Here is a 72,089-nt window from a genome sequence, read left to right on the forward strand (position 1 = left end):
TCCGGTGAGGAGGACGACCAGCCATCCTCGCCAGACCATGGCTGCACGCTCTTGGAGCTGTTTCCTCTACCTTGCATGTTAAGGTTAAATTTCCCTCGAGGGAATGTGTTGAAGAGGTCCTCGGCAGCCAATCGGTGGCCAGGCAATGCATATCGGCTGCAGTGCTGCACCAGACGGAAGCCGAATCTTCGACTCTGGTCACCAAAGACTTATAGCAGTTAACAGCTCCTGGTTCATCTGAGATGGTGGCAGGAGAGGAGACACATTGTGAGGAGTTAGAGAAGTTTCCAGTAGCCGATAACCCAGAGAGGTTCTTCCAAGTTGGCATACTTTTGCCACACCAAGAGAAGATCGAATTGGTAGAGTTTCTGAAGGATAATATTGATGTTTTTGCGTGGGATCCTTACGAAGCTCCGAGTGTCGATCCGAGCTTCATCTGTCATCATTTAAATGTCAACCCAACTATTGTTCCGAGAAGGCAACCACCTCGGCGCTCTTCCAGAGAACATTCCGAGGCTGTGAAGGAAGAAGTGCTTAAACTCAAGAGGGCTGGGGCTATCAAAGAAGTTTTCTACCCCGAGTGGTTGGCCCATACAGTTGTTGTTAAAAAGAAGAATGGAACGTGGAGGGTGTGTGTGGACTTTACTGATCTGAACAAAGCCTGTCCCAAAGTTTCGTTCCCCATGCCGCGTATTGATCAACTGGTGGATGCCACTGTCGGACATTCTCGGATGAGTTTTTTGGACGCTTTCCAAGGTTACCACCAAATTCCCTTGGCATTGGAGGACCAAGAGAAGACTGCCTTCATTACCCCGACGGGGAATTATCATTATAAGGTCATGCCATTTGGTTTGAAAAATGCTGGGGCTACTTACCAAAGAATGATGACCAGGATGTTCGAACAGCAGTTGGGGAAGACTATTGAGGTGTATGTAGACGATATGGTGGTAAAGAGCAAAACGATACCTTCACACGTGAAAGACCTGGCTGACACCTTTCAGGTGTTAAGAAAGTACAAGCTGCGCCTTAATGCCTCAAAATGCTCGTTCGGCGTTGGGTCTGGAAAGTTTTTGGGGTACATGATCACTCATAGAGGCATAGAGGTAAACCCAGCACAGGTGAAGGCTATTCAAGACTTGCAGCCTCCTCGCAACCCAAAAGAAATCCAGAAATTGACCGGGATGATTGCCGCATTAAATAGGTTTATCTCTCGGTCAGCTGACCGGTGCCGTCCTTTCTTCCAATTGTTGAATAAGTGGAAAGGGTTTCAATGGACCGAGGACTGCGTGTTAGCTTTCCAGCAGCTTAAACAATATCTTTCTCGGCCACCCATTTTGTCTCGCCCCGAGGCGGACGAGGTCTTGTTTGCTTATCTGGCAGTGGCCGTACACGCGGTCAGCCTGGTCCTTATCAGGAATGAAAGTGGGGCACAAAGACCGGTCTACTACGTTAGTAAGTCTTTGAATGAGGCCGAGGTGCGCTACTTGCTCTTGGAGAAAGCACTTCTGGCCATAGTTCATGCCACGCGGAAGCTTCCTCATTACTTTCAGTCCCATACTGTGGTGGTTCTAACCCAATTGCCCCTCAAGGCAGTGCTACGTAATGCCGATTACTCAGGCAGGATAGCAAAGTGGGGGACCATCCTGGGGGCTTTTGACGTTAAATACAAGCCTCGCACCTCGGTGAAGGGTCAGGTCCTCGCTGACTTGGTGGCAGAGTTGACTGAACCATTGCTAGAAGAAACTCTAAAAGAAGCACACATGGATGGAAAATCAGTTGGAGTGATCACGGCCGCAGTGCCCTCGGCTTGGAAAGTGTATGTAGATGGGGCTGCTAATCAGAGAGGGTCTGGTGTTGGACTTGTTCTAATGTCCCCTGAAGGAATTGTCTTCGAAAAATCTTTAAGATTGGCCTTCTCGACTACTAACAATGAGGCCGAGTATGAAGCAGTCTTGGTAGGCATGCAGATGGTACGTAGGATGGGTGGAAGGGAAATCCATGTGTTCTCGGACTCTCAGTTAGTGGTCGGCCAAGTCATGGGGACCATGGAGGCTAGAGACCCCAGAATGCAGGAATATTTGGCCCAGGTCAAACGTCAGCAAGCCGAATTTGACTCCTTTGCCTTGGCTCACATTCCTAGGAATGGAAACACCCATGCAGACTCTTTAGCCACATTGGCAACATCTTCGGCTCAGGGTTTGCTCAGGATTATCCTTGTGGAGGATTTGCTAAAGCCAACTCTTACCCCCATCAATGTGGCTCGCATCCATCTAGTAAGGCCTGGACCTAGTTGGATTGACCCAGTCGTGTCTTTTCTTAAGAATGACATCCTTCCCGAGGACAAATCGAAAGCAGATAAGATACGTCGAAAGGCGCCACGCTTCTGGTTGTCCGAGGATCAGAAACTGTATAAACGATCCTTTTCAGGACCGTACTTGCTGTGTGTGCACCCTGACTCAACGGAAGCACTTCTGGAAGAACTGCATGAAGGGATTTGTGGTAGCCACACTAGGGGAAGGTCCTTGGCCCACAGAGCTCTGACTCAGGGTTATTGGTGGCCCAATATGCAAAGGGAGGCTCAAGACTACGCCAGGAAATGTGATCAATGCCAGAGGTTCGCCCTTAACATCCATCAACCTAGAGGAGTTCTTAACCCCCTTTCCAGTCCTTGGCCCTTCGCACAGTGGGGATTGGACATAGTGGGGCCATTTTCGAGGGCAGCAAGTAACAAAAGATGGCTGCTTGTAGGAACGAATTACTTTACTAAATGGGTCGAGGCGGAGCCCTTGGCAAACATTAGAGATGTTGATTCCAAGAAGTTTGTGTGGAAGAACATCGTCACTAGATTTGGAATACCACATACACTTATATCAGATAATGGTGTCCAATTTGACAGCAAAGCTTTCAGGAAGTATTGCGGTGACATGGGTATCATAAATGGGTACTCCACCCCAGCTTATCCTCAGGGAAATGGACAAGCCGAGGCCATTAACAAGGTCATAGTCAACGGGCTCAAGAAGAGGTTGGACGATGCGAAAGGTAGATGGGTAGAAGAGCTCCCTCATGTTCTGTGGATGTATCGGACCACACCGCGCAGGTCCACTGGAGAAACACCATTCTCTATGACTTATGGAGCCGAGGCAGTGATACCTCTGGAATCTGGTTTTCCTACCCTAAAGACGAGCTCTTTTAGCCCAGAGAATAACAAAGGGCTCCTGGAGAAAGGTCTTGATTTACTTGAGGAACGACGCGAGGCAGCTATGGTCCAAATGGCTTATTATCAACAGAAGCTAAAACGAGGATATGATGCCCACGTGAAGCTAAGGCCACTTGCACCTAGTGATCTTGTGCTAAGAAAAGTTGTGGGCACCTCTAAGAACCCAGCTTGGGGTAAGCTAGGACCCAACTGGGAAGGCCCCTATCGCATTGTTTCAATAGCAGGCATAGGGTCATATCGGCTAGCTAACCTAGATGAAAGAATTGTACCACGCCCATGGAATGTAAATAATCTTAGAATGTATTATTATTAATAAAATGTGCTTTTGTCAGTTAACATTTCAAAGTTATGAGTACCTCTGACGCATGCAGTTACTACTTTTAAGAATCAAATAGAAACTTGGTTAAGTGTAGTCCTCGGATCACAAACCTTGTGGAAATTGATGTCTTATCATTTGTTAAACAGAACCTTAGTTATGCCGGGTCCTCGGACCTCCTACTTTGGAAAAATTAACATTTGAAGTTACTATTCCTAAGAATCAAACAGAAACTCGGTTAAGTGTAGTCCTCGGACCACAAACCTTGTGGAAATTGATGTCTTATCATTTGTTAAACAGAACCTTAGTTATGTCGGGTCCTCGGACCTCCTACTTTGGAAAAATTAACATTTGAAGTTACTGATCTAAAGAATCAAACAGAAACTTGGTTAAGTGTAGTCCTCGGACCACAAACCTTGTGGAAATTGATGTCTTATCATTTGTTAAACAGAACCTTAGTTATGCCGGGTCCTCGGACCTCCTACTTTGGGAAAATTAACATTTGAAGTTACTATTCCTAAGAATCAAACAGAAACTCGGTTAAGTGTAGTCCTCGGACCACAAACCTTGTGGAAATTGATGTCTTATCATTTGTTAAACAGAACCTTAGTTATGCCGGGTCCTCGAACCTCCTACTTTGGGAAAATTAACATTTGAAGTTACTGATCTAAAGAATCAAACAGAAACTTGGTTAAGTGTAGTCCTCGGACCACAAACCTTGTGAAAATTGATGTCTTATCATTTGTTAAACAGAACCTTAGTTATGCCGGGTCCTCGGACCTCCTACTTTGGGAAAATTAACATTTGAAGTTACTATTCCTAAGAATCAAACAGAAACTCGGTTAAGTGTAGTCCTCAGACCACAAATTTTGTGGAAATTGATGTCTTATCATTTGTTAAACAGAACCTTAGTTATGCAGGGTCCTCGGACCTCCTATTTTGGGAAAATTAACATTTGAAGTTACTATTCCTAAGAACCAAACAGAAACTCGGTTAAGTGTAGTCCTCGGACCACAAACCTTGTGGAAATTGATGTCTTATCATTTGTTAAACAGAACCTTAGTTATGCCGGGTCCTCGGACCTCCTACTTCGGGAAAATTAACATTTGAAGTTACTGATCTAAATAATCAAACAGCAACTTGGTTAAGTCTTGTTCTCGGACCGCAAACTTGATTAAAGTTAATTTCTTATTGCGTCTGGAAATTAGTGCCTTACTGTTTGTTAGATCGGATCTTAAAGTTCTATATCTTTAAGTGTTAAGCAAATTTATGTAAGGAATGGTCCTCGGATCTTACATCCTACTAAAAACAAAACCACACATTATAAAGGTTTAACCGTTATATGAGGTCTTTTTTTTACCAAAGCATTGTTTAAAATATCTCAACCATGTCATTTGCTGTTAAGTTTTTAATACTAAAACATGCGAATGACTGCGTGGAGGTTATGATTGTGTAATACTTGGAGTTAGATTTGTTTGTTCAGTCCCTTTTTGACTATGTATTAATGGCAATCTTTATGACAAATACAAAAAGAATAAAGTAAAATGGATGCAACATAGATGAGAATTAAACGGAATTGTTCTTCATTAATCATTCAAATATACATTACATATTTAATTCAAGAGATTAAATTCTTAAGGATGGGGTGTAAAACCCATATTTTACACCATCCAATAAGTGATTGCCACATTAGTATTTTACTTAAAATTTAATACATTCTACCACATCTAAATAAATTCCCAATTTGGTTGGATTTATATATGGTTATTAGAATTATTTTTTGATACAAATATGGGTATTGGAATTGATTGAGTGTGATTATGTTTATTCTTAAATATATGATAAGATGATGTGGCATGTTGGGATTGGAGAGGTAAAACATGGGTTTTACACCACGTCCTTATGGAATTTAATCTCTTAATTCAAATATGGAAAAAGAGAAGTCCTAAGCTAAGTCCTAAGCTTTTGGAGGGGGTCTTGCTGAGAAGTACTGGTGGCCTCGGTCTTTCTCAACTCCAGCTCAAAAGAAGACAGCACTTGCTTTCCTTTGTCTGCTGCCTTTGTTGGAGGGACGTTGGACTCCACATTCTGGCTCAGGTCCTTCTCGGCATCCCTGTCTCCTTCCTTTTCTTTATTGGAACCTGAAGGTTCTATAGGATCTGGAATTAGCTTTGGGACCATGGGAGGAAGAGCAGGAAGAGTTGTTTCAGGGGTAGGAGTAGCAGCAGGAGCCTCTTCAATCTCCTGTATCTCCAGGGGAAGCCGAATATTCTCGGACTTCCTCAGATCCGAGGATAGAGGAACTCCTGCTACGTTCAGAGCTTCCCCCCAGACCTTTTGACAGTACTCCCGGCACAAGGCCGCAAAGGCTTTTGTCAGTTGCTCCGCAGTGACCGCTACCCCTTCCTCATAACTCGCCTGCTTGGCGGCTTCTAGAGAACGATGGAATGCGCCGGCTTCCTCCTTCATTCGCGCAAGTTCCTGTTCCAAATCCGAGCGCTCCCTTTGGGCTTGGGAGAGCTCGTCATCTTTTTCACGAAGAAGCTTGCGCTGCCCTTCTATCTGGGTCTTCATGGTCTTCAGGTTCGCCTCGGCCCCATTTTTCTCTCTCTTTAGCTCAACCACCTCCGAGGTAAGCTTCTCATTTTCAGCAAGGGCTGTGCCCAAGGACTTCTCAGTCTCCAGCCTGACTTCAAGCTCAGTTCTGGCCTTCTTCCGAATGTCTTCTATAAATTTCTCGGCTACGAAGACTTCTTGAATGGCCAGCAGTAAAGCGCGAGGAAGTCAGATATAGCTAGGCACTTATGAATAATCTGGTATTCTTAAAAGTGGAATCTTCCTAAAAGGGTTAAACTTACCAGCGCTAAATCCCTTTTTAAAGAGAGGAATAGTTGTGGCTGGCTCATTTTTTCCAAGGTTTCCATGTCCTTGGGCAGCAGAAGAGGGCGCTCCAACACTTCGGCCAAGTGGTGGGCATGGCCTTGTTGAACCGCCCTTATACTGGATTGGCATTAGATGGGTGCACCGTCCAGCCTTAAGTCAGGGGACCAGGTGGTCGGTGCTCGGCGCATTTCGGCCACGTCCATGATCTCCCTGCTTGCAACTGAGCGGGCCCTGCCTTTACCTTTATCCAGCTTTTGCTGCTGAACGGCTGGCGGTTGTTGTCGCGGTTTCTTTGGTTCCTTGCCGCCTGTTCCCTCGGCCTCCCCCTTTCTCTTCTTTTTGGGATCCTCGGCTGGAAGTTTCATCTCAGCTGGAGGAGGGGGAGGTGGCAAGGATGAAAGAGCTTGGGACCCCCCCGTCTTTCTCTCAACAACCTTCGCAGCTCTGTTAGTTAGGAGACCCTTCATCCTGTCCATATCCTCCTCGGATTCGTCCTCTGGTTGGGCAACAACTAACCCTGCAATTCCTGAAGCCTCTGTGGCTTCTTCTTCCTCGTCAGAGAGTACAACAAACTGGTTCCCTCGAGGTCTTTCGGTGTCCTCAAGTTGGAACTGTTCTATCTCCTCGTCTAGCGTGTTTGAAGAAGACACTTGCTCCTCTGGGACAACGGTTGCCTGGGAGTGTGTAGCTAGAGGGACCGCAGCGATCGGTTGTAAATACAGTATAGTGTTGGGGCTGTCAGGAAGATCGTGGTCGTCCAGAAAGTGGGGCCGGGCTACGTTTATCTTCTTTCGCCTTCGGTCACCCGCGACTATGGCGTTTTCTATCTCCTGGAAGTCCGAAGAAATGGGATTGTACCCCAGAATCAGATGAGCAGCCCTGAGTTGTAGGTCCTCGCTGACAAACACCTCGGAGCGCAGTACTCGGTTGAGATCTGCAACGTTGCAGTGGCTTAAGCGTGGGCGCACGTGTTGCTTATCTGCAAAGAAAGACACCAAAGCAAACGAACGTGGTCAGATTCACACAACACACAATAAACCTAAATAAACGTCAATACAAGTGAATACGCATTTTTTGTGAGTGTTAGAGGAATTTCTGCGGAGGGAGGTTAATCCTAAGGTGTCGCACCTGGATCTCCCCACTCCACTGGGCAGTGGAGGCCGTCGTGCCAGTTCCCAGAGACGATGAGGTAGTCATCCTTCATGCCTTTGTTGGATTTGGACAGACAGGAGATTAGCCTAACGACGCTGGAGCGGGATTTAATGTAGTAACCTACTTTGGAGAGTTTATGGGACTCGTACAGAAAGACGACGTCGTGCCAAGTGAGGTTTAGACCCATTTGCTCGTTTAGAGCATCGACACTACCCAAAACTCTAAAAACGTTTGGGAGGCACTGATCGGGGCACAACCGGTGGTTGCGAAGGTACTCCCTAGTTACAGGCTTCATTGGGAGGGTCATCCCACCCTCTACAAAGGCTATCATCGGGATGATAACCTCTCCCTCCTTTCTAGACCCGGCCATGGCTTCCGCCGGGCAATACTTTAAACCTACATCGCCGGGAATGTGATACTTGGCTCTGAAGCCTTCCATTCCAGTGGCGGTATCAACTAGACACTTTAATCTTCCCATCAGGGAGGGACGAAAGACTAAACTCTAAAAGGGAAAATATCTACAAGGATAGCCGAGGACAAGATCCGAGGAGAAAAGGTTAAGAAAAGGAGAATAAAAAACTTACGAATCTTAAGTTGTGCAGAGTTCCACGGTTTTCTGTGGGTAAAGTATGGTTACTGATGTTTTGATGGGATTAGTCCCTGATGAATTAAATGAAGGCGCAGGTTCCCGAAGTGTCACGGTGTGCAGAAAGCAGCCTCGAAATTATGTTTATCCCGCCCAAATTTTCATGGAATAACAAGGACCGTTGGATGCTCATCTCACCGTTGAACGTGGGGGACAGGGTGTAACCTACAGTAATAAATACGCGCATTTTTGAAAATAAAACTGCCAAGTGTCACCCTCCGGAACGCGAAACGGTCTTCACACGTGTGGTCATCTACAGAAAGTGTGAAGGAAGTCTTCGTTGGGTCAAAACTCTATTTTTCTCCTCGGATGATGAAAAATAAAGTTTTGAGGGGCTATTGTGGGGAGTAAAAGGACCCAAGTGGGCCTATGGGCCTTTGGGCTGTAACATGGAGGGCCGACCTGCTCTAGGATTAAATTCTATGAGTCGGCCCATACGCCAAGGGTCAAAGGATGCAGCCGAGGACGAGCTTATCCTCGGAAAAGTCCTAGAGAATTCAAAGGTTCATTATGAAGGTCAAAGCACAACTCTGGAAAGACCAGTGGTTAAAAGGGGACATCTTGAATCTTCTAGATGCACCAGTATTAAAGAAAATATCAAGAGTAAAAGCTGCTACCACCGCATTAAAGGCTCTGCACCTACCTCCCTGGCCGCATTAATGAGGAGGTGACCCCTGAACAGTGAGGTGGAAACTTCTAGTCGCTATTCAAAAAGTATCAGGGAAGGAAGTATAAAAGGGGGGTAAAGGCCAAAGAATAGGGGGGATGGAAGAACCAAGAAAGAAATTGAGAAATTGTAATCTTGAAACAAGAAAGAGAAATAACAAAGTAGTAGTCCTCGGCACGATTCCGAGGAGACCCACTTGTCATTATCAATCGTTATTTACTTGTGTTTGCTTATAAAAGCCTGTTATCAAACTCCCAGTACTTCTAATCTAGGTTTCAAGCCCACACTCTACAAATTTTATTGTTTAAGGCTCATTGGGCCTGAGCCCGTGATTGTCTTTGGGTCCAAGTGCAATTGTGCACTTACAATTATCACTAAACACCTAAAAGTATGTTTGCTTTCTAAAATTTAAGGTATGTTTGGTAACTGTTTTTTCCTTTATTTTCTATTTTCAAAAACAATTTTTTATTTTTGAAACTAAAAAACTTGTTTGGTAACCCAAAATGGATTGAAAACAAAAACTGTTCTCAAAACTCGTTTTCTGAAGGAAACTGAAGATATGCAAAATGTTGTTTTCAATTTCTAATTTCTAAAAGTCAATGAAAATACGCATTTAATTTAATTAAACTTTTTCATTTAATGAGTTAGGATTAAAGTTCAAATCCTAGTAACAACATATTTTAGTATTTTCTATTTTTTTTTCTTCAAAACACCATTTTTTTTAATTTCAACTAACCAAACATGTTTTTTATTTCAAAAATATAAGAAAATTGTTTTTTTTTTTTTTTTTATATTCTCAAAAACAAGTTTTTGAAAATAGAAAGTAAAAACTATTACCAAACATAACTTTAGTTGTTCTACTAACATGGCTGGATGGAAATTGGAGTTATTCAATAGTGCTAGTACTACATACTTTCACATACACTTTATCACAATTGTTTAACATGACAAATTGTGATTTGTGAATGGTGGAAAAAAAATGATGTATCTATATGATAGTGACAAATCTATTACACTTTATCATGATTATTTAATATGACAAATTGTGATTTGAGTGGTGGAAAAAATGGTGTATCTATGTTTTTTTTTTTTTTTTTTTGAGAAACAAATGGTGTAAAAGTGTACAGTAATAACATTATTGATATTTCTTACCCAATCCAAAGGAGGAAGCTTCAAGTTCAAGGTTATCCCAACATAAGCCCACACCTTACGCATTGTCATTTGTCAGTTCTATAGATAAGTTTTGATGGATGATTCCGGCTCTTAAAAATAAAGTTAATGATGACTTTTTCTTCACTAATAAAAAGCTATAAATCTTAAGAGTGGACAACATTCAACATTACGATGGAAAGTGGAATGAATGCAAATAAAAACCATCATATTCATTGTTTTGCATTTAATTATTAAAAAGCCCACCATAAAAAAAAGCCCACATTGCTTCAAAAAAAAAAAAGCCCACAAATGAGTGTGTATATATATACATTCAACTGCCTTCTATTTTCTAATATTTTTAATGAAAACATTCATAATTCAAATTTCTTTAAAAAAAATTCATTAAATTTCACATTCCATGGTCAAATATGCCCTATTATTTAGACTTATAAATCAAATTCCAGCAGGTTCCCCTTTCCAAACAGAATTGGAAACATCTATGTAAACTAAGATTAATGAGAGATTGAGTATGTGTTTGGATATCGTTTATTTTGCTGAGAACTGAAAACTTATTGTTGAAAACAATAAAAAAATAATTTCAAGGTTACTATTTACTTCTGAAAACACTGTTCAGCACTGTAGTTTTGCCTTAATGCACTGTTTATGTACCATGAACAATGCAAGAGGCACTGGTCCAAAAAAAAAAAAAAAAGCAAAACGCAGAAACGCGAATGCAAAAAGGTAATCCAAATGGAGCTTGAAGTATGCTTTTATGGGAAATTGTTTGGGACGCTTTACCCACTAAAGAGGCCTTGCATAACAGATAGCCCGAGGGTGAACTAAGTTTTGTGCTTTGCTCCCACCACTCATAATCACTTAACCGCCTCATTATCCCATGCCCTCTCACCGTCACCACTATCTCACTTACAGCTTGACCTCTCAATCTCTCAAAACTTGGGTCTATGACCACTATAAGCATTAAGAAACTCTTGATTAATCCTTCCATACTACTTAAGATACTAGAAGAGGACTATCACAGTTTCACACTTCTTGCCTCTATATTCTTTTGCAGGTACCTCCCTAAATCCCAAAATTGCAACATAGGACATTAACAAAGCCTATAATGAGCATCTCACAACTTGGTCAGCCCTAAAGTCCCCACTGCATTACACCTGGCTCCCTCTTCCTCTTTGATGGATGAAGACTAATTTTGACATTGCAATTAGGCTTGGATATGTCATAGAAGGAGCAATATGTAGGAATGATGTTGGTGATGTGCTTTTTGCCCAATTTTTTTACTACTCCCATTCGATCCTCTGAGTGGAGAAGTTCAAGTAGCCCTTTTGGTTCTCAAATTGGCGGTTCATCACCACCTTAATGTGTAAAGGCTACTCTAAGTTTATAATCGAGCCTCTGCATCAGCCTACCAACAACTCTCTAGACTTTCTTTCTCCTTTTGTGCCATGAGCATTTGCTTCTTTAAAATTCCTTACTTGTTGAGAGTTTTGTTTTGTAAACAGACATATTAATTAATTAGCCCACGACTTGGCTACTCTGGCCATCCATTGTAAGTGGGATGGGCCTTTATATATTTCTTCTGTTTTCCGCGGAGAAAATAGTAAAATAGGCATAATTTTCTAACTATATAGTTAGTTGTTACAGTTTGCAAACTATATCTTTTACTAGCATCTCGAGTCTCAGAGGCTCGATTTTGAGTCAAAAATCGAGTTTTTGAGAGTCGATTTTTATGTCTGATGTGGCATTTTTTTCCACATGGAACCACCTGAAAATCGAGTTTCTAAGACTCGATTTACAAACCCAAAATAAAAAAAATCCAAGCCTTTTGCCATATGAAATCCACAGCCATCAAAATCCAAAAAACCATCAAAATTCATCCACCACCATTTGAAGATCAAGACTGAACAGAACCCAGCACGCACAAAAAAAAAAAAAAAAACCATTGCCCAGATCCACGGCTGCCTGGGTCTCGTCGGCCGGGGTCGCGCGACCTGGGCGCGCTGGCCTGGGTCGCGCGACCTGGGCGCGCTGGCCTGGGTTGCGCGACCTGGGCGCGCCGGCCTGGGTCGCGCGACCTGGGCTCGCCGGCCTGGGTCCGCGTGGGTCGGCGGCGGCTGGGCGTGCAGAGGAGGAGGAAGAAAGAAGCAATGAGAGTAGTGAGGAAGAAAGCTGGAGTGAAACGCAGAAAATGGAAAAAATAAGAAGGAAAAAGGGATAGATATAAGACATAAATCGAGTTTCTAAGTCTCGATTTCCAACTAGACGCCACGTGGAAAATACGCCACATCAGACAGAATTAAACCATAAAAATCGACTCTCAAAAACTCGATTTTTGACCCAAAATCGAGCCTCTGAGACTCGAGATGCTAGTAAAAGATATAGTTTGCAAACCGTAACAACTAACTATATAGTTTGAAAATTATGCCTATTTTACTATTTTCTCCGTTTTCCGCTTAGGTATTTTTTCCCAAGCTTTAAAGATTTTTCCCCCTTGATTTATATATTATTTTTGCCTATTAGAAAAAAAAATGACAATAATTTTTAATTTTTTTTAATAATTGGAATAGCATATTGAAAGAATTCTTGACGACGACCAATTGCAATTTTTATTATTAGCCTTTGTTGAAAAAATTGCAACTTAACTCGCATCTGCTCTAAAAATCTCCTAAATTAAGCTAATTAAAAAAAAAAAAAACAATTCTAACTCATTAACCCCCAATATTTGATACCATTTTCTAACTTGGCAAGCTTGCACATTATCTCTTTCCCAACTTAGCTTATTGGGTCCTCCATTGAAAACGAGAAGACAAGTTTTTTAATATCTATTTTCTTTTTGATTGGCTCTTTTCTTGAGCTTTAGAGATGGATCCTTGCCCAATTTTTTTTCATAATTTATATATTATGTTTTTAAAATGACAATAGTTTTTTATTTTTATTTTTTTATTATAATAATTAGAATAGTATTTTTTTTATATACAATATAAATTTTTTTTTTAGTTTAATCTAAGTGTATACGTGTAAAGCTTTCTCTTGTAGTCTTGAACTTCGGCCTTTGCCTCCCCAAACTTTGAACTTGTGAAGTGACCTGCCCGCCAAATTTTCGTTAGAATAGTATATATTGAATGAGATCTTGATGACCAATTGCAAAGTTTTTATTATTAGCATTTGTTTAAAAAATTGCAACTTAACTCATACTTGCTCTTAAAAAAATCTCCTAAATTATGCCAGTCTTAAAAAAAATAATTCTAACTCATTAGTCATTATCTTTGTATTTGATCAAAATTCAGATCTCATTTTCCAATTTGGCGAGCTTTGCACATTATGAGTCTATTTAGATACCGCTTATTTTGCTGAAAACAATAAAATAAAAAAGTTACTGTTCATAAAGAAGTTATTGTCTATAAGCGTAAATGCACTGTTCATGGACTATGAACAGTGCAAGAGGCACTGTCCAGAAGAAAAAAAAGAATAAAAAAAAGGCAAAACGCAGGATACTTTTTAGCTATCCAAACGCTCATGATCCGTTTGGTACGTGCGTTTAAACAACAGTTTTCAAATTTAAAAAGTTTTTTAAAAAATATATATGGGTGAAAAGTGTGTAAAAATACGTGTAATATTATTTAAAAACTGAAAATTGTTATTTGAAATCATATAACAAACACTCCCTCATTGTCTCTTTCCTAATTTATCATTTGAATTTGCAAGAATAAAAACACACATCAGTCCCAATCAAGAGAAAGTCACCCAAAGGGCCAAAGCTATGTAGTATGTATAATCCACGATCCCCCTCCGATCAACAGCTAATTAATCCCATTTTGTCTATAATACCCCTTCCAATTCCCCCACCTGACTTTGAAACCAAAGGACATTTATGTCATTTTATTGAAGGAAAAAAATAATACCAAACTCGATCTAAATCTCAAACCCCCTCTCGATACAAGGCTAAGTTCACTCTATCTCTCTATGAGACTCTCTGATTCACTCACAACCGGGGAGCCCGAACTCGCCCTCGACTCATTGAGTCAACTCGCCACCGTTACTCACATAGCCAAAAAGAACAAAGAAGAAAAATTAGAAAACACTCTCATTTCCTAATTCAGCAACAGATCTGACTCGCTGAGCCGGCTCTTATCTTCAACTCGGGAATGGCTTCTTCGGAAGCCGATTCCCGGCTAAGCCAGGTGATATCTCCGGCGCTCGAGAAGATCGTCAAAAACGCTTCGTGGCGTAAACACTCTAAGCTAGCTCACGAGTGCAAATCCGTTATCGAAAAGCTCAATCTACCTCCAAAGGAGCAAGAGGAATCAACTGGAGCTGAACCCGAATCCGAGTCCGATTCGTCTGGCCCGGGTCCGCTCCACGACGGCGGGCCAATCGAGTACTCCCTCGCCGATTCCGAGTCGATCCTCAGTCCACTCATCAGCGCCGCTAATTCCGGTGTGCTCAAAATCGCTGATCCCGCCGCGGATTGTATCCAGAAATTGATTGCCCACGGTTATCTCCGCGGCGAGGCGGACCCGTCCGGCGGCGAAGAGGCGAAGCTGCTGTCGAATCTGATCGAGTCCGTGTGCAAATGCCACAGTTTAGGCGATGATCAGATGGAGTTGTTGGTTCTCAAGACGCTGTTATCGGCAGTGACCTCGATCTCGCTGCGAATCCATGGGGATTGCTTGCTTCAGATCGTGAGGACGTGTTACGATATCTACCTCGGGAGCAAGAACGTGGTGAATCAGACGACGGCGAAGGCGTCGTTGATTCAAATGTTGGTCATCGTTTTCCGGAGAATGGAGGCTGACTCGTCGACCGTGCCGATTCAGCCTATTGTGGTGGCGGAGTTGATGGAACCGGTGGAGAAATCTGATACGGACGGTTCCATGACAATGTTCGTGCAAGGGTTTATAACGAAGATAATGACGGACTTTGACGGAGTTTTTCATCCGGTTACGCCTGGGAAGTTATCGTTGGGCGGCCACGACGGTGCATTCGAGACTAGGACAGTTGAGACGACGAATCCGGCGGATTTGTTGGATTCTACGGATAAGGATATGTTGGATGCGAAGTATTGGGAGATTAGCATGTATAAGACGGCTTTGGAGGATAGGAAAGGTGAATTGGCGGATGGGGAGGGAGAGAGGGATGAGGACTTGGAGGTTCAGATTGGGAATAAGCTTCGGAGGGATGCGTTTTTGGTGTTCCGGGCGCTTTGCAAGTTGTCGATGAAGACGCCTCCAAAGGAGGCGCTGGCAGATCCACAGTTGATGAAAGGGAAGATTGTGGCTTTGGAGTTGTTGAAGATTTTGCTGGAGAATGCTGGCGCTGTGTTTAGGACTAGTGAGAGGTATGCATTGTTTGTGATTTCTATGTGGCATTTCGGGTTTTCCTTTATTGTTCCATAAATTGTTTCCGGTCTAATCTTTAGTTTTATGTATGTATTACTGTTGGCTAGACAATAAGAAAGTGCTTTAATTGTGAACTGGTTTTATGATGATGTAGTTTTGTGATTAAATTAGAGTTTCGTGGTTTTAGATTCAACAATATATTTAGTTATAAACAACAATTACAACGCTAGAATTTGAGATAAAAATTTGAATTTTTTTTCTAGAGGTCAGTGTAGCTGCTAGGAATATGGTTGCTAATAGTGAGATTTTGGAAAAAAAATGTAGATTTTGTTTGCCACAAATGGAGAATCTTAGTGGAATTAGATTTGATGTGGTCTGCGGGAATAATATTCTAATGACATTTTTCAACTGTCTATGGTGCTGGGATTGTGATTAGCTCTAGAACAAATTAGGTGATTATGATGATAGCAGTTCCTGATTGTGTATCATTAACTTCACAAAAAGCTGTATTTTGAGTAGATGGATATGGTAGCTTCATGGTTCAAAGAAAGGTTGTTGTAAGCACTGATAAGTGTCTTGCTAAGAAGTTTGGTGTTTTTCCTGAGTGGTCTATACTCATTGTCTCATTCCCAACACACATTTTATGTTAATTTCATCAACGACCTTTTATTTTAATTGAGTTTCAAACAAAGGAATTGTTTTATTGTTGATTGTTTGGTTGGGGAGTCTATTAGATATTATGGCTTTGGGCTTGGTTTATCACCTGTAACTGGTGTATGCTAATGATGTGCCCTAGATAAGAAGAGATGGCAAGTTTTTAAACTATAATATTTGCATTGTGTTCAAGAATTCCTGAAAAGCTGTTTACTACATCTTGTACATTCACTGAATTATTTTGCATAAATAAATTGGACTTTGTTCATACAGATCTCTTGCCTAAGATACCTGGTTTGGGAATTATCTAATGATTGGACCATGGTTGCTTTACGGAAAAGCTCTATACAAATCTATATTTTTAATGATCTATACTATTCTTGGTAGTCAATCAATGTTTAATCAGATTCATACTTGCGTTCCATTCAGACTAAGCTGAATTGTTCTCTGAACTGCATTTTGGCTCTTTTTGTGGCTCATATATCTTGAGCATTTGTTTTTCTGAAATTCTGATTCCCTTCACAAGTGCATTTCATAATTTTAGTTGCCTTTGCTGAAAAGTGACATACTCATACTCTTTTCTTGCTTTAACACATATTCATAGTTTATGTGTTTTTTCCCAACTAATGAAGTGTCTAATGCTAAATTTCCCTTGTTCTCAATATGATTGTGGTGAACCAGGTTTTTAGGTGCCATTAAGCAATACTTGTGTCTATCATTGTTGAAGAACAGTGCTTCGACGCTTATGATTGTTTTCCAACTTTCTTGCTCTATTTTCATAAGTCTGGTGTCAAGATTTAGAGCTGGATTGAAAGCAGAGATTGGAGTCTTTTTTCCTATGATTGTTCTCAGAGTTTTAGAAAATGTTGCTCAACCTAATTTTCAGCAGAAGATGATTGTGCTTCGGTTTCTCGAGAAGCTCTGTGTTGATTCACAAATCTTGGTGGACATATTTATCAACTATGATTGTGATGTTAATTCTTCAAACATATTTGAGAGGTATGTTTTGTTTCATCCTGCAATATTTTCTTTGTTTACAATAATTGTATAGAAGCATGTATAAGGACAAGAATTTCCTACTTAACATTAGATTGCATATTCTCTTGCTACATTGTTTCATATTCTCTTGATATTTTGAGAATGATTGACTGGATCAAAAGCTAACATTTTTTTATGTAATTTCTTCATTTTGTTTATGCTGATTTTGCCAGAATGGTCAATGGACTTCTTAAAACTGCACAAGGTGCTCCACCTGGTGTAGTCACTACATTGTTGCCACCACAGGAGGTGACCATGAAACTTGAAGCTATGAAATGTTTAGTGGAAATTCTGAAATCAATGGGAGATTGGATGAATAAACAGTTGCGTATTCCAGATCCTCATTCCACCAAGAAATTTGAAGCAGCCGATAGCAGTCATGAACCTGGAAATCTTCCCTTTGCAAATGGGAGTGGAGATGAACCTGTTGAAGGATCCGATTCTCATTCGGAAGCTTCCAACGAGGCTTCTGACGTTTTGACAATTGAGCAACGACGAGCTTACAAGCTGGAACTTCAGGTAAGAGAATATTTGAAGATTGAGATGAAAGCAAGTCAATCTTATGACTATTGACGATGGAATCTAATGTAAATTTTGTGGCAGGAAGGTATATCTCTTTTCAATCGGAAACCTAAGAAAGGAATTGAATTTCTTATAAATGCAAACAAGGTGGGCAACTCACCTGAGGAGATAGCAACTTTTCTAAAAAATGCATCCGGTTTGAGCAAGTCTTTGATAGGCGATTATCTAGGAGAAAGGGAAGAGTTATCATTGAAAGTAATGCATGTATATGTGGATTCTTTTGACTTCCAAGGCATGGAGTTTGATGAGGCAATTAGGGCCTTTCTTCAAGGCTTTAGGTTGCCTGGTGAGGCACAAAAGATTGATCGAATCATGGAAAAGTTTGCTGAGCGCTATTGCAAATGTAATCCAAAGGCTTTTATTAGTGCTGACACAGCCTATGTTCTTGCTTACTCTGTTATAATGCTTAATACTGATGCTCATAACCCTATGGTGAAGAACAAGGTGTGTTCACATTTTGCATTTGATCTGTTCAGGATGTTTATGATAGAATGCTGTTAACCTCTGTCTTTCTCTCTCTCACTTCCCTTTGGTCACTAAAATGTGCAGATGTCGGCTGATGATTTTATAAGAAACAATCGTGGCATAGATGATGGAAAAGATTTACCTGAGGAGTACTTGAGGTCATTATTTGAACGAATATCAAGAAATGAGATTAAAATGAAGGAAGATAACTTGGCTCTTCAACAAAAACAGTCTATGAACTCGAACAGACTTCTAGGCTTGGACAGCATCCTCAATATAGTGATCCGTAAGCGTGGAGAAGACAAATTTATGGAAACCAGTGATGATCTTATTAGGCACATGCAGGAACAATTTAAAGAAAAAGCACGCAAATCTGAGTAAGATAAACTTACTTTTCTCATCTGCTCAAATAGATTGTTACTTTATGAAATGTTTGTCGGTGCATACACTATACTCTCTATACCAAATATTAGGGTCCTGATATATCTCTTTTAATTTTTAAACCATATGCTATTGATTTGAGGTGAATGTGATTACTCTTTTATTGTTAGATGTTCCTTTTTTGAAAAAGTTAACAAATAAGATGACATGTAACAGTTCCTTTTTTCCCCAACAAGTGGGGAAAGGGATTTGCAGCAAGGTACTCTTCATGGGAGAATTGGGCAGTGCCACTGAACCACAAGGCTGTTGGCAGGAGACATGTAATTGATATTTCTGCACTTAGTTGTTTATTTTTAAAATTTGAATTTTACTCTCATTGTTATCTGAACAGTGAGAAAATGTATTCATTGAATTTTAAACTGGTCAAACATTTTGGGATGGACTAGAATACTGATAATCAAGGTAGTCAAAAGCCAAAGGTGACCTTAAGAAGCCAAAGCCTTGTACCCAAGGCATGATGCGACAAAAAGATATTAGCCCGAGTAAGCGAGGCGCCAAATTCTAAATATCTTTATTATAAATATACAACATAAATCATATGTACCTAGTGTATTGAAATATTATAATAAAATGTTTTTAAATGTGTTGCATGAAAAATTAGGCCTATCAAATTTTTTTAAAATAGGATTTACATGGTTTAGGCTCTATTAGTTATTCTAACAATGGGTTTTACAACGCTTCTACTAGAAATTAATAAATCTAACTATAAGTTTTACAACAAACTCTTGTAAATTAATTTATCTAGCAATATATTTTATAACATTCTTTTTAAAATTAATAATCTAATGATAGGTTTTACAACAACCTTCTATTAAAACTTTAAAACTAAAAAAAAAAAAATAATAATAATAATATTTTTTTGATAAATAACGAAATTTCATTAATCAAAAGACCCAGGTACATCAGGAGTGTACATGGAAAGGATTACAACAAGATCAAAAATTACAATGATCAAGAATAATATTTAAAAAATTAAAAAAAATTATTATAAAAAAAAAAACACCGAGGCTCTCACCGTAGGGCCTTTTTTCATGGCTTAAGGTGGTCGCCTTGCTTTCCTAGGCTCTAAAGGTGAGCGCCTCACTAAAGGCACCTCACTAAAGGCACCTCACCTGGGTGCCTAGGCTAGTGCTTGGCTTGCCTTTGACTACACTGCCGATATTATTAACATATCTATGGATGAATTACAATTACATTTTCCAGATAGTCTCTTGTTTTGCTCTTCATTGTTTTACTTGCCTGGAAATATTTGGAATATGCTTAATTGTTTAGTGTCTTCATGCAATTTGATGGAAACAATCATTTAGATTTCCTTCTTGATACACATTAGTTGGGTGATTTGTAGGTCAGTTTATTATGCTGCAACAGATGTGGTGATCCTTAGATTCATGATTGAGGTATGCTGGGCTCCTATGTTGGCTGCATTCAGTGTTCCGCTGGACCAAAGTGACGATGAGGTAGTAATAGCTCTGTGTCTTGAAGGGTTCCGGTATGCAATTCATGTTACTGCTGTGATGTCCATGAAGACGCATAGAGATGCTTTTGTGACTTCCCTAGCAAAGTTTACCTCTCTCCACTCTCCTGCTGATATCAAGCAGAAAAACATTGATGCAATCAAGGTTGGTATGCTCTTTACTATTATAAATACCATAAAGGATTAAAATAAGCAAAAAATGGCATTGATTCATCATGCTTCTTGAAATCTACAATGTCTATGAAGGGATTCTCTTTATATAATTTACTTGTAACATTGGGATAAAAGGTCATTAATCCTTTACCAATATTCACAAAATCACATTTTTATTATCTATAAAAAAATTTATGTTAACAAAATCACATAGCTTTTGATGTGCAGTGAATCAAATATGCTGCATATTAGCGTGTATTTTATTATATTTGGTTAAATTTTGTGATTGTGCGTGTGCTTTTGTCCCTATAAGTCAATTGATGGAACTACTCTTCAGTTATTACTAATCAACTTCATGCTGCAGCTAGGAAATTACCAAAAAAATAAAAAAATTGTGGATTCATTTGAACAATAAATTAGTAAGATGAAGATTTATTGGACTTTTGTTTGTCTTAAAACAGCAAATATGTTTAATTACTTAAGTTATTGAATGGTATGTCAAATTGGATACCTACATCTTGCAGGTGATATTTTACCTACTTGTCCAAGTTTTGCATATAGAATCCTGTATTCTCTCAAATATATCCCACCACCTCATCTTTGTTTTGTTTTTTTGTTTTTAAATTCCATTCACTTGAATCTTCTTGTCAATTTTGTTTAGCTTAGATGGCACCTCCATTCATGGGTTTAAGACCTATTGAATGCATGTGTAACTTATCAATTAAAAAAGTCATGGGCTTAGATTTGACATCTTATGTTTATCAATTTTTCTGGCACATGCTCTTAGGACATTTATAAAACAGTAAATTTTTATATCGGGTATGGTTCTATTGTCTGTGCGTGTAGTAAGGAACCTATGACATTTGGAATCTATGTTTAATTATGTTAATAATATGAGTAATAAAAACTCAACGGTTAGTATAATTGGTTGGGGATCATGCCTCTTGAAGTGGAGGTCGCTAGTTTGAATATCCACTTCCCCCTTCCTTTGGGGCCAAAAATATTTTTTTTTTAAAAGGTTGAATAAATTTTTGAATATGAAGACAATGGCCATTGCTTATGGATCTGACTGTGGATGTGGAATCTATATTGTTGATAGGCAATAGTTACAATCGCTGATGAAGATGGGAATTACTTACAAGAAGCTTGGGAGCATATTTTGACATGTGTTTCTAGATTTGAGCATCTACATCTCTTGGGAGAAGGTGCTCCTCCAGATGCCACTTTTTTTGCCTTTCCTCAGAATGAGCCAGACAAATCAAAACAAGCTAAGTCCACTATCCTTCCCGTTTTGAAGAAAAAGGGACCTGGAAAGATTCAGTATGCAGCTTCAACTGTGATGCGGGGTTCCTATGATAGTGCTGGTATTGGTGGCAATGCTTCAGGGGCGGTCACCTCCGAACAGATGAACAATTTAGTCTCTAATTTAAACATGTTAGAACAAATTGGTAGTTCTGAAATGAATCGCATATTCACACGGAGTCAAAAGTTAAACAGTGAGGCAATAATAGACTTTGTTAAGGCCCTTTGTAAGGTTTCCATGGAGGAATTGCGATCTGCATCTGATCCACGTGTTTTCAGCCTTACAAAGATGGTTGAGATTGCGTATGAATCACCAGACTTCATCTTGTTCCTTTATTAGGCATATCTTGTTTATGTTTTCATGATTTATTAGTATCTACTGTATAACTTGGCATATTTTTTCCTTGTAACAGGCACTATAACATGAACCGCATTAGGCTTGTGTGGTCAAGCATCTGGAATGTGCTCTCTGACTTCTTTGTAGCCATTGGCTGTTCTGAAAACCTTTCTATTGCAATATTTGCAATGGATTCTCTACGCCAATTGTCTATGAAATTTTTAGAGCGAGAAGAATTGGCTAATTATAATTTCCAAAATGAGTTTATGAAACCTTTTGTTATTGTTATGCGCAAGAGTAGCGCTGTTGAAATCAGAGAACTGATTATCAGATGTGTCTCACAAATGGTGTTATCTCGTGTCAACAATGTTAAATCTGGATGGAAGAGCATGTTCATGGTATGAAATCTATTCCATCTATATCCTGTATAAAAAAGAACTTCAATCCATGACAATGTTATGTTGGACCTTAATTTTGCCTTTTGCTTTGATTGGATGAACTTTATTCAGGTCTTCACGACTGCAGCTTATGATGACCACAAAAACATTGTTCTATTGGCCTTCGAAATAATTGAGAAGATTGTGCGAGATTACTTCCCATACATTACTGAGACTGAAACCACCACCTTTACAGACTGTGTGAATTGCCTGATTGCATTCACCAACAATAGATTTAACAAAGATATTAGCCTCAATGCTATTGGCTTTCTTCGGTTCTGTGCAACAAAACTTGCTGAAGGAGATCTTGGCTCTTCATCAAGGAACAAGGAGAAGGAAGCTTCTGCAAAGGCTTTGTCTCCGACAGGAAAAGATGGTAAACAAGAGAATGGAGAGATGGCAGATAAGGATGATCACCTCTATTTCTGGTTCCCTTTGTTGGCTGGTAAGGAAACTGTATAAATTGGTAGTTATCATCTATCTACAATTACAAACTATAAATAACCTCCTCCTTTTAATTTCAAGGCATGTTTGTGAAAATTTTACTATTTATCTTCTCTGTGTGTGCAGGTTTGTCAGAACTTAGCTTTGACCCTAGGCCTGAAATCAGGAAGAGTGCCTTACAAGTGCTGTTTGAGACCTTACGCAACCATGGTCACCATTTCTCACTTCCTTTGTGGGAACGAGTGTTTGAATCAGTTCTATTTCCAATATTTGACTACGTTCGACATGCCATTGATCCTTCTGGGGGGAACTTGCCAGGGCAGGGAACTGATAGTGAAACAGGTGATCTTGATCAAGATGCATGGCTCTATGAGACATGCACATTGGCCCTCCAACTAGTTGTAGATCTTTTTGTTAAATTTTATAACACAGTCAATCCACTTTTGAGAAAAGTGTTGATGCTTCTTGTGAGCTTTATTAAGCGTCCTCACCAAAGCCTTGCTGGTATTGGTATTGCTGCATTTGTCCGTTTGATGAGCAATGCAGGGGTTCTGTTTTCTGAGGAAAAGTGGCTTGAAGTGGCTTTGTCATTGAAAGAAGCTGCTAATGCCACAGTTCCTGATTTCTCTTTCATTCTCAGTGCTCATGCTTTACCTAGAGAAAATAATGGGGAGTCTGGGGAGTCTGATGTGTCTGGCGTGCCAGATAATGATTCAGAGAGCCTGAGGACGCACCATTTCTATGCTTCTTTGACTGATGCTAAGTGCCGAGCTGCTGTTCAACTTTTATTGATTCAGGTAGATTCTTTCTCTAAGATAGCACATTAGTACAGATGCCTTCCTACTTAAGATGAATATTTGTTCATGACATGAGCGTAATCAGCCTGTTAATATGTCTGTTATGCATGAGTTTCACACTTCTTGAACATGGTTCATAATCTAGTTAATGGATTTTGTTTTTTGGTTGGGTTTGACTATGGATATATTTATGTATGTATACTTAATTCTTGGTTGACTGACCTATATCTAGTACAAGAATTATGTTATTAAGCGATGTTGAGTCAATCATACCAAACTATGAATGAAGCTTTATATTAATTATTTTCTCCTTGAACTTGAAAATTCTAAATCACACCATATAAAGAAAACTCTATGGGACCAAACCAACTAACCCACTTACCGTGAAAATATATCTGAAACGAACACCCTGGAGAATCTATATTCTGTTCTGGGTGGAATTTTACAATTATTGTTCCCACCAGTAATTATGTAATTTTGTGTCACTATAGAAATATTTCACCATCATATTATGTTAAAAAATGTTCTTTAAATGCAAGGGATAATCCACAATTGCACATGTTTGAAACATTTATGCAACTGTTTTAGTTCAAACAGTTCCACAAGTCTGCACCATGCCTGAAATTTGTAAGTTGCATGTCTTATGTGATAGTTTTGTGTCTCTAAAAAACAAGTAGTTGACTTTGTGCATGTTACATGGTAGTACTTTCTTAGGGCAAACGTGGCATTGATAATAATACAAAAATACAAACTAATATTCTTAAGAGCTTGACCAATGAGCTTGATTAAAAAAAAAAAAAAAAAGCTGTTGCCAATGACACAACTCAATAAAGAATGGGGTGGGGGCTGAGGTTGTGGGTTGCATGTGTGATATTCTTGAAAGTTTGACTTGGTTTGAAGTGCTATATTTGCCAATTGAGGCTCTGGTTGATCTGCACCAAATTTTAGAAATAATATTTTGTGTACAATGTTGGCATTATCAAATATTTTCATCTTGTTGATTTGTCTAGGAAGATGCTCTTTTCCAGTTGAATTATTTTTCCATTTTCTCTATTAAAACCTTTCCCCCTTTTAAGTGAAAAAAAATGCTGATTTTGAGAATTTTCGGAACCAGAAAATTCAGACTGGAAGTGGAAGGTCAAACTTAAAAATTCTAAATTTCATCAAAAGTTAAACCTTTTGTTGTACTTTATTGAACTCATTGTTGCCTTTGATACTGATGGACTTTTACTCATCTTAAATTGGTCTGGATGAGTTCTGAATGAAATTAAATGGTGTAATATCACAGTTAAGATAGTGGACTTGGATCTTCTGTTGGTCCTTTAAGTCAAATGTTTGCTGCTATGTGCAGTGAAGAGAGTAGGAGCACAATTATGCCACCATATCACACTATTCTATAACAGCATTGGCCTGGTTTGTTGTCAGAGTTCTTCTATGGCCACAACAAAATGTCACAATTTTTTCACAACAAGCTAAGGTGTCAACCCGCCTTAAGTCAAAATAAAGTAAAATAAGATTACACTTGAACCCACCACAACTCAAAACAAGGTTGTTGTGAAAATGTCGTAAGATTTTGTTGTACCCGTAGACTCTTTGTCAAAACATGTCCTCTATGTTACTATCAAATTATTAAAAAACATTTTGTCAATATTTGGGAGTTTATAGAAGAATGGAATGGAACATGTTTTATTTCCTTTTGTGTGTTTGGGAAGTTCATAAAAAGAGGGAATGGAAAGGATAGAAATATGTACTTTTACTATTCAGCAATATTTATATGTATAATTTCACTAGTATACCATTTACTTTTTATTTGTCTTTGCTCAAGATAGGGATAAATCAATTTTTTACCTTAATCTCATTAAGGGAATTAGTGTTCATCCCACTTTTGGTTGGAATTATTAGAACTGAATTGAATGAAACAGTATTTCTTTATAACGGTTTCATTCCTTCTCACTAAACTCCTAAACAAGGAATGGATGGAATATCTTTCAACGATTCTTTTAATTCCATTTATTTGAATTCCTGTCCTCCCTCCAAACCAGACTTTTTTTTTAGAGAGAATTACAATATGCTGCAAATCCCGTAGCTCAAACCCTTTCTTCCCTAAACCCCCAAACACTTTGTACATGGAGAAGTACCAATTTAGCTACAAGGCCTTTGGCCCCCCAAACTAGACTTGATGACTTAGAATTATAAAACTACTATCTATGATTGAAATTAATCAGAATTCAATGAGACTGGAAAGACGACACTAAATTTTGGGATGATTCCCATATTATTTATTGATTGACTATAACTTCTTATTTACTAAAAGATAAATAAAAGAATAGCATTATGTATTTCTGAAGTGCAGTTGCCTATTTGGTGATAAATAACATGTCTTTAATGTTTCATCAAAATTTACAGGCAGTGATGGAAATCTACAACATGTTTCGGTCTCACCTTTCAGCAAAAAACAACTTGGTCCTCTTTGCTGCTATGCATGATGTAGCATCCAATGCTCATAAGATCAATAGCAATACTGTGCTACGTTCAAAGCTTCTAGAGTTTGGCTCTATGACCCAAATGCAAGACCCTCCACTATTGCGGCTTGAGAATGAGTCTTACCAAATTTGCTTCACATTCTTACAGAATCTTATACTGGATCGGCCTCCAAGTTATGATGAGGCTCAAGTGGAGTCCTTCCTTGTTGACCTTTGCCAGGAGGTCTTGCAGTTTTATATTGAAACTGCTCAGTCAGTACAGATGTCTGTATCATCCCTTGGGCAGCCCCAGTGGCCAATTCCCTTAGGTTCTGGGAAACGGAGAGAATTGGCTGCTCGTGCACCTCTTATTGTTGCCACTCTCCAGGCTGTGTGCAGTCTGGAAGAGCATTCATTTGAGAAGAACTTGGATCGGTTCTTCCCCTTACTTTCAAGCTTGATAAGTTGTGAACATGGGTCAAATGAGGTCCAGGTAGCCCTCAGTGATATGCTTAGCTCGTCAGTTGGTCCTATTTTGCTTCGGTCGTGTTGATTTTAGTAAAGATAGGACCCAGTATTTTAAGATGTATGATATTGTTTATCCAAAGTCTTGTAGTTCAATTTTCTTTTTAGCTTTATGATAATTGTTATCGGAAATATAGCTTCGTAGTGTATGAGAGTTAGCCTTGGTTTTGGATTGGCTAGTGCTTCTGAATCTTCTGTAGTTTATTCGGGGGTGCGGCTGCATTCAGAATTATAGATGTTTATCAGGAATTCTAAAGTTGTATGTTAGTGAGATACTCCTTTTTTTTTTTTTTTTTTTATTCTCTTTTACAGTTCCAAAACGATACTTTATTGTAAAAAAATTGATATTCAGATTCAGATTTTAGAGCTTAAATGAGGTTTCCCTATATTTTATGTTCTTGATGAAAAAAAGAGATGCTATAGATCCACAAACTGCATGGAGCTGATGATGAAAAAGGAGCTGGTTGAACGTCATTTTCATTATCACTTTTCGCGGATCTCTAGATTACTGCTGCTTGGGCGGACAAGACTTATTTTCAGCTATTAATGCCTACATTTTCCTTGGATGGTAAACGTCTCTTCAATGTAGGTACTTCCTATAAATTTGTTTTTCAGTATCATTTCATCTACATCTTTATCATGTTAATGTTCGGTAGTTGTAGATGTCAGGAGAAGTATCTTTCTTATCGTTCATCTCACAAGGTGGTAATTGCGTGGCCGAATCGAAATCCCTTTTGTATATGGATTGTCACCCATAAGTCACTTATACGTGTGAGTATAATTGGGAACTTTTTTGTCTTCCTAGCATTACTCATAATTGTATGTGTTTTTACATGTTATGAGGGAGATAATGCATATACTTATGCATGAAATAATTATTTTTAAAATAAAGCATACTCTCACATGTGAGCCATACAATTGTAAAGATTTTACATGTTGAGAGATAATGCATACACTATATCTGTAAATTAAACATGCAAGGCTATCCAATAATCCATGTACTGTCAACTTGATCATAGTATTTCCAGTGGTAAAATAATGTGTATAGGGGGAAAGTCTCTAGTAAGTGGAGTGTATACACTGTGAGACTGACATATGGGGCCAATATATTAGTCTTACGGGGGACATATACGCTAGGCTCGTGCAAGATTTTCTCGTGTGTAAGGGGCATGATCTACGTCTCATATGACTTTCCACTGTTAGCAACAGTAAACAGACCCAATTAATTGAGTAATTTTTAGTTACTCCTGTAGTATGGAGAATGGTGCTCATTCCTCTCACATTCATGGTAGGGTTCATCCATTAAATTCATGTTAAACTTCATCATGAATGTGAGAGAAGGAAGCACCATTTTTTCGTGTTTCGGGAGCACCTAAGAATTTTCTCAATCATAAACCATCCTCTAAAAGAGGAAAGAAAAAAGAAAAAGAAAAATAGAAGAGAACAAATAAGATGATTAAATGAAAACCAGAAAGCATCTGTATATATATATCTAATAATTCTGCTGCATGAGAGTTCCAAAATAAATATAAAAAAAGCAGCCACTTCACAAGTTTCAGGAACCGTACTTTTTTAAGTGTCAAAACTTGATTGATTAATCGAGTTAGTGGATCTAATCTTGGAACATCATAATTACTATTGTAGTTAATGCAATTAAGATGAATTGATAAAAGATTAAATTTTGTCAAGTGGCCATCTACTTGATCATGAAACTGAGAAACTCCACACCACCGACAGCCAAAGAATTTAAGAAAATAACTCATTGGTATTACACTCTCAGTCAAGCTCCGCACAAGTGGTAAAAACAAAAACGTAAAGTTGGTGAACATGAAATAATTGCCGGCGCCTTTTCATAAATCACAATTCAGCTGGCATCCACAGACTAGACTCGATCAAACCATTAAAAGGCTTGGTCCACACACAGTATTTGAGAGAGAGAGCCCCGAGGCCCAAGCCAGAGAGGACTGTTCAGCCTTTAAGTAGGGGCTTCTCTCATCATTGAGAGAATTATTGCAAGATGACAAAGCTTCTCAGTCTCACAAAGAAGCGAAGCAGAGGCAGACATTACTTGCACATCCCCCCATTTCCATTATCATTCTCTTATTAAAAGTAACATCTTTTCTCTCTCCCTGACTCTCTCCACATTATGCTGAACTCTTTTGGAACTTGCTTGACTCCTCTCCACAGGAGGGCTAGAACCTTCTTTCAACAGCTGAGTGACATACACAAAATGAGTATATGCAAGAAAAGAAAAAAACCCAATAGATTTGCTTCCAAGTTTGACAACTCACCCTCTTCTTTTGCTTCCATGGAAGTGTCTAATCAGTTCAAACAAGTTTTCAAGATCATTGACACTAATGGGGACGGCAAGATATCAACCTTTGAGCTCAGTGAAGTCCTTCTCTGCCTCGGTTATGAGAAATCAGCAGCCTTCAAGGAAGCCGAAGGAATGGTAAGAGACATGGATTGTAATGGGGATGGGTTCATTGACTTGGACGAGTTCATGGATGTCATAGACACTAGTAGAAAGCCAATGGTCGAGGAAGAGGAAGATTATCTCATGGATGCTTTTCTCATCTTTGATATTGATAAGAATGGTCTGATCTCTCCAAAAGAATTGCAGCAAGTTCTTGTCAACCTTGGATATGATAAATGCAGTCTTGAAGAGTGTAGACGTATGATCACAGGGGTTGATAAGGATGGAGATGGCTTTGTGGATTTTGAAGATTTCCAATCCATGATGAAAGGAAGCGCATTTTAAAGATTAGGTAATTAGAATTATTCTTAAATCTCAAGCAATTGAATTATTGAGCTTATCAAACATGTATCTTTTATATCATTATTCAGTCCTATCTAGCTAAAACTATTAGAGCTGAAGCTTAATGATAAGGGCAGTATTGTAAAGTTGGCAAATAATTACAAGGGAATTTTCATATATATGGGAAACAGTCTTTCCCATGTTTCAGAATAGATGTACTGTGATCACGTCTTGGACATTCCTGGATGCTTTTTTTACAAAGGAATCTCGGGCTCCCTCTATATCACTTTCTCTCTCTTTCTTTTATCTTAACCCCAGTATAAATATGGGTCCTTTATTTTCATCCTTTTGCGCAATTCTCGTATCCTAGTCCTTATCATTTTGTCACTGTTTCTGTTTTTGTATCATGTAATTTTCGACTCCATCAATTCACCAAAAACACTTAGAGATTTTATTAGTTGAACTAATTGAAACCTACTGTTTTTCCTTCAACCGGAGGATGTTTAACAATACAATGAAACATGCTTAAAAGCCAAAGAAGATCCCAACATTAGGAGGGAAGAAAACCAACAGTAGTCTCATTAACTCTTGCATAATAAGTTTTTGAGCAACACAAGGTGCTAGAATTAGTTTTTTCTCGGTTTGAAAGCACAAATAGTCTCATTAATATAAATCACCAGTAGTCTCATTAATTTTTATTTCTCCCATGATTCATTGATATAAATCACCATTGTTAATTAAAGTTCATTTCTATTCATCTTTTCGCTAATTTATTGTTTTGGCAGTGGCTTTTGATGCATTGATAGCTAGCTATCATCACTTGAGGCTTCCCCAACTTAAACTTGGTTATGAAAGACAAACCAATAAAAAATTCGACCAGTAACAAAGTGACCAAAAGGAACCAACAGTAATTAAGATTGAGTGAGCTAGGTTTTTATTTATTCAAGACTTTTGAGATTTTAACTTTGTCTATCACCTTTTGAGAAGCAAGTCAAGCAACTTCATCTATCACCACCTAATTTCCAAAAGAGATAATAAGTAAATGGATGTTTAATTTTAAAAAAAAATTAAAAATTTTATTATAGAAAAAGAAACAAGTTATTAATTTTTATGATAACTTTTTATATTTTTCATAAAAGTAGTAATAATTTTTCTTTTTAAAGGTGAATGTGTCGACTGGTGCTAATTCATTGTTTTTATCTTTTCAAAAAAAGGTACTGTGGGTTAAGATATAAAAATAAATTAATATGTTTTTTAGAAGAAAAAAATACATTAAAGTTAATTCACTAAAATTCATAGGGGCACTTTCGTGTGTAATGATCAAATACCTCTATTATTTGTGCGATAGCTTCAGACAGTGCAAAGACTGGAGAAACCACAGGTTCTGCAGCCTAAAGACTAAACAAGGCCTGGTCCAATTTCCGATTGCATGGCTTGGGTAGGGGTCAAAAGGGCCGTGTGGGTGGACAAAAACTGTCCTTGTGGACCTCCATGGGTTACAATTGTCTTATACAATCTACTTGGCACAACAAATGCCACAACTCACCACATAGGCAAGTTGTGGTTGGTAGAGGGGTGTCCTTACATGGACTCACCACCACTCCTCCACCAACCACAACTCGCCGCATGGGTGAGTTGTGACATTTGTTGTGCCACTTCATGTGGCACAAGACTTATTCATTAAACAATAGGGAATAAACACTCCACAATAGGAAGCTCAAACAGTTAGTTTCATTGATAACCTATATTACAAGTAATGATCGAATTTTTCCCCCCAAAAAATTCTCTTGTCCCCATGGAGTTATACATGTTCTCTCTCTATCAGACTGTTCACCCTTTTTTCCTTCTTCTTCCAAAAGATCCCCATTTTCTATTTCTTCTCCCATATTTATAGGTACACTTCTCATTCCTATCCCTACAGCTATCCTATTGCTAGCCAAAATCTTAGGGATATTTTCCTTTACTTTATCAATTTCCTCCCCTCCATTATCCTTAAACTCTGACTTCTGGGTGATGTACTGTTCAGATTGTCTCATACGCCTTTAATGCGGCAAGGGTTAGGTAAGAATCCCCTCATTAATGCAGAAGTAAAAATCTTCAACCTTCTTGTATGTTCTGGAAGTTTCCTGTGGTCCTAGGCGTCTTCTGGAAACCACACGGGGGTCATCCATGCATCTCGCTTAATGTAAGGTTTGTTTCCTATCTTTTCCACGAGAACTACCTTCACATGCTGTTTCCTCCTTTTGGGTATGTGGGATGGTTCAATTTCCTTTCTTCCATAACCCGTTGTCCTTTTGGACTTCCTTTAAGTATACTATCTAGGCCTAGTTTGTTCCCATGGCGTAGTTCGTTATTGGGCTTAAGGCCTGGACAGGGATTCTTCTACTCCCCACCATAGGGACAATCAACTGGATTTGGCACCGCAACAGTGACTCCTAAGTTTGCGAGAGTAAAAGGAGGAGGGGAATTGCTTTGGTATCTCCCTTCTTCTTGGCGAGCTCATTCGGAGGGGGATAAGATGTACCCCTTTCAACGAACGTCTATGTAAGGGAGTAGAGGGTGCCTCAAGGTGATGGCTTTTCTGACGGCTTGGAAGCTTCGGTACACGGGAGAGTATCCGAGAATAAGGTAGATTGCACGAAGTTGACCGTCAGTATGAGGGTAGATTAGAGATCTTAGTAGTTTGTTCAAATTCGTAGAGTTGATATTGCATTTTCTTTTTGAAAGCGTGATCCTCTGAAAAAGAAGCAAGCAAAAGTTAACCAAACGAAATGTATGAGACAACTCGGGAAGAAGACAGATCAATACTAGTAAGTTAAGTAAAAAGAAAATCCTATTAAGTCTACCCATCAGCTTTACCCGCACTAATGGGGTAATGGATTCCGTAGAGGTACCAGTTCCCCGAGATGATCAAATAATCTCCCTCTATTTCTTTGTCAGAATCCAAAAGGCCTGAGATAAGCCTCACCTCCTCGTGTCGAATCTTAAAGTAAAACCCATAGGGTTTACTTTCTTGAAAACTATAAATGTAATTGATGTCGTGCTTAGTAAGCTTCAATCCGAGCTTCTTGTTAAGGGTGTCTACACTACTAACAATTCTAAATACATTTGGGGTACACTAATCAAGACAAACCTTGAAGTGATGTAGAAAATTGGTGATCATAGATTAGAGCTCAAGGCTCTTAACTTGGTGGTCATGGGTTCACGCCCCACGGTAACATTTGAACATTACTTGTAATATAGATTATCAATGAAATCAACTGTTTGAGCTTCCCATTGTGGAGTGTTTATTCCCTATTGTTTAATTATAAGTAGATTGTGTAAGGCTTTTCAACTGTAATTTGTGGAGGTCCATAGGGACAGTTTTTGTCCGCCTACAATTGGCGCCGTCTCTGGGAAACTCTACTAAGCAGTAGGCTCAAAAGTTGGTTTACTTGGGATGGCGAATTGATCTCGAGCTGTCCAGCCCATCTGGAACGACCAAGCGTTTCAGAAGAATCTGTTCATGTGGATCGATGTGTGAGATTTGAAGTTCATAAGAAGGCTCCATGGCCACCTAGTCCACATCCAAAAGAAGAGCAGTCTGCTACCAATATAGACAGTCCTTCCTATTCTAGCAGGGAGAGGGAAGTGGAAAGGCTAAAGGAACAAGTGGTAGTGTTGCAAAGGGAAGAGAAGATGGATAAGGAGCTACTTCACCGTAAAGACAAAGAACTTCATCATTGGAGAGTTCCGAGTCCAGCGCCTAGTCATTCCCGAGGAGATAAGTGCGTGGTGGGTGATAGGAGTAGAAGGAGAGATAGGAGAACAACCCATCCCTACAGAGAATGAAAGCAATCTCCACATAGGGAGAGAACGGTTTCCCTACCCCACAGGAAGAACATAAGGGCAGAGCAAGACAGGGAGAGGCTTAAAAGCCCAATTCCTTAGCACACGACGATCCTTCACTCTCAAGTCCTAACAATGCCGCCAGTCTTGGGAGATGATGCTATGAGCAAAGCTTTGGAGTAAATATCTCAGTCTCCTTTTTTTGAAGAGATCAAGTAAACCGATCTACCACGCAGGTTTACGAGGCCAACCTTCACAACATATGGTGGCAAGACGGACCCCGTGGAACATGTCAGTCATTATAACCAAAGCATGGTCATATACTCTAAAAACAAAGCTCTGATGTGTAATATTTTCCCTTCCAGCTGGGGACCAGTAGTTATGACGTGGTTTAATGGGTTGGAAAAAGGGTCTATCCGAGGATATGATAAGCTAATTAAAGCGTTCGAGGCGAGATTCATGACGTCTAGTAGAACTTCGAAGCCTTTTGCCTCACCCTTTACAATGGCAATGATGGAGGGGAAACCCTTAGAGCCTATTCAGATCACTACTAAGAGTTATACAACAAGATTGGGGGAGATAATGGAGGAATTGTAGCCAGCACTTTTGAAGTGTGGCTTGCTATTGATTCTGACTTAAAAGCTTCTTTGGCCTTGAAACTAGTTACGGATATGAATAAGTTGATGGAACGGGTAGAAGAGTATAAGAGATTAGAAGGTGACCACTTTCAAGATAAGGCTAAAGCTAAAGTTCCTACCATGGAGAAGAAAGAAGGACTATTTACGTCAACTTGAGAAGGTAGGATACTTGGGAGAATTCTTGGTACTAGAGGACTCTTGCCCATAAGATCTGATAATCGAGATGGCAATAAAAGCCCCACCCGCCCTGGCCCAACCCCACCCTAATGGGTCGGGTTTTAACCAACCCACGAAACAGTAGGGTCGGGTTTGAGTTTTAAAAATAAAACCTAAAACGAGGTCCGGGACGGGTCTGGGTTTTTGTGATACCCGCCTAAACCCGACCCATATATATTAAAATTACTAAACTGCCCTATATATATATATATATATTACCAACTAAACCCTAACCTCAACTTCTCTTTCTCACTTCTCAATCTCCCTCAACCACCCCCTCCCCCATTCTCTCACTCTCACCAAAACACCCTCACGGCCTCATTCTCACTCTCTTAGCCCGCAGTTGGCCGCCCCCCATAAGCCCCCCTTCCTCCTTGCTTTAACGCCATCTACCCCTCTATCTCATGGGTTCGTTCTCCTTTTTTTTGGTTTCATTTCCATATCTGATGATGAAAAAAAATAACTGGCTTTGAGTCTTGAGCATATTTTCACATGGATTGTGTTAAATTTCTTGTTTTAGTGTTTTGGTGTTTTACGTTTTATATTAATTATTTCATCTTGAAAAAGATTTAGGATTGTTGTGTTTGTGTTTGTGAGTTTGAAAGGGAAAATGAGAAATTTGAAATTATTGTATATTTGTGTGATATTATTTGGTGTTTTACAATTTTTTTTATAATTTCATCTTGAAAAAAATTTAGGGTTTTTGTGTTTGTGTTTGTGATTTTGAAAAGGAAAATGAGAAATCTGAAATTATTGGATATTTCTATGATATTATTTGGCATTTTATATATATTTTTTATTATTTCATCTTGAAAAATTTTATAGGATTTTTGTGTTTGTGTCTGCGATTTTGAAAGGGAAAATGAGAAATATGAAATTATTGTATATTTTTGTGATATTATTTGGTGTTTTACAATTTTTTTATTATTATTTAATCTTGAAAAATATTAGGATTTTTGTTTATTAGTTCATCTTGAAAAATTGTATTTTTATATTTGCTGGTTATAATTTGCTTAAGTTTATTTCATTTTTTATTTTTGATGATGCGAAGAAAATCAGTAGACTGGATGCTTTGGGATTCAAAGGGCTAGCAAGTATTTTGAAGGCCTGAAAAAGAAAGAACAAGTGATCAAAGGTGACCGGGGTGGACCTGCCAATAACCCTCCGATGCCAAAGTTAGTTTCTTTCTCAAGTTCTGGAGTTCCATCATTTTAGGAATTGTAAAAAACGTACATTTATTTGGTTTGAATGGGAGTTTATATAGTGCACATTGGAAACGGTTATTAGGTTTGTAACTTCCCCTATATTTGAGGAGGTCAGAGGGTCTAGAGATAACTTCCATTACAACTATAGAAGTTATATATTTTTTCATATAACTGTCATTGGAAATTAAGTATTTAATTAGTTGTAGCGATGAATCTGGATCTCACTCATGCCTTGGAATAATAGTATGTGGCTCCATTGCCAGCTCTTGTAAGCTAATCCACACTCAAGAATTCCCTAAGTGTTATTGCGTCTTCCAAGAGCCTTCCTAACGAACGCACTTCGTCCTTCCATGGATGGCCTTCTCACGGACGGTCGTCCTCCATGGATGGCCTTCTCACGGGCGGTCGTCCTTCCATGGACAACCTTCTTATGTGGGATGTTCCTTCTGTTTTGGACGCCTCCTATGGACGAGTTGGAGTTGGTTAGATTTTTAGTTTACCATCAGTTGCCCCATTGTCCAAGGGTCGCCCAGAGCGCTGGAGGATCTACTGGCGTCCTTTAGACGCATGTCTCCATATTGGTAATTAGATTTTGTTCCACGTTTCACAATTTTAATGGCTGATTTTTATTGTTCTAGAATGCGCCACGCGTCATGGTTTCATTGGTGAATTGTCGCGTCGATTTAAGTTTTCAAGGGAAATGCCACGCTGCACTTCCCGGTTGATCACATCTTTCTAGGTACCAATTTTCAATGCCTATAAATAGTGGAATTCCTCTTGTACCCTTTACATTTCTCAAATTTTCTTCTTTGACATTTCTTGTCCATCGCCTCATGTAGAAGTATTCCATTGTCCCTAGTTTTTCTTCATCTAGAGCCAGGTATCTTCTTTATACTCGTCTTTAGGTTTTCCTTAGGTTTTCGAAATGTCTAAAATTGTTGTTTCTTCATTTGGTAATAGTGTTGATAAGGAGATAGATGAATACCATAACTCAACTAGCTACAGTGGCACTAGTAGTAATAGTAGTAGTGGGGGAAACACCACGAACGAGGAATATACTTCTGGGGTTCCTCTGGAAGTCCTCCAAGAACAACATAGGACGAGAGTAGCATCTGAGTTTGGGGCTGGTCCTTCAAGTGCTCCCCCATCCACCCCTCAGGACGAGGTTAAGACCATATACAACTGTGTTGTGGGAGTCCCTTCTAGGATGGACGATAAGAAGTTAGCGTCTCTTAGGAGTCTATAAGGCTTATCTTTTAGGAGGTCTTAGGTTGCCTCTTAATGCTTTTGCTAAGAAGTTACTCACTAGGTTAGATTTAGGGTTGTGTCAATTTAACCCCAATGCATGGAGATTAGTCGTCTCTATGCAAAATTTGTGGAGAGAGGTTTGAAGGGGATCGTCCTCTCACCATAGATGAATTCCTTTATTGTTATAAACCCTCTGAAATTAACCAATTCCTTGGCTTTTCTTCGTCTCTGGTTTCTAGGCAGGACACCCTGTTGAGGTTGGCAGGGATCCGTTTGCCCCATATACTGGAGAGTTAGGGAAGAAGGTATGCTTATTACCATTGTGTGTTTTTTCTTTACTATGTATGTTGTTCTATAATTATTTAACCCCCCCTTTCTTTTTTGTAGGTGTTAGATGACCGTTCTTGAACAAGTTTTACCTTGGATGCATTCAAAAAGCTCGTCTTCACCCTGAGAGGGATTTCCAGTCCTTGGCTACTCTTCAATGCCTTGCTACTTGGGGACTCGGTCTTGAGCCCTCTCCTGAAGCCACAGCCCATGAGCTTACAGTTCATAGGCGTAAGTTTTTACTTAAAAAAATTCCTTTTTATGTCATCTTTAGGAGTGATTCTAACAATTTTCTTTGCAGGAATGGCCACTATGAAGGAGAACAAAGGGTAGGAGGTAGTGGACGAGGTTGTTAGACCAGAGGCTCAGTCTCAACCTCGTCTTGCCATTGGGGATAAAAGGAAGAATCTATCTAAGACGCTGGATTTCAAAAATCTTCCCAGTCGTCGAAGGCATAAGAAGGCGAAACATGGGTTGTCTAAGCCCGAAATTTTTAAGCCAGGCACTGCCCCTTCTGTCTCCCAAGTGCCACCCGTCCAAGTCCTTGAAATGGAAGTGCCTGATCCTGCTAGCGTTACTCCATCCTAGACCGTCACTCTTGCTTCGTCTCAACCTCGTCCAAAGGTTCCTATGAACATGATTGAAAATGAGGACCTAGCCTGGGAGAGGTTTGAAAATTCTGTGATTGAGGAAGATGTGGCTACTTGCTATGATATGTCCTTGAAGGAGTTTGAGCACTCTGCTGTCCATGACTTCTTCAAGGTATGTAACCTTATCTTTTACCTCGTCTTGTCATTTTACTGTGGCCATTGTTTTTATTTTTAATAGGACTTTTAATCGTTTGCACAGGCAATGTCAAAGTTTATCGCGGCATCCAGGCAGGCCACAGAGATAGACAAGGAGAGGGCCAAGCTTGAGACGAAGCTATGGTAGGTTAAGGACGATTGCAGAGGCTGGGCCAAGGTGGCGGGCAAGGCTAAGGACGAGGTTAAGAAGCTTAAGAATCTCGTCGAGGAGTTGAAGGCTGATATTGTTGAAAATGACACTCGTCTTGATCATTTTCAAAAAGGGAACGATGAGTTAAGTACCCTTCTCAAGGATACCCAAAAGGTAGCTATGAAGGAATTCAAAGCTTCCAGCCAGTTCATTGACCTCCTAGACACGAACTATGCTGCTAGCTTTGAAGATTTACGCATGGACGCCATCGAACGCTTCCCCGGGGTAGAATTTAGCCCCATCAAACTTCATCTTGGTGGCTCTACTAGCTCCCTCCTCCAGAAGAGCTCAGAAGATATTAACGTTAAGGACGATGCCACCACAAAGCCTGCCCATAACGAGCCTAAGGTTGGAGATGCCCCTCAGTAAAAATTTGTATCAGAGAAAGTTTATCTCAGTTCCTTTCTTTTCTTTTCATTTTTTTTATAAGGTCCATAGCCTGGTACCATTTGAAAATTATTCAAGTACATTTTACTCGTCTAGGAAATTAGGACGAGTTCATAAACAATTGCCTTTTTTTTTGTTTTTACTTTTTAAGGGTTTTTGGATGGTGGTCGTCTACCCTTTAAAGCTTTGACTTATGAATGTTTATTTGCATTACTTGTCTATTATTGAACATATTGTTGTACGGACGAGTTTTTTTTTCTTTTTTTTTTTTGTTTACACCATTCATGTTACTGGCTTTTAAGGAGTTTGCATACTCCCAAGTGTTGAAGGGTCATCCACGTGCTTTTCTTATGGACGACGTGTTTGTTTGTGGATGACTCACTTGCTATTTAAATTTTATAAGTATAACTCATCCTAAAAGTAGCAGTGACGATTTTGCCAGTTCTTTTCCTCGTCCATGGGCTGGATAATTGACATTCATCTTTCGTCTAGACGTTTCTAGTGTTTCACTCGTCTAGAACATGGGAGCATCTTGGTTAGGCGCTCGTCCATGGACTTAAATGCTCACTGTATGCTTTTTCTCGTCCACTACTTGGGCATTACACATATAGTTCTTTCTCATCCTTCTCTTTGGATGAGCATAAGCTTTCCCGTCTATTTATTAGACGAGTTTGCCTTAACTTATTTTTCTTGGCTTTATCCTCATTTCAAGGAAAGCTTATGAACGTTACATCCCTGCGTCTAGAGACTTTCATTTGTCTTAAGCTTTAGCCTTCTTGTAGATACTATTTTGGAAATTAGATTCATGCATTAAATACATGTGAAATCGAAACCATATTTATTAAATAAATATCATCCACAAATATGGCACATGCTTAGAAGCTCATGCCTTAGGAAATTAAAATACTTATACAAGTACAGAACCTCGTCTTTCACAAATTTGCCTGTAGACGGTGCAAAAGTTAGGAACTAGTGCACTTTTTATTTTTAAAACACATAATAGTAGTCATAAAAATACACAATTATAGTAAACATGAGTAAACACGTAGACCGCAGCTGTAACCTCGTCCATAACTTTCGTCCAGGGTAATTCTCGTCCAAGCTCACCCTTTATTGGTAGTACCTCCTTAGATGCTCCACATTCCAAGGATGTTCTAGTTTTCGTCCGTCCAGAGCTTCCAAGTAGTACGAACCTTGCCTCTTATAGTTGATTACCCTATAGGGTCCTTCCCAATTGGGTCCTAGTTTTCCATGAGCTCAGCTCCTGGTTGCCAATAATACCTTTTTAAGGACGAGGTCCCCAATGTTGAAACGCCTAGGTTTTACCATGGCATCATGCTGCCTAGTCATGAGGTTTTTGTATCTTGTTGTCCTTTACCCTGCATCTATCCTCACCTGTTCAATAGGATCGAGGTCAAGACGGAGTTGTTCTTCATTCTCTTTTTCCTGGTACTTCATCACTCGATGGTTAGCCATATGAACTTCCACAGGGATGACTGCTTCACTTCCGTAGGCTAGCTTAAAAGGGGTTTCTACTGTCGAGGTTCTCATAATCGTCTTGTAGGCTCAAAGAACACTTGGCAGCTCATCTGGCCATACCTCCTTTGCCCTCTTGAGCCGAGTCTTGATGATTTTTAGCAAGGATGGGTTTGCCACTTTTGCTTGTCTGTTCGTCTGTGGGTGAGAGGATGAGGAATAGTGATTTTTTATTCCAAACTGCTCACAAAAGTCTCTGAAAGGTGTGTTGTCAAAGTATCGTCCATTATCTGATACTAATGCTCTAGGTACCCCGAATCTACATACAATGTTCTTTCAAACAAAGTTCTTAACATTTTGCTGAGTAATTTTCGTGAGAGGTTCGGCCTCCACCCACTTGGTAAAGTAGTCAATCCCTACTACCAAAAATTTCATCTGCCTAGTTCCTAGTGGGAAGGGACCTAGAATATCTAACCCCCATTGTGCAAAATGCCATGGGGCCATCATTGAGGTCTGGTACTCCGAAGGCTGTTTAGGAACGTTGCTGAAGTGCTGACACTGGTCACACACTTGATATAAGCCTTAGCATCTGCTTGAATAGTCAGCCAGTAGTAGCCTGCATGGATGACCTTATGGACTAACAATCTCGCTCCTGAGTGATTCTTATATGCTCCTTCATGGACTTCCCTTAATACATAGTTTGACTCGTTCAAAGCTAGGCACCTTAGGTAGGGTTGAGAGAAGCCTCATTTGTATAGTACTTCATCTATGAGGACGTACTTGGCAGCCCTGACCCTCAAATTTCTAGCCTTGTCTTTGTATTATGGAAGCCTTCCGTCCTTAAGATAGATTATTATTAGACTCATCCAATTTTCTTCTTCTCCTATCTGCTGTATCTCTAGAAGGTCTATGCTCGACATGTATTGGATTTTGTCATACTTGTTCATAATTCCTCCTATCAAAGCTGCTTTCACCAAAACATCTGCTTCCATGTTGTCCTCCCTCGGGAGTTGAACAAAATTGGCTTCTTTAAACTTCTAGATGAGCCACTTCACTTTGTTGAGATATTTTTTCATTCGTTCTTCCTCGGTTTCACACATTCCATTCACTTGCTTAATAACCAATTAAGAGTCTCCTTTAGCTACTACCAACTCCGCCCCTAAAGACTTAGCCAATTCTAGCCCTTTAAGAAGAGTTTCATACTCAGCTTCATTGTTGGTGGTTTGGTATTGTAGACGGGCTGAGTATTCCAAGTTATCCCCTTCAAGGGACTTCAGTATGACTCCAATCTCTCCTACGTATAGCGTGGATGATCCATCTACATTGATAACCCACCTTTTCGCTCCTTACAGGAGGTGAACTCTGCAATGAAATCTGCCAATGCTTGAGCTTTTATCGCACTCCTTGGTTGGTACCTGACATCAAACTCACTAAGTTCCACCACCTATTGGATTAGTCGTCCTGCAGCCTCTAACTTGTTCATTGTCTTCTTTAGGGGATAATCTGTTAGGGCGTTGATAACATGAGCTTGAAAATAATGCCTCAGCTTCCTAGAAGCCGTGACCAAAGCAAATGCTAGCTTCTCCATCATTGGATATTGTCCTTCCGCTCCTCTTAGCACTCAGCTTGTATAATAAATCGGTTTCTGAATCTGCCCTTCTTCTCTAATCAATGCCGAGCTCACTACGTGCGGGGACACTACCAAATACAAATATAATTCTTCACCAGGTACGGACGGGCTCAACAAAGGTGCTGTGGTGAGGTAAGCCTTGAGGTTTTGGAAGGCCTTTTGACACTTGTCCGTCCACTCAAATGCCTTCCTGAGGACTCTAAAGAATAGTAAACATTTGTTAGTAGCTTTCGAAACGAATCTGTTAAGGGCAGCAACTCGTCTAGTGAGAGATTGGACTTCTTTGATATTCTTCAGTGGCTCCATATTCAGTATCGCTTGGATTTTGTCGGGATTTGCCTCAATTCCTCTATGTGAAAGCATGAACCCCATAAACTTCCCTGAGGAAACTCCAAAAGCACATTTGCTTGGATTCAACTTCATGTTATACCACCTAAGTGTATCAAAGGTTTCTTGAAGGTCGTCCAGATACTTCTCCTCGTCCAAACTCTTTACTAGCATATCATCTACGTAAACCTCCACATTCCATCCGATTTGTGGACAAAACTTGTGGTTAATAAGTCTTTAATAAGTTACCTCTGCGCTCTTTAAACCAAAAGGCATTACCTTGTAGCAAAATAACCCTTCGCTAGTAATGAAGGAAGTCTTCTCTTGATCCACCTCGTCCATCCTTATTTGGTTGTAGCCTGAAAAAGCGTCCATGAAACTTAGCAGTTTATGACCCGTTGTCGAATCCACCAACTGGTCAATGCGTGGCAATGGATAACTGTCCTTGGGGCAAACCTTGTTTAAATCACTAAAGTCCACGTGCATCCTCCACTTGCCATTGGCCTTCTTGACCATAACCACATTCTCCAACCAGTCCGGATAATAGACTTCCCGGATAAACTCCACCTTGACCAACTTCTGGACTTCTTCCTTGATGGCATTGTCTTGCTCAGGAGCAAAAACCCCCTTCTTCTAACGCACAGGCTTGTAGTAAGGATGTACGTTTAAACAATGGGTGATGACACTTGGGTTAATACTCGACATGTCCTCGTGACTCCATGCGAACATGTCAAGGCTTTTCTTCAAAAACTAGACCAAAGTCTGCTTTGTCTCCTTTTCCATACTCGCCCCAATTCTAGTAAACTTCTCGGGATTGTCCTTGTCCAACGAGACATCTTCTAGTACTTCAGTGGGCTCTGCAGTAATCCTTCTCTCATCTATGTTCATCATCTGTACATGCTCGTCCATAGCCAACATGGCTAAATATCATTCTCTGGCGGCTAGTTGATCTCCTTGTACTTGACCCACTCATACTTAATCAGAAACTTGATAGAAAAATGGTAGGTAGAGGATACCACCTTCCAACTATTTAAAGTTGGCCTTTCAATGATAGCATTGTATGACGATGAATAATCAACAATGAGGAAGTTTACCTCTTTGGTTATTTGTTGCGGGTATGCTTTGACTACCACAGACAATGTAATGGTGCGCACAAGTTGCATTTTCATCCCTCCAAATCCTACCAAGGGTGAATTCACTAGACAGAGTTGATCTCGTCCTAGCCTCATTTGTTGGAAGGCGGGGAAATACAAGATGTCCGTAGAGCTACCATTGTCTACCAACACCCTTTTAGTCGTATAATCAGCAATGAGCAAAGTAATGACGATCACGTCGTCATGTGGGTGGTAAACTCTTTCAGCATCCTCGTCCGTGAACGTAATGGCTTGCTCGTCAGCTCCCTTCGTCCTCGGAGATCGTCTTGACAGTTGGACGTTTTGCACCACCTTTAGGTATGTCTTCCTCGACTTGGATGACTAACCTGTTGAGATTCCTCCTATAATAACTCTTATTTCCCCAAGTGGAGGTCGTGACGACTCTTCCACCTTTGCCTTCATCTTCTCGTCCTCGTGGTCTCGTCTAAGGAAATTCCTCAACTTTCCTTGCCTAATGAGATTCCATATCTGCTGCTTCAAATCAAAACACTCGTCCGTGTCATGCACATGGTCTCTGTGGAAGCGACAATACTTGTTCCTATTTCACTTGTTGGGATCTCCTTTCATTTTCTCTGGCCACTTCAAGGACAGGTCATCCTTCATTTGCATAAGCACTTGCTCAAGTGGTGTATTCAAGGGAGTGTATTGTTGATTCCTCGCTGAAGAACTCGCCTTCTTGCTGTCTCTATCTTTTTTCTCCCTTGCCCGAGCTTTCTTTGGACGATGACCCTGATCAGGATGACACGGGATATCTGCTTCCACTCGCTCTGCTCTTTTCCTCTTCTTGGCTATGATTTCATCCTCTGCATTCATAAAATTTTGGGCTGAATGGACGAGTTCAGCCATGGTTTGTGGCTCTTACTTGTAAAGTTTATGAATGAATAAGTCAGAGTTGACCCCATTGTGGAAGGCGGCTAATAGCATGGACGTCCACCATCAGGGCTTCTTTGTTGAATCGGGTAATGAAGGACTGCAAACTCTCATTTTTTTTCCTTGTTCTATAGTTAGCAAACTGGAAGAGGAACACTTGTGGCGTTGTCCTCCAATAAAATTGTTGACAAACAACTTACTCAACTCTTTGAATGAGCCCACAATGTTTGGGGGTATCTTGCGGAACCATACCCACGCTAGTTCCTTGAGGGTGGTAGGGAATGCCCTACACATAATCTCGTCTGGAACCCCTTAAAGGTGCATAGTAGTCTTTAAGGTGGCGATATGATCACACGGGTCACGAGTTCCATCATATAAATCCAAGGAAGGCCTCTTAAACTTTGGGGGATAAAGGATGACTATTGACGGAAGCCGTGAAAAGGGAATCCGTTCGGTGAACTAAGTCATCTACGAGGTTCGCCCGTCTTATGTTCTCCCTCATTCAATCCATAACTTTTCTCATCTGGTCCATCTCCCTCTCTAAGTGCGGTACTCTCCTTGAAGCAGTACCCCTCAACTAATTCTCGGGCTTAATTGTTTCTCCTCTACCTACTTAACTTTGGGCTTTCCCTTCCGCGTGTCTTTCATGGTGTTGCCTCCTTAGATTAATCTCCCTATTCAACTCTTGGTTCTGACGGGTTAGTTCCATCATGGTGGCAGCCATGGACTGTATATGTTGAATGGAAGGCGGTTGCATGACGAGGGCTGATTGACGATCACGGTGGGGATTACTAAAAGCATCCCTACTCTCTTTGTGGCTTAGGCTAGTAGCCCTTGATCTTGTTTGAACCATACAGCCTTTTGTTGGGGAAAGGCGAATTGCCAAAACACAAATGATCAAAACGATTCCCACAGATGGCATCAACTGATGATGCGAAGAAAATCTGTAGACTGGATGCTTCGGGCTTCAAAGGGCTAGCGTCTATTTTGAAGGCCTAAAAAAGAAAGAACAAGTGATCAAAAGTGACCGGGGTGGACCGGCTAATAACCCTCCGATACCAAAGTTAGTTTCTCTCTCAAGTTTTGGAGTTCCAACTTTTTAAAAATTGTAAAAAACGTACCTTTATCTGGTCTGAATAAGAGTTTATATAGTGCAACTTAGAAACGGTTATTAGGTTTGTAACTTCCCCTATATTTAAGGAATCAGAGGGTCCAGAGATAACTTCCATAACCACTATAGAAGTTATATATTTTTTCATGTAACTATCATTGGAAGTTAAGTATTTAATTAGTTGTAGCGATGAACCTAGATCTCACTCATGCCTTCGAATAATAGTATGTGGCTCCATCACCAGCTCTTGTAAGCTAATCCGCACTCAAGAATTCCCTAAGTGTTATTGGGTTGTCCAAGAGCCTTCCTTACGAATGCTCTTCGTCCTTCCATGGATGGCCTTCTCACGGACGGTCGTCCTTCCATGGACGACCGTCTTATGTGGGATGTTCCTTCTGTTCTGGATGTCTCCTATGGACGAGTTGGAGTTGGTTAGATTTTTAGTTCACCATCAATTTCATTTTTTTTGTAGGTTCTTCAACTATGTCAGGTTTTGTTGAGGAAGTCTCAAGCAATTTCCAAGTCAATTGCAAGCAATTGGAGGGAACATGGGAGGCTGAAAGTGTCTGATTTAACAAATAGTTAGAGTCAAATTAGTTAGAATTGTAACCAAGCACTAGGTGCAAATTCTTGATGATGTGGATCCTAATGAAGAGGATGAAAGATTAGTTTGAAGTTTTAGCTTTTGTTTCTTGATGTTGGTTTTTTATGATGTTAGTTTTATGATGTTGTAGCTTTTTGAACTTGCTTGTTGTAAATTGTAATAGTCCTTGATTTATTTTGTAGCTTTTTCTTTAATCATTTTTTTATTTTTTTATTTTTACGTTTATCATGTGATTGAAAAATAAAGAATTTCGAATTGGGCCCATTAGGACCAAGAATCCAAATTTTTTTGTTTTATTTTTTGCTTTTTTGTGTTTGATTTGAGTTTGTTTCTTTTGGGCTAGGCTTAAAGATTCATGCAAAACAAGGCGGGTATGTGTAGACTTAAAGTGGCAAGGCAAGGCGGGGCTCATGAAGGCCCAACATGGCGGGTTTGGGTTAAAAAAACCCATTTATTAAATGGGGCGGGTTTGGGTTTTAGGGGTGGGCCCACAGGTCAAGTTCGGGTATTAAAAAACCCGGCCCGAACTCAACCCGTTGCCATTCCTATCTGAAAGGAGCTAGCACCTCAAGAACTTCAACCCCAGGGGTAAGCCCTAACCCCTCATATAAGTCAGGATATTTTGTCACACAAGCTAGTCAAGATATGATAGTCCCTTAGTAGCTTTTGATGGAACTGTTGTCACGCAAGCTAGACAAGTGTCTCCCCGTGGAAGTAGAAGGAAGGAAGGATGTGGTCAACTTTATAGTGGTACATTCCTATTTCCCTTATATAGCAATCCTTAGACACCCTTGGATCCATTCAATGGGTGCAATACCTTCATCTTTGCATCAGAAGGTAAAATTTCTAACTGAGCAAGGCATTGTGGAGCTGCGTGGAGATCAGAGTGTGGCACGGAGATGTCAAGTAGCAGTCGTGGGGCATAGGCAGGAGGGAAAACCTGAGCCAGCAAATTCTTTGTAGCAGCTACAGTTTCCCCTTGAGGACATTTGTGAGCGATTGGAGAAAATACATATTGACCTTGGGGATAAATACTTCCAGGTAGGAGTGAGCCTCCCTATCTTAGAAAAAGTAGAGTTAATTTTGTTTTTAGTAAATAATCTAGATGTATTTGCGTGGAGTTCGTATGAAGCACCTGGGGTAGATCCAGAGTTTGTTTGTCATTGGCTTAATGTTGACCCTTAATGTCTGCCGAAGAAACAGAGACCTCGTAGGTCCTCAGATATATATGCTAGGGTAGTGAAGGAAAAGGTGGATAGACTTAAAGAAGCTGGGGAAATTAAGGAGGTTTATTATCCCAAGTGGTTAGCTAATACGGTAGTGGTGATAAAGAAGAATGGAAAGTGGCGAGTATGTGTAGACTTTACGGATCTAAACAAGACATGTCCAAAAGATCCTTTTCTCGTGCCTAAAATAGGCTAGCTTGTTGATCTAGAGTTTATTTGTCATCGGCTTAATGTTCACCCTTAATGTCTGCCGAAGAAACAGAGACCTCGTATGTCCTCAGATAGACACACTAGGGTAGTGAAGGAAGAGGTGGATAGACTCAAGGAAGCTAGGGCAATTAAGGAGGTTTATTATCCCGAGTGGTTAGCTAATACGGTAGTCATGAAAAAGAAGAATGGAAAGTGGTGAGTATGTGTATACTTCACGGATCTAAACAAGACAAGTCCAAAAGATCCTTTTCCCGTGCCTAAGATAGACTAGCTTGTTGATGCAACTTTTAGGCACCCCAGGATGAGTTTTCTTGATACTTTTCAAGGATACCACCAAATAGCTTTGGCGTGCCCGAAGATGAGGAGAAAACCTCTTTCATTACCCCTATAGGTAATTTTCATTACAAAGTCATGTCATTTGAGTTGAAGAATGCGAAGTCCACTTATCAAAGGATGGTTACCAAGATGTTCAAAGAGTAGTTGGGAAGGAATATGGAAGCTTATATAGATGACATGGTAGTAAAGAGTAAGGCCGTGGAGGATCACCTTACAAATCTTGCAGAAACCTTTGAAACATTGTGAAAGCACTATTTGAAATTGAACGCTTCTAAGTGTGCCTTTGGGGTTAGCTTGAGTAAGTTTCTGGGGTATTTGGTAACTCACCGAGGTATTGAAGCAAAATCAGATCAGATTGTAGCCTTACAAAATTTGAAGTCTCTAAGGAACCCTAAAGAGGTCCAACAACTTACTGGGATGACTGCGGTTCTTAACCGGTTCATTTCACGGTCTGCGGATAAATGTCGACCTTTTTTCCAGTTGCTAAAAAAATGGAAGGACTTTCAATGGACAGATGAGTGCCAACAAGCGTTTAATGCGCTTAAATTGTACTTATCACGGGCTCTTGTCTTGTCAAAATTGGTACCCAGAGAAACATTGTATATGTACCTAGCCGTGACGGATCACGTAGTAGGTGTTGTCTTGCTAAGGCTAGATCAAGGAGTTCAAAAGCTAATCTTTTATATCAGTAAGACTCTGGTGGAAGCTGAAACACATTACCTACCCTTGGAGAAAGCTAGGCTATAAATAATCCATGATGTACGGAAGTTGCCCCATTACTTTCAAGCTCATATAGTAGTCGTGTTAACTGAGCATCCTCTACAGGTGTTACTTAGAAGGTCAGATTTCACGGGAAGGATAGCCAAATGGGAGGCCTCTTTAAGAGTTTTTGATATTCAGTATAGGCCTTGCACCTCCATTAAAGGTCAAGTCTTAGCAGATTTCGTGGTGGAATTCACTCCCAGGCAACCCGAAATTATGCAAGTGGAGGGAAGGAAGATAGCAGAACCCCAAGAAAGAATATGGCAAGTGTATGTGGATGGGGTGTCGAATTGCCAAGGAGCAAGAGTAGGTATTATACTGATCTCTCTAGAAGAAATCAGAGGGAAGAAGCCATTCAAACTAAGCTTCCCGACAGCAAATAATGAAGCGGAGTACAAAACTTTCCTCGCGGGGCTTAGGATGTCTAGACAAGTAGGGGCAGACAAAGTACAGTTACATTGTGATTCTCGGCTAGTTGTTAGTTAGATCTTTGGCGAGTTTGGAGCTAAGGATCAAAGAATGATGAGCTACTTAAAAGAGGTTGAGATATTAAAGTCTCAATTGAAGAAGGTGGAGATCTTACAAATCTCTAAGGGCAACAATAGCCATGCTAATTCTCCGGCTACTTTAGCTTCCTCAGTGGCAGATCCTCTTCTGAGGATTATGTCATTTGAGCTCTTACATTTTTCTAGCGTCATTCCTTCAAATAAGGACTTAATCTTAAGTGTACATCCGTCTGTGAGTTAGATGGATCCTCTTGTAGCCTACCTCCAAGATGAGACTCTGCCTAAGGATAGGAAAGAACTTGAGCGGATTAGACGTAGGTCTTTGCTGTATTTTGAAGAAGGAAAATTATACAAAAAATCATATGCAGGGCCTTATTTGCTGTGCGTGCACCCTGAGGTAGTTGAAGTACTTCTCAAAGAATTACATGAAGGAATGTGTAGGAGTCATACGGGAGGCAAGTCATTGGTGCATCGAGCTCTCACTCAAGGGTATTGGTGGCTGAGCATGCAGAAACAAGCTCTAGAGTTCTCCAAAAAATGGGATCAATGTCAAATATTTGCTCCTAGCATCCATCAGCACGGGGGACTTCTTAATCCTATATCTAGCCCGTAGCCATTTTCCCAGTGGGGGCTAGACATAGTGGGACCTTTTTCGAAGGTAGTAGGTAGTAAAAGATGGCTCTTGGTAAAGACAAATTATTTCACCAAGTGGGTGGAAGCTGAGCCCTTCGCCAATATCCGAGATATAAATGTTAAAAGGCTTGTGTGGAAGAATATTATGATGCATTTTGGTGTGCTGAAGGTTATCATATCAGACAATGGACTGCAATTCGATAGCAAAGCTTTTCGGTGGTACTGCTCAGAATTAGGAATTACTAACAAGTATTCTACCTAGTCTTATCCTCAGAGCAATGGTCAGGCCGAAGCGACCAATAAGTTTATCATGAATGGATTGAAGAAAATACTTGACGATTCGAAGGGACAATAGGCAGGAGAGTTACCAAGCGTGCTATGGGCGCATCGGACTACTCTGCGGTGCTCCACGGGAGAAACGCCCTTCTCAATGACATACGGTGCAGAAGATGTAATACCCATGGAAACAAGACTGCCTACCTCTCGAATTGACGTGTTTGAAGTGGAGAAGAATGATCAACTACTCTGCAAGCATTTAGACCTAGTAGAAGAAAGCCACGATGTTGCTTCAGTAAGCTTGGCTAATTATTAGCAAAGGATTAGCCAGGAATACAACAAAGGTATAAAAAATAAGGAGTTTATTCTAGGAGATTAGGTGCTCTAAAAATTTTTGGGAAATACCTGACATCTTGTTATGGGAAAGTTGGGCCCAACTTGCCATACAGGGTCATGTCCATTGCGGGGATTGGGGCCTATCAACTAGAAGACTTAGATGAGAGATCTATATCAAGGCCATGGAATGTTTTTAATTTGAAGAAGTATTGCTTTTGATTACTATGTTAGAAGATATGTATTACTCATGCTACTATATTATCTGAGTTCAGTGAATAGTAACAAGTTCTATGAAGACGCGACTTGGAATACTAAAATTACATTGGAAAAGCAAACCCCGTGGTACTAGACCTTGTCTTTGCCTCGGGTAGATTTTAAGCTGAGTTCTCTACCTTAGTCTGACTTCAGGGTCACTAACAAAAAATAAAATTAAAACTTTATTGAAAAACAAACCCCATGATACTAGACCTTGTCTTTGCCTCGGGTGGGTTGTAAGCTGAGTTATCTACCTTAGTCTGACTTCAGGGTTACTAACAAAAAATGAAATTAAAACTTTATTGAAAGCAAACCTCGTGATACTAAACCTTGTCTTTGCCTCGAGTGGGTTTTAAGCTGAGTTCTCTACCTTAGTTTGACTTTAGGGTCACTAATAGAAAACAAAATTAAAACTCTATTGAAAGCAAACCCCGTGATACTAGACCTTGTCTTTGCCTCAGGTGAATTTTAAGCTGAGGTCTCTACCTTAATCTAACTTCAGAGACACTAACATAAAGAAAAATTTAAACTTTGAGGAAAACAGGAGATAAACCCTGGGTTGCTAGCCATGTCTTTGCCTCAGAGACGCTAGTGGAAGGCAAAGCTAGAACCTGGTAGCATATGAGAGTGGAGCTCAGCAATAAAAGTTTCTACAAATATCCTAGGTAAGTGATTAACTAAACTTCTTGTTTCATTATTAAAATCTAGCTCATTATATTAGTGCCTCGAAAAGCTAATGACATTTTTCCCACGGGAAACAACCATGAAAATTGATCATCAAATGTCTAAGTAACTCGGGAAAAATAAATATATGGCAAAGATGGACATGAAAAAACTTAGGAATACATTCATATGTAAAAGTTTGAAATACTTAAAGAAATTAAGTACAAAACGAAAAGCCCCCAAAATTGGGCAAACTATAGAAGTGTTTAAAGAAACTAGAATTGAAAGAAAGTTAAACACGAGGAGGTTCCTCGGTGGAAGACACTGCAGTAGAGCTGGTCACCTCTCCCCCCAGTACCACAGTAGGTCCAGCCCCTTCAACCTCTCAGACAGGGGATTCGTCGTTGATGATGGCCTAGATCTCAGGGTTTAGTATGATAATCATCTCCTCGGGGATAAGCATGTTACTTTCCAACCTTAAAAAGGTTGAAGCCTCAACTTGCAAATTGTCAAGGGTAGCAACCCATCTCTTGGAGAAGTAAACCTGAAGATTTTGTTATGCCTCCAACTTCACGGTAGCAATGCAGTCATATTGGCCCTAGTAGTAAGCCTCTTAGATCTTGGCATCATCAACTGCCACATAGCTTTTCAGCTCAGTGTCTTTGTTTGCAAGAGCCTTCCTTGTTCCTGAAGTTCCTTCTCAAGAGCCTTTGCTCTCTCCATGATAGCCTTAGTATTCTCTTCAGCCTCAGACCGCAACCTCTCAGACTTCGAAACCTTGTTCATGACATCTGAGATCTTCTTTACAAGATCCTCGTTGTCATTACTCAACTCCTCGGCCTTAGCCTTGGCAACCTGGTACCTCTCCTTGACCACCACGGAACATTGATACCCCTATCATATAATGAAGATAATGTTTAAAAACAAAAACAAAACAAAACAATGAAGTAGAAAAATGAAGAGAGCAACAAGAAAGTGAGGAAAATTTTATTACCATAATGGCTTCCCTTTTCATGTTAAGTAAGAGGGATTCATCATCCTACTTAGCCCAGTGGTTCATATCTTTGGGAAGGAAGAAAGCTTGACATACGCTTTTAGCTACCTTGCCCTCGCAGCCTTCCCTCTAGGGCCTAACCCTATCTGTTGCAGGGAGGGGAACCTCGTCCACTATGAAGGTGTGGACATAAGTAGGAGCCCGTGTAGCATCGACCTGTGAGTCCCTAGGTCGGGAAGGGAGTTTTCAGAATCAGGAACTGTAGAAGATTGGCCTGCTCCCTTACAATGCTTCCATCCAACCCTAATTTCATGAATAGGAGTCGTAGTTACCATGGTAATTGGAGCAGCTTAAGTGGCTACAGGAGCGTTGGCAGCTGAAGTAATAGGAGTTTGAGTTCTAGGCACAATTGGAATGGCCAAAATTTGTGCAAGAGTGAACCCACTTCTTTAGAGCGTCATCTCGGCAAGAGATTCGTCTAGCAGATGGCTACCTGAACATTAGGTTCTTCTCGGGGTGGCGAAGGACTGCAGGGAGGGACGTTGCCCGTTTTCTTCTTTCTTTGGTTTCAAGGACGGTTAATTGGATTTGGCACCGCAATAGTGACTCCTAAGTCTACAGCAGTAAAGGGAGGAGGAGAATTGCTTCGGTATCTCCCTTCTTCTCGGCAAGCTCATTTAGGAAGGGATAAGATGTATCCCTTACAACGAACGTCTATGTAAGGGAGCAGAGGATGCCTCAAGGTGATGGCTTTTCCCGCAGCATGGAAGCTTCGGTACACAGAAGAGTATCCGAGAATAAGGTAGGTTGCACGGAGTTGACCGTTAGTATTAGGGTAGATCAGAGATCTCAGTAGTCTGTTCAAATCCGTGGAGTTGATTAATTGCATTTTCTTCTTGAAAACGTGATCCTCTAAAAAAGAAGCAAGCTAAAGTTAATCAAACAAAATGTATGAGACAACTCAGGAAGAAGACAGATCAATACTTGTAAATTAAGTCAAAAGAAAATCCTATTAAGTCTACGCACCTATTTTACCCGCACTAATGGGGCAGTGGATTCTACCGAGGTATCAGTTCCCCGAAATGATCAAATACTCCCCCTCTATTTCTTTGTCAGAATCTGAAAGGCCTGAGATAAGTCTCACCTCATTGTGCCAAATCTTTTTGAAAACTATAAATGTAATTGATGTTGTGCTCGGTAAGCTTCAATCGAAGCTTCTTGTTAAGGGTGTCTACACTACTGACAATTCTAATACATTTAGGGTACACTAATCAGGACAAACCTTGAAGTGACCTAGAAAATTGGTGAGCAAGTCACTTATAGGAATCTTAACTCCCCTTTTTACAATGGCAGTGAGTGGGATTACCATTCTGCCCTCCCCCCCTGAAAGTATTACCTCGGATTCAAGGCAATACCTCACCTCAACATCATTAAGGAAGTTGTAGTTCCTTCTAAACTCTCTTAAACTCTTAGGAGTATCAACCATAGGCCTAAACTTCCCCATAGACTAAAAAGCTCTACGATATGGATTGAAATAAAAAGAAAAGGAAGAAGCAAAAAAGGCTAGGAGAAGAGTCGATTCGGCAAAGCTAAATTCTTAGGAAAGAAAAGGAGATGGACTTACAACAAAGTGAGAAGGCAAAGATGTGCTAGTGGTTGCCTGAAGGTCATCGGAGAAAGATGCAGTAGAAAGGGGTTTTTCCCTTTTGATGTTTCTGGTAATAGATCAATAGAGAAGAAACCAAGTTTAGGGCTTGAATTCCTTATATAAAGGGAGATAGGGGAGAGGAAAGGACAAATAAAAACCCTTCCTTTCTTGCTTAATTTTTTCATTTTCCAAAAACCCCATCTAACCGTCCATTAATGACACATGCCAATGATCGTGGGGCCGAAACTCAGGCGTGTCCACGACATTAATTACCTGTCGCTGCCACTGTTCATTAATGCCATTTAATGATTGATCCTTTTTTTTTCTTGAACCACGGTCCCTACTTCAATGAAAATGACCTGGAGGTCATGGGGGCTATTGTGGGGAGTAGAAGAATCTTCATTCAGTCCTTAAGCCCAATAACGAATTAGGCCACGGGAACAAACTGGGCCTAGATAGTATACTTAAAGGAAGTCCGAAAGGATAATGGGTTATGGAAGAAAGGAAACCAAACCATCCCACATACCCAAAAGAAGGAAAAAAAAGCGGGAAGGTAGTTCCCGTGGAAAAGATAAGAAACAAACCTTACATTAAGCGAGGTGCACAGATGATCCACGTGTGGTTTTCAGAAGATGCCTAGGACCACATGAAACTTCCAGAACACACAAGAAGGTTGAATATTTTTACCTCCGCATTAATGAGGGGATTCTTACCTAACCCCTACCGCATTAAAGGCGTATAAGACAACCTGAATAGTACAAACATACCCTAGAAGTCATAGTTAGAGGATAAGGGAGGGGAGGAAACCGATAAAGTAAATGAAAATATCCCTAAGAGTTTGGTTGGCAATAGGACAACTGTAGGGATAGGAATGAGAAGTGTACCTATAAATATGGGAGAAGAAACAGAAAAGGGGGATCTTTTGGAGGGAGAAGGAAAAAAGGGTGAACAATCTAATAAAGAGAGAAAATGTATAACTCCACGGGGACAAGAGAATTTTTGGGAGGGGAACATTTGAACATTACTTGTAATATAGGTTATCAATGAAATCAACTGTTTGAGCTTCCCATTTGTGGAGTATTTATTCCCTATTGTTTAATTATAAGTAGATTGTGTAAGGCTTTTCAATTGTAATCTGTGGAGGTCCATGGGGATATTTTTTGTCCACCCACAGGCAATCATCAATACCTTGCTATAATTTTGAGATTTAAAATTAATGTAAAATGGATACTATAAAGCATAAACTATAGTTTTCTCAACAAAAATAAATAAAAATAAACCATAAACTATCAAGTTAAAGGAAAAGTAGGGATAAGGCTACTTTTCCACAAAAAGGATAAGCAAGACCTAAAGTGTTTTTTTACAAAGTGTCAAAATGAATATGGCTCTTTCATATTTCGAAGGACCAATTAGTACTAATTATACATATATATATATATATATATATATATATATACATACATATATATTCCAAAGTTCAATCATTAGTGCATGATGGAGTAACCTCTTTTTTTTTTTTTTCTTCTCTTGTTAGTTTTATTTTATTATAGATGTGGCATGATGGAGTAACTTAAAAAGTATTGAAAATTGACTTGTTAAGACATATCTTGATTTTTAAATAGTTCAACTAAGTTTCTCGTTATCAACAACAGATCTGGAATTTGAATCTTGGTTACATTAAAAATGGATTGGTTGATGATAATAGCAATTATAATGAGTGAACCTCATAGATGTAATATATATAAATATATATATATATATATATATATAAATAATGATTTTCTTTTATCACACTTACAAAATATTGAATAATTACTCATAATTGCAGTATAAAATTTGATTGTCTACACCAACAATACACTCCTTTCACAACTTGTGTAAAATATGGCCGCCAATATCCTTATTTTTAAAAAATATTCATATTTCATATAAGTGTAAAAGGAGTGTGGATATTGTCGATGTAAAATAATAAATAACATAAAATTATTTATTATAGATGATTGACTTTTTGAACGAAAAAAAAGAGAGAGGAGATCTTATTGATCTTTTTCAAAGGAAAAACTTATATTGAAAGGACTTGGTTTAAGTCCAGTGCATCTAGTGCATTGGACCAGTTAGATAGTGACACGTGTTCAAAAGTAGACACATATCATCATCTCAACGAATCCAATACTATTGAACACTAGACCTATGCCTGACCCATATTGAAAGACGAAGTCAAAGGAAAAAGATGAGAAATGGCCAAGAGTCTGCTAACTCTTATGTCATCGTCCAATTTTTCTATTAAGTATAAGTGTGCATTTGGATACCGTTTATTTTGTTAAAAACTAAAAACTTATTGTTGAAAACACTGTAGCAAAATATTTTTTATTGCTCCAAATTACTATTCATGCATTTTATCACTTGGCCGGTCCATGAACAGTGACATGGGACCAGTAAAAAAAAAACGCACACTACACAAATGCAGCCGCAACCGCTACACAAACACACCCTAAGTGGATTCAATTCCTCCAAGCTATTTGTTGTAAAAAAAAAAAAAAAAAAAAAAGAAAAAAAAGAGTGAGATCTTATTGATACCATAAAGGATTAAATACATTAATAGTTTGTTCCAGTTAGCTCAAATAATAAAGTTTCTGATTATTGAATAAGAGATCTAGCATTCAATCCCTGCCTACATTAAAAACTAATTGATATCTTGGTCTAATGATAAAGAGCACAATCATCAAAAGCAGATGTCATTGATTGAAAAAAGTTTAGTTACAAAATTGGTTATAGTCTAAGGCTATGACCTTACGGATCAATATCTTTTTTATTGGAGGTGAATTTTGGCAAATCCATCATTGGATTAAATTTTCTTCTTATATCATCCATGCTTGCGAAATTTCTAGAAAGTTAAAGATCAATAGTTATGTCATCAATAAAATGTTTAAATTGCAAATTTTTGTAATTTAAAATTATGTATAAAATATAAGCTTATAGATCATAGAGTAAATAATATCTAATTGACACAAAATTTAAAATCTATATTAAGAGCGTAAAGAACTTGCTATCTAAGGGTAAGATTTTTGAAATATAATTTTTTTAGAAGAAGCTACAATCAACTTTGTTGCTAAATTTTTTTTAAAAAAACATCATTAATAAAAGCCAATATTATAGGTTGAAACTCTATAAATAAATAAGACATCATTAATAAAAACAGGGGAAATTACGTTAAAACATTGACCAAATAAAGGAAAAAAAAAACTAAGAAATGAGTATGGCTGACCCAAAAAGACAAAGTTATACTTTAATTAATATATATTAAAAAAGGGGGTGGGGGAGGGGTGTTGTAAAAAAACATTGCAAGAATATATTATTATTGGAAGCTTCGGTTGGATCAATGGGCTGAACCTAAAGAACTTGAATGGACCATTCCAAGAGTCAGAAAATACAAATGGGCCTTGCTCTAATTAATCCTCCCCTAAAGGTTCAATCCAAAAGCCAAGTGTAGTGGACTAAGACTACAAATAAAAATAAATAAATAAATGAAAAACCCGAAATTAATCCAACTGTGGGCCTGATCTGCAAGACCACTAAAAAAAAAAAAAACACACGAAATTCTCTACTGTAAAGAATTCCTTCGTTTTCCTCTCTCTCCAAAATCCAAAATCTTGAGCCAAACCCTCGGTTCACATTTCCTTCCTTTTCTGTACCGTACGGGGCAAACAGTCCTCAAATCCCAACATATATTTTATGTTAGTCTTTAATGAAGTAGCCCGGCAGTTATGGCATGTACAAGCAAGTCACCATTCTTGGGCAATTTAAGAAGCTTCTCAAATATTTTGTATGTATCACTACCATTAACTGCCATAGTTTTTATATCCCAAGTAGCAATATTCATTTTTTTAATGATATTTAAAGAAGATCTACATTGTTGTCACTCTTTCTCTAGCTTCTTAGTAATGAACTTGCCTATTGCATGCCATCATTTTGTTTTCTTTTAAAATATTGGACTTTTTAGGTTTTACTATCATTTATCATTCCTGTCAAATGGCAAGCTTATAGAAGGCAAAAAATATTAGTATGTTAAAGAAACCATATAAGTAATGCCTCAAAGTAACATTAAAGATAGCACATTGTCTCTGGAGACAATTTCTTATTCATTTGTATAAATCTTTCTTTATATTACTTAACTGCCCAAAATTTACCTTTCCCATGTCTTATCTAATTAATTATGATTACCAAAACATTATTATTATGATAATTTTCGTAAAAGGTTCTGGTCAAATTTTGGCACTTCCAAATAGGTTGGAATCTAATTATTTTAGGATGCCTTTCTTTATTATTTTATTTATTTAAAAAAATTTAATCATTTTTCTGGTTTAAAAAGGATGGATACTGGATAGGAATAAATTCAGAGTTCCTAGCTAGGATTCTATATTTCTATTACCTTCTAGTTTATTGCTTTAGAAGAACCAAGAAACCATTTAAAAAGAGCTGATAACTTGATATGTAATGCAGAAGATTTAGTTTTAGTGGTTCCCCTAACAAAGATGCTAATAGAAAGGTAAGAGAGGAATTCAATTCAAAAAGTTTAGAAGCCTGGAAGTAACAATTTAAGGTTTTGCATAATAAAGAAGCCAATACATCTTCAAATCTACACAAAAAAAAAAAAAAAAAGAGATGGTTGACGTTGTGCTAAACAAATGCGCTATCATTTGATTTGAAGGACAATGTTAAACAAGTAGGTTAATTAAGAGAGAGATGACTAGAATTATTCCAAATCAATCACCATCAATCACATGGCGACCTGAGTTTGGTCGGCTGTTTAGTTACTAAAATAATCCCATTGCTCGATGCTACTTTGATTAATTAACTAATGTTTGAAAAGTTTTTCTTGATTGGCCTTCCATCGAGGACAAGAATTGGTGCAACAATCTCAAGCCACTTTGAAAGAAAAGCGGCTTCCGAGAGAGTGAGAACATGCAACATTATGCTAGATTCGAAGCAATTGGTGCCTTTCACATGGAAGTGATAGTGTTCTCTCTTTGAGGTGGTCCATACTCTCTTTGGATTAGCTTTACCTAAATTATTGTTTATTTGGACATGATAATGGGGTTTGATTTGTTTAATAAAAGGTGACTTTGATTAAGATAACCATCACAATATTGTCATTGCACTAGGACCAGAGTAGCAACAGTTTTCTAAGCTTTCATTCATTTCTCCTTCTTTCTAAAGGGAAGACTATGTCTTTCTTGAAGACTTCATATGTTCACAATATTCAACATATAGCTAATTTTCTTAAATGTTTAATTTGGTGGACCCCGTTCTTGAACTTTGTGCGGTTTGAACTTGGTTGCACTGTACTTGTGAACCCAAGAATTTTTTGGTCTTAAAAGTTCGATTTCAGAAAATGTCAATACCTTACCACCAAGTAGTTGATGAGGATGGAAGGAGAATATTTCTTACAGCCATTTTGATAGCTTACAATGAAGAAAACAGTATGGGTAGCAACCAAATTTCTATTCAACAATTCCTGTGATTCCAAAAAAAAATGTTTGATTTGGTTTATTTCTACCAAATACTTGCAAATGAATTGGACAATAATGAAGTCAACATCCTGAGCTAGAAACCCTAGGGACACTATCTTGGTTCACTCAAGATGCTACTTGAAGTTAAGGTCTAAGTTTGTTATATCACTCCAATTGGGGACCATTGTATTTAATCTTACTTGGAGTGAAAGTACTGTATAGTCTATAGTTAATTAGTCTATGATTTAGTCTATTATAAATAAGAGATAGTGACACAGTGAGTCACCACAAAAAACATAACGCATCTCAATAAAAAACCCTTCCATCCTCAAGGGATGCCTTGAATCCACAAAGAGAACTATGAAATCCACCAAGAGAACTATGAAATCCACCATAAAAAGAAGAAGAAAAGACCTCCTAAAATTTTATTAATCAACATTTTGAATGCCCAAGGGCTACAATCACTAACATTTAATAAAGAAGTCCAAAGATGGCTAAGAAATCCTATAAAACCCTAATTCGTTTAAGCTCAAAATTAGGCTACAAAATAGTGAAAATCATTAAAAGAAGAAGATGAAACTATGAATATTGCATAAAAAATACTACTAACTCTAAGAAATGTCCCAAAACTAACAGTTTTATTTTGACTTTCAATTTTAAAATTATAATAAAAGAAAATTTACCATAAATATTAAAATTGAATTAATGGGAGACCAAATGAAATAATTTTCATTAAAAACAGCATAGCTAGGTCACAATCTTAAGTATGAGTTTTGATTTTCATGGCAATTCCTCTTAGGTTACCAAATATTTTTAGTAGTGCTTTTTCCAAACTTAAGGTATGTTTGGGATTTGCTTATTTTGCTGAAATTGAAAACTTTTTACTGAAAGTATTGTAGATAAATGTAAAAGTTAGCTGAAATAGTACAGTGGGGTCATAAATAGTACTAAAAAGTGTAGTAGAGCCCATGAATAGTAACAAAAATAAGTTAAATAGTAAAATTAGCTGGTAATTTTCATCCATTCCAAATGCACACTTATTATGGTTTGACTTTTAATGATTTCTCTGTTAAAGGAAAGTATGTGATGTCTATAAAGATGCTAAGGGCTTTTTTTTATAGAAAAAGTTAATGGATATTTTAAGAGTATTGATTTAGAAAAAAATTTTAGAAACTTTTTACGAGAAAAAAAAAAGCAATTGCTTTTTTTGATACTTTTTGTATTCCCCACGAAAGTAGTATCAAAACTTTCCTTAAATTCTCCATTAATAAACATATTAAGGACACTCATTAACATAGACCTATGTAGACCAATAAATAAAAGTACCAAATAATAATAATAATAATAATAATAATAATAATAATAATAATAATAGGTGAAGCTGATAGAAACTCAAATTAGAATTCTAAATTAGAGTTTCAATTTTGCGCCATGTGTCTTAAATTATTTATTCTAAAAGAGTTTTATTTCTTAATTTTTGAATCAAATATAAGACCACACCATAAATATTCATCCAAGTGAATTATTAAGTACAAAAATCAAAGAATCTAGAATAAATGAATAGTAAAAAAAAAGTGGTTCACAATAATAATAATAATAATAATAAAATATGGACAATTTACATTTTATACCTAATAATATCTTTGCCAAAATTTTTAAAAAGTTAACAAAATATAAAAATAACTATTAATAGTATTTCAATTATATAAATATATATATAGGAATTATATTATGCATGTTATTATATATCTTTAAGTATATTTATGCATATGCATGAGGTTATAAGCTAGTAACATTAATTGCTTTTGCTTTCTATTATCTTTCACTCTTGATTACACTATCAATTCTAATATGGTATCACAAGTATGTTTTCATCAATTTAACAATAGCAATACATAATGGGACAAGTTGATAGATTCTTCAAGGGCATTGGTTTAGGTAATATTTTTTTAATAAAATTTTATAAGAAACGAAAAAAATAACTAATTTTTTTGACAATTTTTTATATTTTTTCATAAAAATTGTATAAAATTTTCTTTAAATGGTTTATCAACAAATGCCCTAAGTGCATCTGTTGACCACACCCATCAATAATAATTATAAAGTTATCAAGGTGTAATCCACTAGACTTCACAGAGCATATCTATCTTAAAAATTCAATTGAAATGGTGGCCAACTTTTCAACCTTCCATCTTCTTACCAAAGCCCTATCACCATGCAATTCAAACACTTTGAAAATCTTATATTATATGTTAAAAGAGTTGGGTTTAAATTACAATTGGTGTAACTCTAATTAAACTATGTTATATTACATAATAGCCTCAATTTACCACCTACTATTCAGTTCAATATATAGTATCCTGAACTTTTTCAGTGATTTTTTTGTTATAATTAAGTTTTCGGTAGGGTTTATTATGAAGAATTAAGCAAAAGCGGTATGGAAAACTTGAAATCCAACAGACAAATGAAGAAGGTTACAATTAAATTATCTATTGTATAGACAGACAGATAATGAATGGTGGGTATAACGAGAGTATTAGAGAGGTTATTGGTGATGAAGACGACTTGGATTTCAGTACCTAGCAAAAGAGTTGTTGGGAGCAACGTTGACTGTTTAAGAAAACGATGCTTTGTTTGTTGACAGAGAGAGAGAGAGAGAGATGGACGGTTTGCTAATTGCTGTATTATCGCTAAGTGTATTTTAAGCTAATACCTTTATTTTGTCTTCTGAGAGTGAGAGAGAGAGAGAGAGAGAGTTTGCCGAAATTAACGTGCGAGAAGAAGGCGGGCCGGTCGACCCGGAGAGGACCCTCCATTTAGATTCTCCTTCATCCAAAGACAAACCCTTCTCTATTGTTTATATATTAAAGTACTCTGTCTCTCAGAGATTTGAATGAAGCAGCTTTGAGATAATGGGAAAGCTAGACTGGATTGATTGACAGTAATTAGCTAAATTTTGTGAAGTTTTACCACTCAATTAATAGTGTGAATTGTGATGCCCTATCGTTACTACCCAAAGTAGAAATTTTAAATGACATGGACTATAAGTAATAGTGTTACAATATCTTTCACTTTGTGCTAATTTGTTAGTCATCTAGGAGAATATTAATTTTTTAAAATGTACCTTCATTGTTTTGTTCTTTGAAACTGTGAATGACTATTTAATAAAATTATCAGAAATAATTTTATATTAAATATTTGAAATTAACAATAATAATGGGACTTCCAAAAAGGGAAATGAGGAACTACTAGAAAGACAACAAGAGTTTATAAATAATTAAGAGAACACAAAGTACAGAATTTTCAAAACACAAGTGCATGGGAATATTGAGTTTAAATGTGCATATAATTGTCGGTTTAGACTTAGCAAATCCAAGCATGTGTGTTGAACTTGAATATATGAAATTGAAAAGGTTCCCATATTAAACATCAACAAAAAAAAATAGAGAAAAGTCCATCATGTTTTCTGCAAGAAAATGTAAAATATCAAAGATCATATATAGTTATATACCGAACTTCTTCTTTTTTAATTGAGAATCAGTTATATATACCGAACTTAGATTTGGATCACCAACTAACACCAATACAAAACCTTTTGTTATAATAGCCTTGTTAGTAATTTTATAAATTTCCAATATATAGCTACATAGATTTATGTAACTACTATATTGTAGTAAATATAGATTTGACCTGAATCCTTTTTTTTTCAATTTTTTTTGAGAATCTGAATCCATATTATATTTTCATGTTAGAATTTAGATGCATATCTATCATAGGTCCATATAGATCTTATTCACATGCTCTAAAAATTTTGGCAATAATCAAATTTAGGGGGTTCTTCTTCTTCTTTCTTTTTTTTTTTTTGTTTTTTTTTTCTGGCTTCACCTCTCAACTCAACCACTAATAGGAAGAGAGAAAAGAATTTTTTTTTTTAAATTATGATGTACACCTTTAAAGTTTGAGGTCATTTTTATTTTTTCCTCTAAACTTTAAGAAGTTGTATTGTGATTACCAACGCTATGTAACATTTTGATTCAAGTCATCTTGTGCGTGTCAATTGCTAAGTTGACCTTTAAGGGGCAACTAAACTCAAAATGGTATAATTTTTTTAAAGAAAAAAAAAATCCACAAAACCTAATACCTTGAACGCAAAATCTTTAAATGGATAAATTTCAACCAAATTTTGCAAATCACTGGTTGGGTGGTGCGTGAAGAGTGCGACCAACAAAACCGCATCCTTTGATGACCATTCAAACATCAGATCCTCTCATCCAATTCGACTCGACTTCCACCTCCTAAATCCATTGTCAAACTCAAAGGGATCGAACTTTCCCAATCCTGATGAGAATGTGGCAGAGCTTTGAGATCAAGATGTGTAGACCTCATTCCTTGTTTTTCAGTATTCCAAATCTTATAGTACACGCATTGTATAATAAAAAAAGTACCATATTAGAAAACTAAATTCAAAATTCACCTTTATCAGATCATGCAAAGTTATGTTAAAATATATAATTGCTATAGTAACTATGTAAATTTACATTCGCATTATTTATTTTGAATTTAGTCTTTCTTTACATATCCTAATGATAAAGAAAGATAGTGAATGATAATTGTTATGTGTGAAGAAAGAAAAACAATTAAAAAAATAAAAAAATATTGATATTTTAATTAAATATTGTGTAATATAGATAATATGATATGAGATGTTTTAAAAATTGTGTAAGATTAAAAAAAAAATTCTTATGTCAAATACTCTAATATATGTTTTATGTATATGAAAAATTTTAATTGTATCCACTGTCATTACTGTAGATTTAATTGGCATTGAACGGTCAGCTCGATAATGGGTATGGATAAAGAGATTCAGATCAAAACGCTATGTAAAGTTAAGAATTAAAATCAAAAGAACTTTTTTTTAAAAAAAATTGTTTTTATAAGTAAGATTAAAATAACTTTTATTGAAATCATTTACAATTGAAAAATATTAATATATGTCTTAAAGACATTGATTTAGAAAATATTTTTAGAAATATTTACGTTACATTTCTCATAAAAATGGTCTCAAACTTTTTTTAAAATTATTTATAACCAATTATTTTAAGGATACTCTATCAAAAAAAAATTATCTTAAGGATACCCGTTAGGAAGCTGACTTACATATTTGTATAAATAACATCATTTTATTGGTTGGGACTTGAAATAACTACTTTAACATTCCTCCCAATAGAGCTAATAATTCATCTACCCTTTATTAACATTTTTCATAAATAATAAAAAATAATACTAACCGATATCCTCAAAACATTGGTTAATAATTTATTTTAAAAATTTTATAAAAAAAAACAATTAATAATTTAACTTTTTTTTTATATAAAAATTGTGTCACAGCTTTACTAAATAAATTGTTAACCATTAGCCTAATACATATTATAATCTACAAAATAATAAGCACCGAAATAAAAATAAAGGTAATAAATGGGGGACGTTGAATAGGGACCCCGACAGAGAGCATCAAATAAGTTCATGGAATTCAGCACATGTAGGGTAGTGTAGGAGTGTGCAGACAGTGACTCACACACCCTTTTCTTCCCCTTAGACTCCCAATAAGCTTTCATTCGATTGCACCCCCTCCCGCACATAGAGTTGCCGCTCGTGCCATAAGTCTGCGTCTCCAGTCTTTATCACTAGGTGTCACTGTCACTACTGCCATTGTCAGCACCTCCTTCTCTCATTTGCTCATAGCCTTAGCTACTCTCTCATTCATTCAATCACGCCCACACTCTCCGGTTTGCCATTCAACGGACAGCACCATCGACGATGCAGTCAATACCGTGTCTCATTATTATTATTATTATTTTTTTCGTTTTCCTACTTCCACCCCTTATATTTTGGAGTTCCACCTAGTGTTGCTTTTATTCGTATTCACCTGCTTCAAAGAAGGAATAAATAACAGCTAGCTAGTGGTTAATTATTTAGAGTGGTTTGTTTTGTCCCTATGATATCGAAGGCAAAAATATGACTCATCAAGTAATGTTTGTATGGACTATAGAGTACAAGGTTGATGTACTTAGAAAAAAGAGTACAAAGATTGATCTATCCTAACTTTCATATTAATTCAGAGGATAATAAATTTAGAGTCACAAAAATTTTATAATTATGAAGATGGTGAGTTATTTTCAATATGTAAAAAAGTAATTTTAGAGGTAAAACTTAAATAACAACCGATAAAAGCTAATTTATTTAATTATTGTGAAAAATAATAAGTATTATCTATCAATTCAAGGCAATAAAATTAAGACCCCAAGGTTGATGAACCAAAACTTGTAACTATTCGATATTTTTTTAACAAATCTTTACATAAAAAACAGAAAGAATGAAATAAAAAGAACTTTCTCATAGATTATACTAGGATTGAACATCAATTGGTATTGTTAGATATTGGGAGAAATCTCAGTTAAATCGTTGCAGTTGATGTGGCTAGAATCAATACTGATCAACCATGCTCTAGATTGGTATTCCAATCTTGGACAATTAAGATTTTGGTGTTCAATTTGGCCAGTGGGAACGGTCTAAGGAGATATAAAGTAAAAACTCACAAACAATGACTTACCCTTGCAAATTAGTGGTAAATCAACGAAAGATTGGTCATAGAGTTAGGGTTTGGAGTCCTAAAGTGTCTCAACTGTTGAGACCACTTGAAATTGAGAGAGAGAGAGAGATCTAAATCAAATGATAGAAGATGAGTGTTATTTAGGGTTATATTAGAGACAAAATGACATTGTTTAGTTTATCATTAAACAGTCTTTTTAAGTTTTGTCGAAATTCAAGAATTACTATCAACAAATTGGCCAACCGAAATCGACTAGCACTCCAAGTATTGTCACCAACCTCCTTTAGCTATTCGACCGATGCAAAATCCAATCAGCTAGTCGGCGTCGAATTGGGAGAAAGAAATTATAAATAAACTGATTTTTATTATTTTATAATGTAATCATGAAGCTATAATAAGATTTTCTTTTTCTTTTTCTTTTTCTTGGGGGTTAAAAAGAACATTATAGAACTATAATATATTTTTAAAACTGAGAACAGCTTCATGTTATTATATGTTGTTGAAATTACATTAAAAAGTGATAACAGCACAGGACAAGAGTCTCTTTGCTACGCTGAAATCATGGAGATCACTTTGGCTTCAAGGTACTTCCTCTACAATCCGGGAAGAAGAGAAGAAGAAAGGTACTTGTACTTGAACTGAAAGCAAGCTGCGGTGCGTAAGTGTTAACTGTGACAGAATGAATGATATCATCACCGGCATGTTCAAGTGCAACCGTGCTTTAAGAGTTTAGAGACACCCGTGGGTGTGCGTGTTGCGCATGCACGTGCGCGTGAGCTAATTGCTTACGTGAGAGCCTCGCAACGTGGGGACAAAATCCAACGGTGTCTGACGTGCTCTTATTTATTTCCGTAACCAAATGAGATTTGACCTAATTTTATTATCCTCATCGAAGTCAATCCCCAATTAATGCCACTTGTATTACATTATTTCATTCAATTATTATGTTCCAATTCCAACCTTGCCTAATAAGCATTACATTATTTCATTCAATTATTATGTTCCAATTCCAAACCTTGCCTCATAAGTTTATTTTGTTGGTCAAACTTAATTTATTTATTCTTCAAATTTTGGTTTAACGGCTTTAAACTCGTAATGACTTTTATTTAATTATTGAGTCTTGTTTGTTAATGATTCTCATATGTACCTACTAATAAATTTTTATTTATTTATTTATCAATGCTCACTCACCATATCAACAATTTATAAATATTTTTGTAAAAAAATTTATATCTTTAGCATTTTCCTTTTTAATTGATAATTTTAGGAAATTTTTTGGAAATTTTTTATACATTTTTATGAGAAATATAAAAAAAAAAACTGTGAAAAAGATTAATTACTTTTTTTCTTTTTTCATAAAAAAATATTTTTTAAACAAATATTCTTAGGATTTTTTTATTTGTTTCCCTTAATTATTTCCATTACTTTGGGCTTTTCTTTTTCTTTTTCTGAAGTTTGAGATTTTTAAAATCAATGTAAAATAAAATATATAGGAAGAAGTTTTAATCAAACACGAAAATACCAACTTCCAAATTAAGAACAGAGAGAGAGAGAGAGAGAGAGATCCAATCCCATCAATAAATAGAAATGGTATAGGCAACTTCCCACAAGACCAAACTCATTGATTGAAATCATTGAATTGATGCATTGATTCAAAGTTTCGCCAATGAGCTGGAATTAAGGGCCAGACAAACATATCGGAGGCATCAATGTGGTTAATAATTTGCGGATATGGATTGATGAAATTCTCTTGTGATTGTGAAGTACCACACTGTTCGTACTTATCCGAAATGTCTTGTCTAAGAAATTACAAGTTGAAGACAACCTTGACAAGTGTTCTACTTCTTGCTCTAAAAAAAGCGTATTAGGTTTGACTATCCAAGATAATATTTCTAAATTTTCGTACCATTTCCAGCTAATTCATCATATAGATTAAGATCAACCTAAAGTTTTGTTTTTCCCTCGAAGAAGGAAATGTCATACTAGCTGACTTTATTTATTTGCCAAAAATGGAAATTTCCTTCGTTTCTTCTATAAGACTAACATTTAGAAGACAATAAAAATGAAGAATAGCATATAAAACGGCTTCTTATTTTTTCATTTTTGTTAGAGTATGATGTTTGTATTTTTTTTCCCTAGGTAAAATTGTCGAGCAGATTTGAGTACCTCTTGGACATACTCCTCTAATGTCCTCTATAAAGGAAGTACTAATTTTCCTCTCCCTTATGTGTGTGTTTGTTTGTTTATAAAATAATAATAATAATAATAAATAAATAAGACCCAAAGGACAGTAGCGCGTGAAATGATGAAATTAATTTTAACTTATTTTTATTTGTTTCTTTTGTCTTCCCTACTTAGTCTTAAACCGCATTTCTCAACCAAAAAAAAAAAGTTTTAAATTGCAATGCTGAAAAAAAAGAGTCTTAAATAACAATAGCTTAGAGGCACAAATTGATGTTGTCTTTAGACAATATTTTCCTATATACAATTATTGCTAAAGAGCTATAGCAAATTTGTCTCCATGATACAATTAAGCGAAGAATTCTACAAGTACCAACTTTGAAGAATTTTTGTGAATTTATGTAATGTTAGAAAAGTTTGTTTAAAAACCTAAATATGGGGGCAGTATTTATAGATAATGGGTATGACACTTTAATAGGCATCTTTTGAAGAGTCATCTTAGTTGGATCAAGTATGAAAGAAGATTCCTTCTCAAAAAAAAAAAAAAAAAGTATGAAAGATTGTTTCAAGACTTCTACTAGCCGTTTGAAAAGTTTTCTCAAATCTCTACTTATTTTTTTGCAGAAATTGTTTTTGCCTAGAGCTCTCCCTAGTAGGCTTTATTGAGCCGCTTGAGTGGGCCTTCAAGCTTGCCTCAAGCGGATCCTATTTGCCTATGCTTGACCACACTTGTTGTTCGCTTGAGTAGACTTGGCTCCACTCGACCATCTGATCAACTTGCCTCGAGCGAGCTTGTGTTGCTTGACACTTCACTCAACTTTGCTCGAGCAGGCGAGTCCCCTCATGAATCAAGTGTTGAAATGCACTTCTTGTTTCCTAATCAGCACTTCTCGAAGTGTTGCCAAATTTGAACCCCACAAGGCCCACTCAAGCAAACCACTAAAAAAATAGAATTTTATTACTGGAAATTCTGTCCAGCATTTTACTTATTCAAAGCAAGATTAATTACATATATTACAAACTACATTTGTATACACACACAGAACAAACAATGCCAATATATTCATATATAATAAATTTTATACCAAATATAATTTACACACACAAATGAAACAATATAATATAAACATTCCTGATTTTGAAGTTGATAGATGAGATTGAATCAACAGTAGAATCGTTAAGAACAATCTTATTTATAAAATATTCAAACGTCAATTGTAAATATCTAATCAGATAAAATAATATGAGATTAATATAAAATGTATGATTATGTTGAGTATAAAGAAAAATCTAACCCTACAATAAATTTTCAAAATTTTAAATCGATTTGTAGTATTATTTTGTATTATAAGGTGAAAAAGAAATCATATGACGTAAATCAAATCTAGGGCTGCAAATAATTTTTATTTAGTAACAATTTAAGTATACTATATTTTATGAACAATGTTGTAGGGACATTGGGCCCAGTAATTTATAAATAATGGCCCAAAAATATCTCTTGGGCTAAAAGCCCAATCCGAGGACATCAAATGATCTAGGAGTGTGTGAATGTACCTCGTAAAGAAAATATTAGGTAAAGATGTGATAACGTATGAATAATTATGTCCGAGGAAGGCTTTGTCCTCGGATAGTAAAGCCGAGGTAATAGAAAGAGGTTTAATATTTCCAGGCTATGTTATAGAAATTCCTATGGCTTCGGGAAGACACGGTACACATGGAGGACAATAGAAAGGGCGGTGGAATAACTAAGGTAAAGCTGCTACCACCGCCCACACATTAGAGACTCTGCAATTGATATATTGACTGCATTAATGGAGAGATGGGACCTGAGCATGAGGTTTGAAACTTGGTCCCTGACCCTAGAGGATTTCAGGAAAATTTGATGGGACAAATATCTAAAACCAGCGTTATAACCATGAGGTGGAAGATGAGAATGGGAGGAAGAGGAAGTATAAATAAGAGAAGTGACCTTCAGAAGAGGGAGAGGCTTTTTCTTTGGAAAAAGAAAGAATAGTATATGATAATCTGACTATCCACAATTGTAATCTATCCTAAGAAGCAATATTATAAACTATCCTCGGATTGTGTCCGATGAGGAGCTTTTATTCATATTCTTACAAATAATTCCTTATTTGTGCCATTGGGCCTAAAGCCCGTTCTTTCTTTGTTGTTTAAACCACCTTTGAAATCTAGATTTCAAGCTCACTCTCTATAAATTTACTGTAAAAAAACTTTTCAAGCCCTTTCCCTTTTGATTGTTGATCAGGAGTTCGAATTGTGTCCTTACAAATGTAATATAAGGTATTAAAAATGAAAAGGAAATAATTTGGATGCAACTCACAATTATGGTTGTAATTAAATGAACAAAGTTGTTTATAAGTAACTTGGGTTCAACTTTAAAAAAGAAGATTATGCTCATTTATATATCAAATGAGCCAATTTTAGGCTCAAATATAAATGAGCCAAATTAATACATATTAATTTTTTTCATAAATAATTGAATAAAAAGCAATAAATCAAATGAATGTAACTCAAGTTTAGACTTGTGAATGAACCAATTTGTTCACAATTATTTTTAATTCAGCTAAAATAACCTTTTTTATGTTCTTTTTTTTTTTGGCAAACGAGCCAACCTAAGCTTAAGTTTAGCCTCGACTATCAAATGAGCCACTTTTAAACATAATAATGTATTCATGAATTAACAATCATGAGTGAGTAGGAGACTTGTTTTGTGTATAAATATGTTTATTGCATGGTTTTGTGAATACATATATAAAAATATATTTATATAGAATTAAGGTTTTTTTTTTTTTTTGATAGGTATATAGAATTAAGGTTGGACTTTATAAAATATCAAAAATATAAATAGTTCATTTTTTAGCAAAAATTATATATAATTTTAAGAATACAAGGTTTCTATCTAATTAACATAAATAATATAATTTTAATCAGAATTATTTATTATTAGTTTAAATTTATGAAGGGCCAGGTAAAAAAAAAAAATTTAGTCATGATAGAATATATGGGACAAGGAAAAGTTACTCAAATAATGCATGAACAAGTTTGAACTTGTTTAATTACAAAATGAAGCAAACTTGAATGTATAATTTAGCTCACGAGTTTGAAATTAAATTAAATAATTGATTCTAGTAAAAAAATCTTGTAGCCTAACTTGCTTGTTTTAATTTTTATTTTTTTTAATTATTCTAAATTTTTGGTATGTGGGTGAAATGGAAAATGGAACCATGAAGGGATTTTAACTAGCATATAGAATGGAAGACCAAAGATTTAATGTCTAGAAGTCCCACAAGAAGAATGCGACATACTCACTAGGTCAAAGACAAATCAGTGGGATTGGCTGAAAGTACTGTAACGAATAAGTTAGTAAAGAAGAGCACAATTCGAACTAGACATCACTCATCCCTTCATGTCTTTTGAGGGCATTTTCCCCATTGTTCTAGCCTTCTAGGGGGAAATATTTTGCTGTGTTGTTTTAAATGTAAACTGTGGTTAGTGAATCATAATTTATGTGGGGTGTGAATAGAAATGAGATCAGCCGTCAGTCTTTGCTTAGGCTTTCTTAGGCCATGTCCATTGTAAAATAGCTTATATTGGGGGAGTTGATTGTTTTATAGTGTGGTTTTGTCAAGTTCAATCTTTTCAATTGAAGAGTCACAACGTGTTTGTTAGTTGGCCAATGATTGTAGTTTTGAGCCTCTCCCTTTAAGGTGTGTCAACAGGACTAGACATGCAAAGATTGAACCACTTAACCAATTTCTTTGGCCTATTTATCCTTGTTTTTCCTAGATAAGTTGAAATTTCATTGAACAAGAAGCCAAAGAAGAACTATTTATCATACAAGCATCAATTATGACACAAGGAAGACCATACTGATTGAAAACAATTAAAAGATCTACTAATTCTAACTGCATACTTTGCAAAAGCATAAAATTTTATAATAATTTTAAAGTCGTCCGATTTTCTTCCTCGACTTTTAATACTAGACTCTTTCACTGGGTTATTATACCATTACAATCCTACTCAAATCTGAGTCATAACTCATAGACGGTAAAAGAACATTAACTTTTCTTTTTCCTTATTCTATTTTTCTTTTAATAAGTAAAGATGGTAAAAGAATATTAACGCGTGATACTTCCACCTTATTTAGTGATAAGATAGGATGGGTTCATGGGAATAAGAAGCAGGGTAGAGACACGTCTCAAAATCAGCAAATTAGTGGACCCCACATTCTTAACATCGACATCAGAGAGAGAGAGAGCTATTGGTTTCCTGAAAACGAGGGTCGCCCTCAAGACACGCCCTGACTCTCCTGACCCGAATTGTTTGTTGGGTGGGCCAACTCCAATTTCCCATGACCCACATGCGCCTCTCTTTATGAATGCCCTTAGTCTTTCTGCCAAATTACGAACTGCCACTTTTCTAGACTCTGCAGCTAGCATTGCAGGTAGTAACGGACCTGGCAAGGCTGTAAGTCAGTAACTTCCTCGTAGCAAAAATACAAAAGCACGTCAAACTCTTCCACTTTCAGTTTCATCTTTGTCTTCTTTGTCCACCACAAAACCTAAATTGACAGCCTTTTAACACTCTTCTTTTCTCTGTTTACTGCCTTTTTTTTTTTAAATGGAAAATGAGGTCTTGGTGTGGAC

General features: G+C 37.6%; 1 protein-coding gene and 1 pseudogene across 1 annotated transcript; both read left to right on the plus strand.

The window, feature by feature from the left end:
- The first annotated feature begins 14,001 nt into the window (after positions 1-14,001).
- LOC142638415 (brefeldin A-inhibited guanine nucleotide-exchange protein 2) lies at positions 14,002-26,874 on the plus strand. Its single transcript, XM_075812447.1, has 11 exons — positions 14,002-15,389; positions 16,726-17,043; positions 17,256-17,601; positions 17,686-18,108; positions 18,214-18,506; positions 19,916-20,189; positions 21,297-21,802; positions 21,913-22,234; positions 22,346-22,718; positions 22,844-23,514; positions 25,921-26,874. Exons 1-11 carry the CDS (start codon positions 14,197-14,199, stop codon positions 26,527-26,529), a joined length of 5,328 nt encoding a protein of 1,775 aa, XP_075668562.1. The 5' UTR covers positions 14,002-14,196; the 3' UTR covers positions 26,530-26,874.
- Positions 26,875-28,443: 1,569 nt separating this feature from the next.
- On the plus strand, positions 28,444-29,520 carry LOC142639043 (uncharacterized; annotated as a pseudogene).
- Positions 29,521-72,089: the final 42,569 nt, after the last annotated feature.

This window comes from Castanea sativa, chromosome 6 (genome assembly GCF_040712315.1).
Source record: "Castanea sativa cultivar Marrone di Chiusa Pesio chromosome 6, ASM4071231v1".
Taxonomy (NCBI): Eukaryota; Viridiplantae; Streptophyta; class Magnoliopsida; order Fagales; family Fagaceae; genus Castanea; species Castanea sativa.

Coding starts and splice junctions, on each gene's coding strand:
- LOC142638415 (XM_075812447.1), top strand. CDS start 14,197: ATGGCTTCTTCGGAAGCCGATTCCCGGCTAAGCCAGGTGATATCTCCG. Junction 18,109..18,213: donor ACCCTATGGTGAAGAACAAG/GTGTGTTCACAT, acceptor TAAAATGTGCAG/ATGTCGGCTGATGATTTTAT. Junction 22,235..22,345: donor GATGGAAGAGCATGTTCATG/GTATGAAATCTA, acceptor AACTTTATTCAG/GTCTTCACGACTGCAGCTTA.